We start from the raw sequence: 65,350 nt of genomic DNA, 5'->3' as shown, positions 1-65,350 counted from the left end.
AATGTTATCAATCATGTCAGAGGAAGGAAAGGGAATAAGGAAGTCATTTTCCTGTTGCTAAATGGATATGTATTTTTATTTTTATTGCTGTAAATTCATATCTCAAACTAAATGCATTCATACTTTCCTGGTTATCTTTATGACTGAATATCGAGAGTATGATCTACCAAAACAGGCACGTCTCAGTTTTGATAGCAGAACATATATTGATAATCATCAATGTGAAAATGCTGCAGATGATTTTTGCTCCATGGACAAAACGAAGTTGGGGATTTTTCACGAAATCATTCACAAAGAAGCAGGTACAGACAGCGTTGATTTATTTTAGTTCGCTTTACTAAATGTCTTTCTGATCACGAAAGCACACCATTAATAAAGCTTACATAACAATATGACAAGAGATGGGACAAAAATAAAGTAAAAACACATATTAAGCATTAAAATGGGATAGTCAATTGCACATCTGATTAGAGTTCTGCACTTTATTTGTTCTGAGAATTACTCCAAGACCAAAGACAATCAATAGCAGACAGTCGCCAAGTTCATTACAATCCTGGACATCCTGTTATAGCAGCCATTTAGGTAATGAAAACTATACGAGTTGTTGAAGGGATAGAATAATACACAAGAAGAGAGTTTAGCCACTACTGAATGTCTCCTTAGGTTTACCCTCAATGTCGTCCTGCGGGTCAAAATTGACCGCGTTTTAAGTCTGAAAATGTGGAAAAAAATATATCTTCAGCAGTGAAACTCCTGATGTCTACATTTTCAACATTTTTGGAAAAGTCTTTGAAATTTTTTGGTGGAAAAAAAATGTGAAAAATGTTTCTTAAAATTCAGATAGAAATCAACCAAATCCAGACGAAATTGCTGGATTTTGGTTGATCTTTTGTGAATGTTCTGAAATATTAGAAGTTTTACTGTATATATGTATCATTATAGATTTTTTAGGACTTTTTGAAGAATTTTTTAATCATTTTGTGAAAATATTTACAGAAGAGAATTTTCTGCCATTTGAGTTTTTTTTGTTTTTTGTTTTTTTTTTTTTTTTTTAAAAAATAAGACTTTAAGGGAAACTTTTAAGGAATTTTATCCTGAAGGGTTTTGTTAAATTTTCAGAAAATTGGGGAACTTTTTTGCTGAATTTTGGGATTTTTTTCAAGACAAGGAACAATATTTTTTGGTGCCTGGCATACAATGAAGACAACAGGAGGGTTAATGAAAACCAAAAACCAGATATATGTACACAGTAATTGAATGGAGCAATGAGTGAATTGACTACAGAGTTACCTCAAAGACAGAGAACCAGCAAATTAATTTGTAAAAACAAAATAAAACAATAATAATATTTAATTATATGAGAAATATAAAGAAACGGCATTACGATTCAGCAGCCCTCACTCAAACATATGTATTGTGATTTTGTAAATTAAAAATATTAACAGAAGTGGCGCATCTGATTGAAAAGGAAGGCTGTTCCAAATCGTCATCCCTAAAATAAATAGACAAAAGTATCTTTCATACTCTCCAACTGTCATGTTATAATCAGCCCATGAGAATTTAAGAGTAAAGTCTTACATTCCAGTTTATACATCATGTGATTTTTCATGTGAACACTGAAAAGGTGTTTGACTCATTCAGCCTGAAGACGGTTCATCAAACCAACATGCTCGCTCACAGTAGTTCTCTGTCTATTCTGTACATCAGTGATGTTCTGTGTATGAACGAACAGTATCAGATCCCACGTTTTCCTGAAGTTGCTCCTCGACTTGTGGGGACTCATAAATTCATCCTTCATGTGCTGCAGGTTCAGCATCGAGTTCTTCAGTCTGCATGATCTGATGAGCTCCAAGACACCTCTCTGCTGCTGGAGTGCAGCCTGGGGAAGGTTCGACATGAGGCAGCACACATGTAACTGTCTCGACAGAAACACCACGGAGCTTCAGATAGAGGTTCCTGACCAAAGAGAGTACGACGGACAGTTCGGGAGCTTCACGTCGTCAATCGATACAGCCAAAAAACAGCTTACTCTTCAAGTTCTGAGCTGTCCTGCAGATAACAGCAGCATCACTACTGTGCTGCCAGTCACAGTGAATGCAAACAGAGCAGACAGTCATACAAATAACACGAACGATGGCGGAAGGAGCTGTGGCTGTCTTGGAGTTTAATCAGCAGAGGAATAGCGGTCGAGACAACTAACTGGGACATTACTGGGATTTTTAGCCATATTAACAATATAGCAGTTATTTTACCTGATGTTCCGTCATGATTGGGGATATATAGTGTTGTTGGCATTGTTGAGATGCAATAAATAGTGATTAATATAATAGTTGCAGAATTCAGAGCTACCATGCTCTATGAGCAAGGAGAGTGATAAATAACGAAGATGGAACAGAGAGCCAGACATGCGTCTCTTCTACAGCTCTTCGGAATGTGTAATAATAATCATGTTAACCCCAGTCTTTTCCTGAAAATAACATTTTTTGACTGTCAATGACTGAATTGGGGGTAAATTATCCTCCATGTCGTACTGTATATGTGGTAATTCATTTCTGTGCATATGTGTACTTATCCATGATGGATACTCATCTATTACCATAACTGTACCTGTTCCATAGTGTATTTCGAATCTATGTCAATGTACATATCCATTGATAGGGTATGATTTATTATGCCTGGTTTATCTCTGCATGCATGTCTTATTATCGATGATCTTATCTTTGTAGACTGTTGTACTTTATTGTAATTCTTTGTGTTGTTCCTTTCATTCTTTTCTGTGTATTCCGGGTTGTTATTGTTAAATTGGCTTAATCCAACAGTTACAGCATGATCAATACGTTTATGATGTTCTTATGCTTATGCCGATGCGTGGGCTATGTTCTGTGCTTGGAATATCAAATACAACATTACACACACTAACATCAGGCGTCATTTTCACAATTAACATATAATAAGGTCGCTACTTCGATCCTCTATCTTGAAATAATAGAGAGTGCTAAATGTGTCCAATCAGGGTATCATTCTATACCTCAATAGTTTTGAATTAACTGGTGTAGTCATTTAGGTGTGACAAGATATTCGTCTTCATTTCCAGCACTGACCTATAATTTACAATCGATGAAAAGGAAACCAAAGCAATGTCGAGATTAATTCTTTGGAGCAAGGAGCTATGGATGTGGTGTTTTCAATTTTTTGAGTCAGCTAGAATTTTCCGCAGAAGTGATAAGCACTGCATTTGAGATCTCCAGGACTGCATGATATGTTAGTCGTGTGTATTCACATAGTGCTCTGTTATTGACTTAGAGTACCAAGGGATAAATCACTCTTGCGAGTGCGGGTGTTAGGCCACTGGGCATGTTGGTTAGTCTCATCTCTCGTTAGCGGGAATCAACACCTAGGATCTACTTGAGAGAGAAGACTCGACGATTATGTGATTTGCATAGTTAGTAATACGCATAGTTCGTGAAAAAACGCTATTGCTGGCCAACTCTTCCATCATGATCATCGTAGCATACATACTTCATATATGTGAGCTCAGATAAAACCGATGCTACGTAGCAAGGCCACTGCCACAGCTGAACAATAGAGCATTAGCGACATTAGACAGACAATATTTGGATGATAGAGCTTACAGTATGGACATAGAAAAGATGAACACTCTTGTTGGAGAGCGACTCCAGGGCACGCGGTGTGGTAGGGTACTCAGCAGTTCGAAGCATCCTATTATATGGAGGCCAACACACTATGGGATAGAGGAGACGAGCTATCGTATCAGAATGAGCAGTGTAATAAGGTGGGTTTATGAAGAGAGAGGAGAGGTAGTTACATCTGGCTAGTTCCCCGGAATTCCAGTTCTATAACCGATGCGAATCCCTATGTAGAAGAGGAGAGAATGGTGAGGAGCAATGGGATCCTAACGTGAATAGGGACGGTTACAACCGTTCCTTCAAGCTGAATAGGTGCATCCAGCACGTCAATAATATGGTTTAAATGTATATAGAGCAGGAGTACTCACATGATGAAAAGTATAGCATTGGATATCAAAAGTCTGGCATATCATCGACAATAAGCCTAAACTAAAAAGTTCCTACCTTGTAAAAATATTATAGTCCTACGGGAATACCTAGGTTGATAACTAGAGGAGCAGTGGAGCATGAAGGAGAAGAGTGAACGTAATGCGCGGAGTAACAGAGAGTATTAGAAGCATACATATATATAGCTCTCGATAAACAATATTGTAACTAGATTTATTATAGTGCCTCACAGATGAGATAGTGGCTTGAATTGATCGGGATTCAGAACTCTATTGATCTACTCTATATAGATGAGAGGTAACGCCACCAGCGAGTGCGATGATAGATAACATACAAGAGATAGACAATGGAGGTATTTATGAAATTTAAAACAGTGAATTTAGTTTAAAGAATTACTCTCAGGGACAATTGTGGTGAATGAGTGAAATCGGAGTGCTGCCCTATCGGATGACTTTTCCTTTCATTGTTGATGCTTAATGGAATATTCATGGTTGAATAAGTTTCTCTCACAGTAATTATTAGTAGAGGAATATTGTTCTATTTATTAGTAATTATTTTTGTGTCGTACATGATATATTTGTTTTTGTCGAGGATATTGAGTTGTTGTACTTAAGTTCTGTAGTTATTGAGTTAACTCTGTTAGTCAATTCACTCTTAGTCGAATATAAGTTAGGTGCTCATCGTAATAGTACCATTCTATGTTTTAATTCAGTGACTGTATTATATTATCACTAGGCTGTAATTACTGGTAGTAAAGACGGGTGTGTGTGTCTGTCTATGATGAAAGTATATTAATGGCAGAGTTATCTAATCCTTGGGTTTTGTACTGTCTCGCGCACCACTTGTTATCTGCTTTGATCCACAATCGAAATATTTCGATGATTTGTTTACAAGACTTGATGTGACAGATGAGGTGGAGGGCAACAAGACTGAATAGGTAGTATAAAAAAAAAGTATGATTATGCCTTGTCTGTGAATTGGACAAGTAGGCATTGACTTAACAATAGTCAACGCTAAAATACAGAATATGGTCAGCCTACCAATAAGAGTGGTTCTCACAGAATGTGCCTAGGATAAACCAAACTTGTATAGACTTGACAAATCATGTCCTACTGATGAGTCAAGTAGTTGACACAGAATTCACTTCATACCAAGTAACTTAAGACAGAAGATATTGGTATCGCACTTTTAAAGTTAGGATTGACAGGTAACTTGAGAGACAATTCTTTTGGCAACTTTAAACTCGAAATAAGTTGTCAAAAGTTCTATAGAGTCTAAATGTTGCAGAAATGGCTTCTGGATGCTCATGAATGATGGACTTTTATTCCTAACATAGACAAGTTGAACTGCAATAAAAGTCGTACAACCAGGAGTACTAAGAAATGCATAGTACAGAGAAACATTGCTGGGAACCTTTGTGTTATATATTCATGAAAGTGGGCGCAGCAAGTTATTATCATGGTAAAGGGTAAAGAGAAAGGAGTGGCAAAGAAGTGACGTTATTTAAGAAGTTATTAGTACTGCAGTAAGATATTTGAACATCAGGTGCTGACAAAAAGGCTTATAAAATAGGAGACTGATAGAAGGCTTATTGAATTTGATATAGTTTGAATTCATGAACTTGTCTCTTGGTAGCAGTTTTAATTTCTCTTTCAAGTATAAGTAACTATTTTTATTCTATTGAAGAGAGCTTTCTCCAACTACAAGAGATTACCTTAATAGTTTACGTGCCTTGCCATATTCTTTCTTGTTTTCTGCATTGCGCTTGTGATTTGTGTTTCTTGTAATTCTTAAATCTATGTTGGAACATGCATCTTACGCTCGGATACAGTATTTTTCATTCAGCAAGTTGACGTTGAGATCCATTACTTGTAACTCTGGAGTGTGAACAAGATGACATTGTCACTCACTCATAAACAATGTATTGCTTCACTGGTACAGGCAAAAAACGGAGGGAAATGAATTGAGTCTCATCACGACATTATTCTTTTATCGCTTAGAAGACAATTGGGGCTAATTGAAAGTATCAGATATAGAGATAAATTTTCAAGTTCCACTCTAGTGTGCGAGCCTTCTTTGTCTTCATGTTCCTCTAATGCTTCACGATTCCACAGGCTGAGTGCTGTAGATCTCAGATGGCTCTTTATTATTTGTGCAACTCTGCCAGTAGGAGCATTCAGCTGGTATTCTATGAATAGGCCTCAGCACGCGTGAAGCGACCTGAAGAGGTATTAACCAGGTAGGAAGGATATTTAATGCTACAAAGCGGTGGAATATTGTGCTTGAATTTACTGATGGGGCTCGACCCAATCGGCATCTATATTTGTAGGTGTCGGACTAATCGTGAGCTTCAACCATAACTAGCAGTTGAATCATAGATAAATGAACACTGCACATCATGTATTGTGCGACGATTAGTAAGTGGTATCATGGACGAATTGACACAATTCATTGTTATGCACGAGTATCGGCTTTCAGTCTTAGGCACGCCTATCAGAGCTTTGATGTGGGCAGATTAGGATGGATGCCTGCAGGTGTTGTGTTGTTCAGATTGGGTTCATTTTCGGTCATGCAAACATTCATGCATTCCGCGTAAGCACTCCTGCTTTGGGTTAGATGTCGTCAGTCACTGTGCACATTCTGCATATATATTCTTTACTGTTTATAATATTACTATTTATTAGGGTTTGGCAGCTGCAAGTTATTAAACAGGATCAGCCTTCAATGCCAGGTTAGCAGACGACACTCGACTCTGGTTACATTGGGTTCATGTGAGGATTACAGTTAAGATTAGTTGGAGTTGAAATATAGGTCTATCAAGCATGTATTATTCAGAGTTTGGTTCTTATATCTAGTTACTAAGTTCGGAAATATGTATTGATGTTATTGCTTCATTCGTCTGCATACCATAACGCAGTAGATATTACATTATATGACCATGGTTCTGAGTGCAAGATTTTTGTCATCCTAGACCTTCCCTGACTCTAGTTTCTACCTGATGTTGATTGTTTTTGCTCTGGTACTCATCATTGTCTCCTGGCTACAATGTGGACTCATTTTTCCAACAATATACAGGCTGTCTGTTGCTACCTTCTGATTGAACAGAATCAATGACCATGACTAGTATGGATGAGAGAACGTGGGATTGCTAGTTTGTGCGCAGTAAAGAAGATAAGTTATATTAGGAAAATTTAAATTTCATTGTTCTCAAGACAATAAACTAAAGTACTGACCTTTCATTTGGTTATTGTATATATAATCATACTAAAAACATTCCATATCTCTTGACGACAAACTCTATGAAAGTGTTTTGACTGGAATGCTGAATGTATATACGCATACAGCCGCTCTCTGATGCATCATTTTGTTGCGCAAACGCATTTATCAATTTATATGTAATTTCTCGTTTCTTCACCTCTCTCTTGTCCTCTTCTACCCCTAACAGTACTTTTGTCGTTATAACACACTAAGCAGAACAAGTTAAGGCTGCAATTATAATTTTAAAGATACAAATTAGTATTACTTATAATAAAAAAAGAATAAAGAAAAGAAAATAAAGCTGTGGTAGAGTAATAGCCTTACGATACTAAAATATTTGTTGGTCAAAATATAGGTTGTAGCAAATTAATACTCTATAATACTGTCTAAATTATATATCTGTATAAAATATTTGTCTTTTGTCGCTGATTTTTTTAGGAAAATTATGATAATCGGGCAATTTATTTATAGGTTTCCAACTTCTAGGTTGATATTAAGAAAAAGACTATTAACCGGACACTGTACGTTTTTTTAAAGTGAGGTGACATTTGTATTTATTAGTTTTTGTCATGACATTTTTGTATCAATCTTGTTACGGTGATTTTACTTAGCATTATTGATTATCCGTAAACTGTAACTCAAACATAATAGACAAGATACTGCCGTCATAATTATGCCATTTGAAATTGGACTGCTTATTGTGTCAATTTTCCGGGTATATTATCGGCATTTGTTTCCTTACTAAAATTAGATCTGCCGCGTGTTGGTAAGTTTTTCTGCTACATAAAATAGGCAAGATTTTAGGTTATGCTGAATTTATTCATCATCACGTCAGAGATCATTCTGTTCTCTATTTCACAAATGATCAAATGGAGGCAATTTTAACTAGCAGTTCAATCATCTGGAAAAGAACATATTACTATAAAAGAATTACTTTAAGAATCTAATCACATGGTATTGGTTATTCTGTTTTTTAAGTCATTGGCATGATGTGGCATTTTGACTATGTAGCTATCAGTAGTAATATAGTCATTCATTTCTTTCTGTGTTTACTAGATATTATCTGTAATTTAACAAACGGGGAAATTCAGTAAATAGACCAACATTTGTTCATAAAACTTGCAGGTTATGAGCATTGTTTTTATATGTACATTTCAACTGTAAAAATTAAAAAAAACTGGCAAATAATTCCTAAAAATATCTCCTACATTATCGTCCCAATCTGTGAGTAAGTGAGCATTCTTTGCTGTTTATCGTTATTGATAAAGATCTGTGACGCTAAGCGCACAGATGTCTCCTCCTGCTGAAGCAGCTACAAACTAAAACCAGCTTTCTCTTCCTTCTGGCGTCTTTTCTTAGCGGCTTTACAGAAATAGGCAAGCCGTCGTTTGAAGGCGTCAGAGCTGCACAGCTGTGCCGGCAGAGATGGGAGTCTGAGATATGGAGGCTTGGTGGGGGAAGGAGAGACACGCAGCCAAAAGTGCCCAGGGTTTTTGTATGATGCTTTTTCAACCGTGGGGACAGGGGCCCACGGTGATACAACTCCATAAGAGCCGTCGTACAAAAACCTCCTCCATTCACTTCCATTGAGTCGACGGCTGCATGCAGCTAGAAACACTCTGGAGAGCAGAAAATCCAGATTGAAGGCAGGCGGGAACGCTGGACACTTTGGCACTGAAAAGCATCTTTAGAAGCAGGAAATTATGATGAATAAGTTTTTAAAAGCCTTTCAGTTCACAGTTGGACCTTCAAAGTTTGCTTCACTTTTCTTAAAAAACTAACTAATGTGGACATTAATGAAGCTCAGCCTGGCAGGTTGAAACTGTCTTCATCCTCTGGATTATTTAACTGGTGGCTGAACAGCAGATTATGGAAAGTTTTAGTACTTTTGTGCTGAGGAGGCCCTCAAGTGTGACACTGGAACTGAGCTTACTTTGGAAAAGGAACAAAACTCCAGTTTTGGGTAAGTTGGAAGCTTCACAGCTTCATTTTCATGCATCCGACTGGAATAGAAGGAAATGTTGGTGTGAATGTTGAAGAAAAATCAAGTTTTTTAATCAAAAGCTGAAATATTTAACTGATTCGGAGCACTGTGACCTACACTTGATCCTGCTTACTTTTGAAAAAGGAACCAAATTGACGGTTTTAGGTAAATATTCCATTTTAAATTTCTGTGTTCTGATGGATTCTACTTTAGTTTGAGTCTCAGTGTTGATGAAGAAATATATGAAAACTCAAAATTTAAATTCTGTGAGAAACTGTTTCATGTTCAGTGTTTTTGCACTGTGAGCTTTACAACGAACCTGCTTACTTTGGAAAAGGAAACCAAATTGATGTTTTAGGTAAATATTTCACTTAATTCTGTGTTCTGATGGATTCACTAGTTTAGAGAATCAGTTATTGATGGAAGAATTAGTAAACTGAAAATGAAAATTCTGCCAGAGAATCACCAGTTTCATGTTCCAGAGTTTTTGCACGCGTGACCCAGGGTCAACGCTGCTTACTTTGGAGAGGGAACCAGCTGACAGTTTTTAAGGTAATATTTCATTCTAATTCCTGTCTGATGATGTTTACTCTGTTAGAGTCTCAGTGTTGACAGAAGAATTAGTGAAAACTTAAAATGAAGATTCTGGGAGAAAGATTAATGCTTCATGTTGTTGCACTGTGACGCAAACTCAACCTGCTTACTTTGGAGAAAGGAACCAAACTGACAAGTTTTAGGTAAATATTACATTTTATTCTGTGTTTTGAAATGGAATTCTACCTTTAGTTTAGAGCCCAGTACTGATGGAAGACTTAAAAAATGCAAATTCTGCCAGAGAACGCTAGTTTCATGTCAGTGTTTTGTACTGTGAGCCAGCTCAACCTGCTTACTTTGGAAAAAAGGAACCAAATTGACGGTTTTGGTAAATATTACATTTTAATTCTGTGTTCTGTGATTCTACTTTAGTTTAAAGAGACTCAGTGTTGATAGAAGAATTGAATAAACTTAAAGATGCCTAATTCCTGCCAGAGAAACCAGTTTCATGTTCAGTATTTTTGCACTGTGAGCCGACTGATCCTGCTTACTTTGGAAAATTAACCAAACTAACAGTTTTTTTAGGTACGTAATCTTATTTAATTCTGTGTTCTGATGGATTCTACTTAGTTTAGGTCTAGTCTGATGGAAGAATTGTAAAAACGTAAAAATGAAAACTGTTGACGAACATGTTCAGTTCATGTTCAGTGTTTTTGCACAGTGACCGATGGTCCGGCCTGCTTACTTTGGAAAAGGAACTAAATTGACAGTTTTAGGTAAATATTACACTTGAATTCTGTGTTCTAGTGGATTCTCTTTAGAGCTTAGTGTTGACAAACAAATGAGTAACAAACTGAAAATGAAAATTCCTGCCAGAGCACCAGTTTCATGTTCAGAGTTTTTGCACCGTGACCCAGGGTCACCTGCTTATTTTGGAGAGGGAACCAAGCTGACAGTTTTTAGGTAAATATTTCAATTCTAATTCTGTCCTGATGATGTTCTGCCTTCTGTTAGAAGGCTTAGTGTTGACAAAGAATAGTGAAAACTTAAACATGGAAAGATTCTGGAGAAGAGTTTAATGCTTCATGTTGTTGCGCACTGTGACCAACACTCAACCTGCTTACTTGGAGAGGAACAAAATTGGAACGGTTTTTGGGTAAATATTACATTTTAAATTCTGTGTTTTGATGGATTCTATTTAGTTTGAGCCTCAGTACTGATGGAAGAACTTAAAGAAATGCAAATTCTTGCCAGAGAAACGCAGTTCATGTTAGTGTTTTTCTACTGTGACCACCATGAACCTGCTTTACTTTGGAAAAGGAACCAACTAACAGTTTTAGGTATGCGTATCTTAATTCTGTGTCTGATGGATCTACTTTAGTTTAGGGTCTCAGTACTGATGGAAGAATTGGTAAAAAGTAAAAATGAAAACTGTGCAGAACATGTTCAGTTCATGTTCAGTGTTTTGCCACTGTGTACCGACGCTCGGCCCTGCTTATTTGGAAAAGGAACTAAATTGACGGTTTAGGTAAATATTACACTTGAATTCTGTGTTTTATGGATTCTACTTTTAGGTTTAGAGCTTAGTGTTGGACAACAAATGAAAGTAAAAAACTGAAAAATGAAATTTGCCAGAAAACCAGTTTCATGTTTTCAGTGTTTTTGCACTGTGAACCAGCTGATCCTGCTACTTTGTTTGGAAAAGGAACCAAATGGACGTTTTAGGTAATATATTACATCTTAATTCTGTGCTCTGATGGATTCTACTTTAGTTTAGAGCCTTCAGTGTTGACAAAGAATGAGTAAAAAGTTAAAAATGCTAATTGTGCAGAAAAACCAGTTTCATGTTCAGTGTTTTTGTATCTGTGACAATGCAACGGAAGCATATTTTGGGAAAGGAACCAAACTCACCGTTTTAGGTAAGGAAAAAGGACCATTAAATCTATTAACTGTAAAAATCTGTCACTAGCGTGCAGAAAGGTACTCTAAGTATTTAGGTCTATAATTAAACATTCACTCAGTACTTTTTGATATGAAGCGTCAGCGCTGTGCCAACTATGAAGCTTATTTCGGCAGGGAAAACTGACTGTTCTCGGTGAGTAGAAAAAAAAAAAAAAAAAAAACAACTTCAAAACTTAAAATGACTAATTATTGAAATGATGTTATATTTAGTTTGACATATGATAACTCTGTTGATAATGTAGCTACAGAAATATCTTTAATATCGCAATTTTTTTTCAATAAAGTTTTTTTATTGTTTTGGTTGATTATTCCATCTGTAAATTAACAGAAAAACTAAACGACAGTTTTGACTAATGATTATGGTTGGAGTAATTTTTCTTCTGTCTCAATAATAGAGATTTGTCTTTGCTTTCTATCTCTGTAAGTTCAGCATGCCCTTTACAAAGTTTTTCTTTCTTTTTTGTGTGCCCTGTGACCAGTATTTTCTGATTAACGGAGTGATATAAAGAAATAAAGATCCACTCAATAAAACTTCTGACTGAAATATGTCCACAAAATGATCAAGCTGCCTTTATTCGTATTTAGATTTCTGGTATGGAAACTAGCATTATGGCATTTTTAGTTAGATAATAAGTCATCTGCAATTTTAGAAAACCTTATTGCTAAATAAATGAAATATGGTAAGATAACAGATGGGAAAGGTTCATGATGGAAAATAGAAAAGTACATTTAGAAAAATTACATAATTTATCTATAAGTAATTTATAAAACAATAAAAGCGTAACGTTTGGGCTCCATTTTCTACAATATGAAGATTTGTTGTCATTACAAATTATCATCGAGAAACTACAAAAATGGATCCAACAGCACAAGTTTTATAATTCGCACTTCTTCCGCGTATACGTCCTATGAGCGACTTTCATTGGTCGACAGGAGGCGCTTTAACGTCAATCACATAAATTACCCAATAGCTGCAGCGGTTAGCGTGATTGGCCAACGTTGACAAAACGCCTCGCCCACTGATTTACTACAACAGGTGCTTCGGACTTAATTATTGATGAGTTCGAACAAATCAATAATTCGGTGGATTAAACCTGGAGGGAAATATCTAAAACATATTTTTACAATTTCTGTTGCTCTTTAAAAAACAAAAAAACAAAAACAAAGTTGTTTGCCGTCAACAGCCGAGTTTTCTGGTAGGAAGGCATATTTACATGTCAGTCCGAGACGCTGTCAGTTTTGTTACCTGTCACACCTGTCGGAGTTTCTGAGTTACTATAACGGTTTAAAACTCTTCCAGAAGATTACTGCTCTCTCAGATGTTGACTTCATCAAGGTAAGAATGATATTTTTTCATCCTAGCATGTTTTAGACTTTAGCTCTGTGTCTGCTTAAACTGTAAGCTAACGGCTAAGCTAATGAAGACGCTCTCTGCTGTGTTGGTTTGAGGTCTTGGACTCATTTTTGTCCAAATTGTTAGATGTGAGGGGAGATGAAGGAGATAAATCCACCTTAAATACTGCCTCTCAACCCCATAACACTAGGGTTGTGTGTTTCCTTTTACAATAACAGGCGTTTAAACCAGAAATTGATGCTGAAAACACGCAAAATGGCGTGGAATCCAGGAAGGTAAGTGCTCAAAATTTACCACAGAATGAAACCTAAACCGTGGACAGTATATACAAAAGTGAGTTTTATGCATCAATCTATATATTGAGGATGCAGTGATGTGTACAGTAGGTACAGCCAGCCCAAACCTGACTATAAAACTGTTTGTTTTATTAAACGGATGCAAATGCAAAGAAAACCAGACTTGAGATACTTCCTGAGCTCACTCCCAGTCTTTACATATTACCAGCATTCAAACTTTAGGCAGGGACATGACAGAACAAGTATCTTTCTACACTGTTAAAATAAATAAAAATTACAAAAAACATTAACTGTATATAATTAAAAAAAGTTCATTAAAACCAGTGAAAATCTAGCAGCTAGTGTACTGAACTGCTACAGTAAACTGGAGTTCAAATTGTTAGATGTAAATCTTAATAGAAAATTTTATGGAAGATGAAGCAAATACGGACTCTTAAATATTGTCCAGTCCCCTAAATTTTGTGTTTTCCTTTATATAAATAGACATTTATACCATAAATTAATACAGAAATGGCAGACATTGGTGCCAAATGCAGAAAATTAGGTTCATTTCCTACAGAAACTTCCAGACTTCTGCCTAACGCGTCCCTCAAATACTGAAATTAAACCTAACCGATGGTCAGAAAATGCACATTTTGGTGTTGGTTTTTCAAGACTTTGTCTGTCCGCAAGTGTAGGTTTTGATTATAAGACACATCTATTAAAGGGTGTTTTTTTCCTTCCACTCTGGGACAGAAATTTCCTCTTCAGGAGCATCTAAATACACCAAACGTTCCAGTTTATTCCCCTGTCTATATTCTGAATGCATTTACAGGCAGGCTTGTTTATCTGTCTGATTATAGAACAATATTTAACCTATTGTGCTTTTTTTTAAATGCTTGCACTCTTTCACTGCTTAACTTTGTTTGTAGTAGTATTCTTTAACAAGAATTTATTATTAAACGGGCATTAATGTTGTTTTTTCATTAATTTGCTAATTTTAAGATTTGGGGATGTTTAGCTTTCATACTTTTAGAAGAATAGGAAATGCACTTTGAGGTGTTTATTCCACTACACTTTGTCTGTTTATGTGTAGGCTCAAATTACAAAACACATATTTAAAGGCCATAAATTTCTACTTCAGGAGCACCTATGTGAGACAAACTTTCCTGTATTTTTTTCCTACATTTATGTATGCTAAAGGTTTTTACTTGTGGGTTTTGTTCATTCTAGCCTGATTTATTGGAATGGTTTTTAACTGATCATGTATTTGTGTTTTTTGAAACTTACCGTGAACAGCAGCTATCTGCCCTGCATATATTGATTTCACTTAACGTCTTTTTAGTTTTCTTAAATAAGATTTTTATGCTTTTTTTCCCCGCATTTGGTAATTTTCAGATTTGGGAATATTGGGCTTCCATAACATGCTTTTTTCAGACTAGTTTGTTTTACTGCTCTCTGTCTGTCTGCATGTGTAGATTTAAACTGTAAAACATACCTTTGAAAGCCTAAATTTTGCACTTCAGAAGCAGCTATGTAAGCTCAGCTTCACTGTTTTATTGTACTGCAGGGTTTGTTCATTTGTCATTGTTTCATAGAATATTTAAGATTAAGAAGCTTTCTTGTCATTGCAATAAGTACAATGAAATTCCATTCTGTATTTTTACCTTTTCATGCTATGCTTATTTTTGTACTCTTGCACTACTCCCTGACATGTATTTGTCAATTTTGAAATATTTTCTGTGGATATTTTTTATTTACCTTCCATAACATGCTTTCTTTCAGACTAGTGGAAAGAAAATACACATTCAGTTACTTATTACTTTTACTTTTCCACTGCTCTAAATATGTGTAGTGCATCCTAACAATCTGTCCTGTAAGTAACTTACTTAACTGGATGTCTGTGTTGTATTCTCACATGAAATCTGCCCCTGTGTGTGAACAGTGGAAGTTACTGACGCCTACTGTTCTGTGGTGGGATCCTGCAAACGACGTCATGAGAGAAGCAGGTTTTTGTTGCTGCGATCTCATTAAACCACATCACTGTGTACTGCCAGCGCAGAAATACACAGCCGAGTCTGACGCTTCCACGCTCTTAATAACCAGGCCTCCATTTTGGACGTTTTCTCTGGTGATTTCAAACCGGTTTACAAAATCCTTCTCGTAGTTGGGATCGCCCGGATAGTAGCCAAATCCAATTAGATTCATCGTCCCGCTCTGTGTTTGCTGGTACCAGAGCATCACATTGAGAGCACCATCATCGTGGCTGCATGTGAACTCCACTCTTTCCTTGTTGTTGGCTATTTTTGGTTTAGTTTCCTTAAAAATCACGCTCTCGGTTTGATCTGTGGGGGCAAACGAAGATTTTTAAAAGCAGTCGATGCATGAGAAGACGGTTAAAGTGCTGTTAATTGCTTTGAAAATTACATGGAAGCAGGATGAGGATGAACCCGATCGCAGTGAGGGACATCCTCCAGGTTTGAGCTGCTGCCTCAGTGAGAATCTGCAACGAGAAGCGGTTTCAGTTACAGGAAAGGTTTGAGGGTTTTTAGTCAGCGAGAAGCATTGAACCACATCACTGTGTGCTGGCGGCGCAGAAGTAAACAGCCGAGTGCGACTGATCGGCTTTCTTTATAGTCAGAGCTCCTTCTGTCACACTTTGTCTTGTCAGTTCGAACTGTTGCTGAAAGTCGCCCTCGTAGGTTGGGGAATTTTCGTATCCGAACCCGATGAGGGTCAGAGACGTGCTGTCCTGTTTTTGTTGATACCAGTACATTATTAGAAGGGAGCTGTCATCATGGCTGCACTTAATTTGAGCCTCAGTTTTCTGCTCCACTATCTGAGGTGGAAAATGCTGAAATGTGACGGCGCTCACCTGACCTGTGGAGAAAACAGCAGCAGACGTTACAGAATTTACATCAACAACCAACGCTCAGCCAGTCCAGGGTGGAATGTGAGATCTTACATGACGACCAGATGAAGAGAAAAACAAAGGTTTGCGTGCGTGGACACATTGCAGAGCAGTGATGGAAGGAAAAGCGTTTCTCACAGAGTAATACGGCTCAGGGGAAGAGGGAAGGAGTTGAGTTTGTGGTTTTAAGTCACCACCACTCCCTCCTGATGGAAGGCGTCTTGCTGTGAGCTGTGCCTCCACCTGTTGGTCACATCTGTCCAAGACGGCTGGGAAAAGCAGGAAGAAAGGGCAAATGATGGCAGCTTTTTTTTTTATCTCGGAGAACAATTTCTTACTTAATCCCCTTTTCTTTGTAGCAGTTGCTGGGTATTTTTGTTCCTGTCACATTTAGACCCACTATGGGCTCATTTTTTACTCTAATATAAAATCCTGAACCTCTTTGGAAACAGAACAACCTGAAAAGTTACAAATATTTTTTAAAAAGGTTAAACTCTTTTATTTATTTTCCAAAAATGGAACAAATAATGGAATCAAGCCTTTTTCCAAAGGCTCACATGTGTTACCAATGCTGAAAAAAGTGATGGCTCGACTACTTATATTTTTATAACCTCTACAAGTTCTAGTACTTTGCACATCAGAAAGATATTTCACCATGCTGTATGTATCTGTTTAATTTATTCTCAATGCTTTGCTTTCATCCCGCCTTATTTTTTTCACTCCTTTCATGTGCAATCTTAATTTTTGATGCTTTTAGTATTTCATTTGTATCAATTGGCGGTTGTTTTTTGCATTTATTTATATTGAAATCCTTTTTTTAACTTCATTTTTTCACCTTTTTTCTTTCTGTTTGGCCTGACTGGCTTTTTGATATAATATTGTCTTCCTAAGTATTCTCTTTTTTTGGCTTCTCTGTCAAAGTGCTCCATAAACTCAGTTTTTAAAGTTGCTACATAAATAAAACTAATATTATTATCTTCCAGCAACTTACTGACAACTTGCTCCTTTTATAGTATTTTTGGAGCCATGCTGCATTAGTTTTGTTGCTCAGGTATGTTTACTTCACTCTTAGTCTCTTTGTTTTGTCAAACACTGCCTGTACTTCAGCTGAAAGGCCACAGAGTTTTCGTCACGTGTCTCTCAGTCGCAGCTGAATCTCTAATGACTTCAGGGTTGCATAGAGGAAGAGACCATTTTTAGTTTTTTGCAGAACCTGCATCGTGTAAATGATTCATTTTTTGCCGTTTTTTTTTTTAGATGAGATGCTTAAAATAAAGCAGTTTTGATGAAATGTCAGTTTCAGACAGAGATGAGTAGTTCAAGGACGATTGGAACATTGAAAATCTGTGAATTCTTTAAGTTTTTACAGTTTTAGGCTCTGGTAAATGGTGTGATGTTGATCCTGCTGGTGGGTTTTGGGGTTCAGAAATGTGTTTAAGAGTTGCTGATATTATCTCCTCCTCGTGAGTCAGGTGTCAGAACAACGAACCTTTTCTCTGCTGTATGTTTTTGTCACAGTCCTGAGGTTTGCCACAGCACCGTGTAAACTGGTAGCGCAAAAATAAACAGCCTCGTCTTTCTCCTCCACGCTGGATATCTCCAGGTTCAAAAGCTTCCCTGTGGCTGCTGCCTTAAAACCAGATTTGAATCCGTCTTCAAATTGTGAAAGGCCAGTTACTACAACCACCATCAGCTCTAAAGCTTTTCCTCTCTGCTTTCTGTACCAGTACGTATACGAATGATCCGAGTCGTTCTGGTAGCACTGAATTTCTGCAGGGCTGCCGGGAAGGCTGGAGATGTAGCGAGGCCACTGGGTGATCAGAACGGACTCAGAAACACCTGAAACACAAAGGATTTTAAATGTGAGGCTCAAACGCTAAGTATCATACAGAAACGCAAATATTTATCTTAGCAATTCTGTGAGTGTTTTCATCTTTATGGTTATTATTTTACCTGCAGCCCAGAATATAAAGAAGGTCAAGGTGGTGATGCCAGGAGTCATTCTGACTGTAAAAGAGGAAATGAAATGAACACCAGCTGAGATGTGCAGGGAGGAAACGCCGTCAGTTTGTCTGTGACGTAAAGTCATCACAGCCTGTAGTTCAGTCAGAAAGTCGCTGATTTTTTATCACGTGACTTTTAGCTGCAGCCAAACCACTGATGGCTTCAGGGTGGCGTCAAGGAGTGCAAAATTTTTAGCTTTTTACAGAATCTAGTTTGTGCAAACAGTTTATTTTTTGTCTTATTTTTAGATGTGATGTGTAGAGGCATATCTCCTTTAATGAGAGGTTTGCAGAATTCTCCCTCTGCAGTGCCACAGGCTGATTGCCTCCACGTTTGTAGTAAAGGAGGAGGAGGAGTTTCCCTCCATGTGCATGTCGGTGCTTCATCACTGCTCTCTGCTGGTCAGTGTGTTCACTGTGGTTCAAGCAGAGCAAACATGAAGCATTTATAATAACTCATATCCTAGAACAGAGAATGCTGAATCACGTAAAGTAATAATAATCTGTTATTGTGAGGAGTTATATATGAATATTAGTCTGTTTTTTTTTTTTTTTTAGCTGTATAATCTGTCTGTTCTTGTAGAGATTCAGGAAACAGAATAGAGCAGAGGCATTTTGTGTGAACTCCATGCAGTTTTCCGAAGAAAGCTGATTTTTACATGAATAATTTGTTTTGAGTCAGGCTGAACAGATGTTTTACCAACTGTATTAACTTTTATTTACTCTACTGAAAGCTGAATGTTCAGTCCAGCCATTTGTTCAGTTGATTTTAGTGAGGTTGAACTGGACTGGGTGATGTAAAAAAAATCGCTAGAAGATGTTTTAGTTCAGTTATATTGATAATTGTTGATCATTTTTAAGTAAAGACATGGGGAATAAATGTTTATTTTGAATTTAACCACTTAAGCCTATTTTTTTAAGGTGCACAGATAATATTTTTGATCAATTAATCAGTCAAGCAGACTTTATCGCTTTTCATACAAATAAAATGTCACAACGTGCTTGATAGAGCTAAAGGAATTAGTGTAGAGTAGAAATGCTTTATTGATACTCAAAGAGAAACTGTTGTTACAGTAGCCGACATAGTAAAGTGACCACCACTACAATAGAAAAATAAAAACTAGAAATACTAAGATACAAAATGCACAATAATACTATGAATAAAGATGCACTAAACTGACCAAAAAATAAAATGTCAACTGCTAAAAATAATAAAAAACAGTGAATTAAAAAACAAAACAAAAAAGCAACACACCCCAACCCTAGCAGCAAGTAAAACCAGGAGGTGGCTCATTTCTGTGTTTAATTTTAGTGGATTTTTTAAAATGATTCTTGTAAAAATCTGCTTTCTTTTATAGAAAGTTTCTGGTAATTGCTCTGCTAATCTCTGTTTCTCTAAATCTTTATAACAGAGCTGAAGAGCACAAAACCTGGAGCACAATAAACACATAAATATGCTGGAATTCTTCTTTTAAGATCTCTAAAGTGTGAAAATACAGAATAGTGCTTTATTTTAACAGAAACCCCCACTTTAATTGCATTTATTTACCCCTAAAGCTCCTCTTTGTAAGTATATTATGCAATCGTCTTCAGAATTTTCCTTCACTTTGTAAATGTGCACATTCAAATAAACTTTAAAATATATTCTAATGTACCACAGTGCTGTTAAGTGTGTACATTTTTGCTGCTGTCGCATGCTCTCAGAGGTTTCCTGTGTGGTTGTCGTTATCTGCTGGATCATCGTGGAGGTTTTTGTACGAGAAACTCTCTGTTTTTATTACCGTGCATACTCGCTGCTCCAAAATATTCTCCGGTGTCTTCAGGGTGTTTCAGCTGCAGGAGCTCAAGAAAAACTGCTTTCTCTCCGTCTCCGCTCACATCGAAGCGGCCTTGAAATTGCGGCTCAACTGTTGGATTTTTATAAGACACATAGGCGATGAGCTTCAGCGCGGTGTCTCCTGGTGAGCGCTGATACCACAGGATCGTGTCGTAGCTCTGGATGCGATGCGTTAAATTCAGTTTAACTTTATTGTCTGGAGTCCAAAACAGATCAGCTGGAGACTGAAACACTTGTTTTTGTTTATCGAGGTAAACTCCTGTGAAGAGATGAAGAAACGCAGTGGGATTTGGTGCGAGAGTTAGCAGAAAAATGAAGTAAATACTGAGATCTTTTAGAGTGAAGTGATACCTTTAACCCAGAACAAGCTGATGATGCAAACGATGAGGTGAGACGGCTTCATGTTGAATGTCAGGAATCAACTAGAGTCTTTGCTTTTGAATCAGGAGGAGGAGCAGGAAGTTTGGTTTATCAACTAGTTTGTGAGTGAAAAAAAATGACATATGGACCTCTGAAAACTATTTTTGTGATGTTTATTGCATGGAAGTCTTGCAATGAAGTATCAGATTTGTGCCCAGTACTTTTTCAGCCAAAATTCTTCGCCACAGATGAAACATTTTAACCCTTTATCAGTTCCCGTCTCGTGTCCTTTTTGCCCGTTATATGTCATGTTTTTAGCCCTGTGTGTCTTATTTATATCAGGTTGTAATTTGTGTTTTGTTTTTCTTTTTTCTAACTTTTGTCATGCTGTATCTTGTTTGTAGTGTTTTCTACCCTCATTTTTGTAACTTTGTGTCTCATTTTTGTTCAGTTGTGTCTTGTTCATGCTCTTTTTGTGGCATTATGTCATGTTTTTGGTCCTTTGTGTCTTATTTATATCAGGTTGTGTCGTTTGTGTTGTTTTTTGTCACGCCATGTCACTTGTGTCTCATTTGTGTTGTTCTGTACCTTTTTTTTTTTGTCATTTTGTGGCTGATTTTTGTCGTTTTATATTGGTTTTGCCATAAGATGTCTCATGTATATTTGTCTTGTTTGTGTCATTTTTGGCTATCAGATGCCACGAGTTTAGCCCTATGTGTGTTATTTATATCATGCTGTCATTTGTGTTTTGTCTCATTTTTGTCATGTTATATCTTGTTTGTGGTGTTCTCTACCCTCATATTTTTAACTTTGTGTGTCATTTTATTACGGTGTGTCTTATTTGTGTATTTTTGTGTCTTTTTCATGCCCTTTTTGTGGCATTATATGTCACGTTTTTACCCTTTCTTTCTTATTTATGTAATGTGTGGTTTATGTTGTTTTTTGTCTCATTTTTGTCGTGTTTTATCTTGTTTGTGGTATTTTCTACCCTCATTTTTGTAACATTGTGCCTCATTTTTGCCTAAGTTGTGTCTTATTTGTGTAGTTTTATCTCTTTGTGTCGATTTGTGCCCCTTTTGTGTAGTTTAATGTCTTGTTGGCTTCCATTTGTCTGACTTTTAGTTTGTTTTTGAAAACAAGCATGATTAATCCACATATAGTTACACTTACTTGACAATATTTATGCATTTTTCTGCTATTAAAAAATACAAATTATCAACAAAAATCTCGATTATGCTTGAGTAAATAAAACCCAAACTACCAAAATTGGTTAGCAATGTGAATATATTTAATTTAATCTCCATTGTTGTCATTTTGTCACGTGTGATTGCCCTTTAATGTTGACAAAAAGCCTCTTTGTCTGTGCAGGAGAAAATGTGGATAAACATGACAAATAAGCCCGAATAATCAGTCAAACCACTGAGCTGTCTGAGAAGTAATTTACCCTTTAACACTCATCGAGAGCAGAGAGAGGAAGAGGTTTTTGTGACGAGCAGATGGCTGATTGAGGCACTGTGGCTGACTGGCTGCACAGAAATACGTTGCCGTGTGTTCTCGTGCTTTCAGGTTGACGATGGAAAGCGAGCCGTTTTTCTTGTCGCTCGTCAGGTCTCCGGCAAGTTTAAAATCTTTTCTGAACGGCTCTTCCACGCCGTCGTCTTTGAAATCGACGTATCCGTATCCGATGAGTTTCAGAGCCGTTTCTCCGGGTGACTTCTGGTACCAAAGCATCATTCTGTAGTCGCTTTTTTCATGAGTGCAGAAAAGCTTAACTTCGTCATCCTCCTTTTTAAAAACAGCAGGAGGAGACTGATCGACTTGAAGCCCCAGAGAAAAACCTGCTGTGAGCAAAATTGGGAGGATTAATTGATTTAAAATAGAAAAGCGGTACATCTGACTTGACTGAGAAGCGAGTGTTACCTGTGAGGAAACAGCAAAAAAGAAATCTAATCATCGTGAATAGATGTGACTCGAGCACAGAGATAAAGTCATGGATGAAATGCGGTGTTTAGGTTTTTACAGGGTGTTTCCTTTTCGTGCTTTCATGTGTTGTTTCAGGAGGAAGCTTTTGAGAGGAGGAGGAGTGGCTTCTTATAGCTGTACACTGAGCTGTTTATTGTTTACTGCACTCTACAGTACAATATGAGGCTGTGCAGTTTAATGTGTGATTTTGTCCCTTTGTGTCTTATTTTTGTGTAGTTGTTTGTGTTTTGTTGTCTGGTTTAATCCTCTGAACCCCAAAGCCCACCAGCAGATTTGAAATTTCCTTTTTTTTCAGTGACCAAATTAAACTATTTATCTGAGCCAGAAATTGAAAAAATAGCAAAAATAATGATATCTTCAACTTTGTAATAGTCCTCAAACTCATCATTTGTGGCTTTCTGTTTTGTTGGGAAAAACAAGCAGATCTAAGCTTAAAATTTTAATAATTAGTCAAAATCTACATGTCTTTTAAATAGTTTTCTGAAAGTACAGATTTGCATTAACCAGATTCTGCAAAAATCTAAAAAATCTGCACTTGTTTGCGCTGAGAAACTTGATGGGACTCAGCTACAACCATCAGTCTTTACTAAAATCCTGAGCCTTTTTGGCTGAACTGCAGGCTGTTTGTACAGAGCAGAAATTGTAAAACATCTATAGTATGTAGTTTTTTTTTTTTTAATGATTTATGACATTATGCCTTTTTCGTTTTAATACTGCACGGAAGAAATTTCTGATTTCTCTCTACTAATTAGGGCTGGACCCGAATATCCAAATATTCGTTCGCTACGGCGGTATCCGGATATTAATCTTGGTATCCGAATATTCGCCCCGCGGAACGAGTATGCGGCGTTACTGTCTTCCCTCCGCCTTCAGCCCACATCGGCTCATATCGGCTCATCCTGTCCTGTGATCACATAAACATACACATATGTCTATAACATGTACACATATGTCTATGTGATCACCCCCTCCTCCCTCCTGACGAAAATATTCGGAGCTCGTCTCTTCCCTTCGCCTTCGGCTCATCCCGCCATGTTCGGCTCATCTCGGCTCCTCCATTCGTTTTTCTTAGCACCGCCTGAATGGCCGGGTGGCTGCCGACTCTGACGTCATGCTTCACTTTGTTGCATAAACACAAGACAAGATGCTGAAGACCGGTGTTTGGGAATTCTTCAGTTTAACTGAAGACAAAATGAAGGCAAAATTTGCACCCGGGAGACCAGACGAACGGATCCAAATATTCGGGCCGTCGCCGCCCCCACCCCCCCCCCACCCCCACCCTTAAGGGGCGGAACGAATATCCGGATATTCGTCTTTAATAGGGCCCAAATACCGGAGGCCAGAAACCACTATTCGGGCCAGCCCTACTTCTAATCATGGTTTTGCTGCTTCAGAGGTGCAGGACTTCATATTGCAGTAAAAATGTGAAACGCCCAGAAACTCTTGGGGTTCAGAAGGTTGCTTAGAATACACACAGACAATTTCAGTACAATACCACTGCCTTGTGATGGCTTGAAACCAACATGAAACCACAAAGGCAGGTGTCTGACATCACTTTATTCCGATTTGTATTCAAAACCACCGATGCAGTTTTTGTACAGTTCAGGGAGGATTTCTGTCACCGTGCTTCTCTGGCAGCACAGTAGTAAACCGCACTGTGATCTTGTTCTGCTAGTTTGATTATAAGAGATCCATTTTTTGCCGTGTTCTGACTCAAATCTCCAGTGATGGTAAAATCCTTTTGATCCGGGTTTTCCATTGTGACGTCTTTTCGGTACAAATATCCGATAAGTTTCATGGCTGTTTCTCCGGGTGGTCGTTGGTACCAAAGCATCACTCTGTAGTCAGTTCTATCATGGGAGCAGAAAATCTCCACTTTTCCAGGTTTGGTGACGATTTCAGAGGGAGACTGACCGACGTCAAGACCCAGACAAACACCTCGTAAAAGTAAAAAAAGAGAACATGCTTTTATTATGTAGGTGATAAATAAAAATGTTCACATCCAGTGGGATAATTCAAATGATTACCTGTCAGGCTGAAAATTACAACGAAGATCATTTTGTCTTTTGTCAACATCGAACAATCTGTCAGAAACCTTTAGATGGCAACTGAAATTGTGAATTAGAGGTTTTTGGGTGTTTGTTGCTGGAATAAGATCATAATAAATGAGAATCATTACATGACTGTGAGCTGACAAGACTGAGGGTTAAAGAGGAAAAGGGAGGAGACGAAGAAACATCACATTACAGCTGAATATGCAGCTTTCTGGGAGGAGTTTGCTTAGTTGTGGTGCATTCTAAACTAGACATTGTAATAAATAACATGGGTAAATATTGTTAGGCTACACTACAGACAGTGTTGAGTATAACAGTGAACTTTGGCTAAATAATATCCTTTATTATGTTGGAATCTATTTGCTAATGTTTGATCTGACAGTGATTATTTTTCACAAACATTACAATAATTTCTGTTCGTACAGGAAAAAGGTTTGAAGAATCTACCACTAATTTCCTTTTCCAGTCATTATTCCCACTTTATTTCCCACTGACATCTCCTTCTGCAGTGGTTTAAATGCACCAACTGTTTACCTCAAGTTGCTTCACTTCTAATTTCATCATTAAAATTTGTGGATTTAGTTCATTGTTAAACACCGCAGCGCTGCTTTAGACTCATTTAGGTTTTCAGATAATTGAAAACTGAGAGTCAAATAACTCAAAGGAGGCAATTTGTTGAATTTCTAGCAAAATGATGGTGGTTCAAATTGATAATACCACTCATCTGAAGCAGACAGAGGCATAAAATAATTACATACATAATTTAATTTCAATTATTTGTATGGCAATCTCTTATAAAGTAAAACGTCATGATTGTGACAAATTGTGGCTTCTAGTCAGACTGGACAGCCTCTATAAAAAATGTAAATTACAGTATTTAATAGACATATCAGGGTTGACTGCTGTTGTTTTTTTTTCGGTGTCAATGACAGACATAGTTTTCTTCCTGAAGGGGAGACAGCAGCTGAGCTACATTTAAAGCTGCAGACAGTGAAACAAGCTTTTTAGAGCTGGAGTTATGCAGTCATGGTGAAGACTTCAATTGGGTTTTTTTTTTTTAAAAGGGCACAATATGGGACCTTTAAATAGCATACCAAGTTAAAATGGACTGAACCAAAGTTATTTCTGATACTGAAGCTTTAAACCAACATGTAACCACAGAGGCAGGTGCTCTGCAGCTTCTCGGATCAAAACCGCAGATGATAAAAAAATAGTTTTTGTCATGTTCAGAGAGGATTTTTGTCACTGTGCTTTGCTGGCTGCACAGTAATAAACTGCTCCCTGTTCAGGTCCAACAACTTGGATCTTCAGAGAGGTATTCTTTTTTGAACTGCCACTCAAATCTCCAATAAGTTTAAAATTATCTTTATACTGCTCTTCCATAGTAGGACTGCCGTAGAACAAATTTCCGATAAGTTTCATGGCTGTTTCTCCAGGTGACCTCTGGTACCAAAGCATCAGAAAATAGTCAGTTTTCTCGTGGCTGCAGAAAATCTGCACTTCGGCTCCAGGATTTATGACAAAATCAGACGGAGACTGACTGACTTCAACACCCAGACTGACACCTGGATGAACAAAAAAGGAAAACAAATATTTAGATTTTGATAGATGATCAAAAAAAATAAACAAATCCATATTGAAAGGAATTAAGTGATTACCTGTCAGGCAGAGAATTAGAAGGAGGATCATTTTGTCTTTTTCCAACATCGATCAGTCTGTTTAAAGCCTTTAGATAGCAGATAAAACTGTGATAGAGTTGTGAAGATGTCAGCTACTGGAATCAGATCAAACTAAATGAGAATCATCATGATTGACCTGTTCAGACTGAGGGTTAAAGAGGAAAAGGAGGAGATGAAGAAACATCACATCACAGAATATGCAGCTTTCTGGGAGGAGTTTGGTTTTTAGTAGCGCCTTCAAAACTCGGTCGACACATACTAAAATACTTTACTATGATTTTTATGGCAATTATCAATTAAAATTTCATGATTGTGACAAAATTGTTACTCCTCCTACACAGCCTCTATAGAAAATGGTAATTACAGTACATAATCGGCGCATCAGTGTCGCCTGATGAATGTGTTTCCATGTTGTCCGTTACAGACACAGAGTGTTTCCTTCCTGAAGGAGGCGTGGACAGCAGCAGCTCTGCTACATTTAAAGTTACAGACACTAATACAAGCTTTTTGGAGCTGGAATTATGCAGTCATGGCAAAATGTACCATCTTTCCAGTATTACGAGCTGAAAAAGTGAAAGACTTAAATACATTTTTTGAAAAGAAGTGCAATACAGGACCTTTACATAGCATACCTGGTAAAAATGGATCCAAACAATCAGATGTGAATTCAACAAACCAACATGTAACCACAGAGGCAGGTGCTCTGGAGCTTCTCTGATCAAAACCACTGATGATAAAACAATGAGTGTAGAGTTTTTGTCATGTTCAGAGAGGATTTTTGTCACTGTGCTTTGCTGGCTGCACAGTAATAAACTGCTCCCTGTTCAGGTCCAATGACGTTTATCTTCAGAGAGGTATTCTTTTTTGAACTGCCACTCAAATCTCCAATCAGTTTAAAATTATCTTTATACTGCTCTTCCATAGTGGGACTGCTGTAGTACAAATTTCCGATAAGTTTCATGGCTGTTTCTCCAGGTGACCTCTGGTACCAAAGCATCTGATAAAAGTCAGTTTTCTCGTGGCTGCAGAAAATCTGCACTTCAACTCCAGGATTTATGACAAAATCAGAGGGAGACTGACTGACTTCAACACCCAGACTGACACCTGGATGAACAAAAAAGGAAAACAAATATTTAGATTTTGATAGATGATCAAAAAATTAAAAAAAAAATCCATATTGAAAGGAATTAAGTGTTTACCTGTCAGGCAGAGAATTAGGAGGATCATTTTGTCTTTTTCCAACATCGACCAATCTGTTTACAGCCTTTAGATAGCAGATAAAACTGTGATAGAGTTGTGAAGATGTCAGTTGCTGGAATCAGATCAAACTAAATGAGAATCATCATGATTGACCTGTTCAGACTGAGGGTTAAAGAGGAAAAGGAGGAGATGAAGAAACATCACATCACAGAAAATGCAGCTTTCTGGGAGGAGTTTTCTCTCACTTTACTGTCATGTTTGATGTTTCTGTGACTTCTAGCTCTGAATTCATATTTATGCCAAAGCTGACATTGTAATGAGTAATAGATTTACTGGTAGGCTACACTACAAACAGTGTTGAGAATAAGACTGAGCTTTGGCTAAATAATATCTATGAATGTGTATATACAGTGCCTTGTGAAAGTATTCGGCCCCCTTGAACTTTTCAACCTTTCGCCACATTTCAGGCTTCAAACATAAAGATATAAAATTTTAATTTTTTGTCAAGAATCAACAAGTGGGACACAATTGTGAAGTGGAATGAAATTTATTGGATATTTTAAACTTTTTTAACAAATAAAAAACTGAAAAGTGGGGTGTGCAATATTTTTCGGCCCCTTTACTTTCAGTGCAGCAAACTCACTCCAGAAGTTCAGTGAGGATCTCTGAATGATCCAATGTTGTCCTAAATGACTGATGATGATAAATAGAATCCACCTGTGTGTAATCAAGTCTCCGTATAAATGCACCTGCTCTGTGATAGTCTCAGGGTTCTGTTTAAAGTGCAGAGAGCATCATGAAGACCAAGGAACACACCAGGCAGGTCCCAGATACTGTTGTGGAGAAGTTTAAAGCCGGATTTGGATACAAAAAGATTTCCCAAGCTTTAAACATCTCAAGGAGCACTGTGCAAGCAATCATATTGAAATAGAAGGAGTATCAGACCACTGCAAATCTACCAAGACCCGGCCGTCCCTCTAAACTTTCACCTCGAACAAGGAGAAGACTGATCAGAGATGCAGCCAAGAGGCCCATGATCACTCTGGATGAACTGCAGAGATCTACAGCTGAGGTGGGAGAGTCTGTCCATAGGACAACAATCAGTCATACACTGCACAAATCTGGCCTTTATGGAAGAGTGGCAAGAAGAAAGCCATTTCTCAAAGATATCCATAAAAAGTCTCGTTTAAAGTTTGCCACAAGCCACCTGGGAGACACACCAAACATGTGGAAGAAGGTGCTCTGGTCAGATGAAACCAAAATGGAACTTTTTGGCCACAATGCAAAACGATATGTTTGGCGTAAAAGCAACACAGCTCATCACCCTGAACACATCATCCCCACTGTCAAACATGGTGGTGGCAGCCTCATGGTTTGGGCCCGCTTTTCTTCAGCAGGGACAGGGAAGATGGTTAAAATTGATGGGAAGATGAATGGAGCCAAATACAGGAGCATTGTGGAAGAAAACCTGTTGGAGTCTGCATAAGACCTGAGACTGAGACGGAGATTTATCTTCCAACAGGACAATGATCCAAAACATAAAGCCAAATCTACAATGGAATGGTTCACAAATAAGCGTATCCAGGTGTTAGAATGGCCAAGTCAAAGTCCAGACCTGAATCCAATCGAGAATCTGTGGGCAGAGCTGAAGACTGCTGTTCACAAACGCTCTCCATCCAACCTCACTGAGCTCGAGCTGTTTTGCAAGGAAGAATGGGCAAGAATTTCAGTCTCTCGATGTGCAAAACTGATAGAGACATACCCCAAGCGAGTTGCAAACATGCAATGGACATGCCATTAATGACTGCTGCTGGTTTTTTTTTTTCTGCGTTGTCAATCACAGATACAGGGGGAGTTTTATTCCTGAAGGGGGCGGAGACAGAAGCAACTCAGCTACATTTAAAGGTAAGACACTGAAACAAGCTTTGTGACACTGGAGTTATACAGTCATGGTAAAATGAACCGTCTTTGCATTATTTTGAGCTGAAAAACACTGAAAAACTTTTTGTTTTTTGAAAGAGACACAATACAGGACCTTTATCTAGCATACCTGGTAAAAATGGATCCAAACAATCAGGTATGAATTCAACAAACCAACATGTAACCACAGAGGCAGGTGCTCTGGAGCTTCTCTGATCAAAACCACTGATGATAAAAACATGAGTGTAGAGTTTTTGTCATGTTCAGAGAGGATTTTTGTCACTGTGCTTCGCGAGCTGCACAGTAATAAACTGCTCCCTGTTCAGGTCCAACAACTTGGATTTTTAGAGATTCGTTCTTTTTCTTATCTCCACCCAAATCCCCAGTGATGTTGAAATTGTCTTTATACTGCTCTTCCATAGTGGGAGTGTTGAAGTACAGATATCCAATAAGTTTCATGGCTGTTTCTCCAGGTGACCTCTGATACCAAAGCATCACTCTGTAGTCAGTTTTATTGTGGCTGCAGAAAATCTGCACTTTGTCTCCAGATTTAGTGAAGATATCAGACGGAGACTGACTGACTTCAACACCCAGACTGACACCTGGACAAAGTAAACAAAAGAAAAAAAAATAGATTATGATAGATGATCAAAAAAGAAAAAATTCCATATTTAAAGGAATTAAGTGATTACCTGTCAGGCAGAGAATTAGGAGGATCATTTTGTCTTTTTCCAACATTGACCAATCTGTTTAAAGCCTTTAGATAGCAGATAAAACTGTGATAGAGTTGTGAAGATGTCAGTTGCTGGAATCAGATCAAACTAAATGAGAATCATCATGATTGACCTGTTCAGACTGAGGGTTAAAGAGGAAAAGGAGGAGATGAAGAAACATCACATCACAGAATATGCAGCTTTCTGGGAGGAGTTTGGTTTTTAGTAGCGCCTTCAAAACTCGGTCGACACATACTAAAATACTTTACTATGATTTTTATGGCAATTATCAATTAAAATTTCATGATTGTGACAAAGTTGTTACCCCCCCTGCACAACCTCTATAGAAAATGCTAATTACAGTACATAATCGACGTATCAGTGTCGCCTGTCTGTTTCTATGTTGTCCGTTACAGACACAGTGTGTTTCCTTCCTGAAGGAGGCGGGGACAGCAGCAGCTCTGCTACATTTAAAGTTACAGACACTAATACAAGCTTTTTGGAGCTGGAGTTATACAGTCATGGCAAAATGTACCATCTTTCCAGTATTACGAGCTGAAAAAGTGAAAGACTTAAATACATTTTTTAAAAAGAAGTGCAATACAGGACCTTTACCTAGCATACCTGGTAAAAATGGATCCAAACAATCAGATGTGAATTCAACAAACCAACATGTAACCACAGAGGCAGGTGCTCTGGAGCTTCTCTGATCAAAACCACTGATGATAAAACAATGAGTGTAGAGTTTTTGTCATGTTCAGAGAGGATTTTTGTCACTGTGCTTTGCTGGCTGCACAGTAATAAACTGCTCCTTGTTCAGGTCCAATGACGTTTATCTTCAGAGAGGTATTCTTTTTTGAACTGCCACTCAAATCTCCAATGAGTTTAAAATTATCTTTATATTGTTCTTCCATAGTAGCACTGCTGTAGTACAAATTTCCGATAAGTTTCATGGCTGTTTCTCCAGGTGACCTCTGGTACCAAAGCATCAGAAAATAGTCGGTTTTCTCATGGCTGCAGAAAATCTGCACTTCAGCTCCAGGATTTATGACAAAATCAGAGGGAGACTGACTGACTTCAACACCCAGACTGACACCTGGATGAACAAAAAAGGAAAACAAATATTTAGATTTTGATAGATGATCAAAAAATTAAAAAAAAAAAAAATCCATATTCAAAGGAATTAAGTGTTTACCTGTCAGGCAGAGAATTAGAAGGAGGATCATTTTGTCTTTTTCCAACATTGATCAATCTGTTTAAAGCCTTTAGATAGCAGATAAAACTGTGATAGAGTTGTGAAGATGTGAGTTGCTGGAATCAGATCAAACTAAATGAGAATCATCATGATTGACCTGTTCAGACTGAGGGTTAAAGAGGAAAAGGAGGAGATGAAGAAACATCACATCACAGAATATGCAGCTTTCTGGGAGGAGTTTCTCTCTAACTTTACTGTCATGTTTGATGTTTGTGACTTTTAGCTGTGAATTCATATTTATTCCAAAACTGAGATTGTAATAAGTAATAGATTTACTGGTAGACTACACTACAGACAGTATTGAGAATAAGACTGAGCTTTGGCTAAATAATATCTATGAATGTATATATTTATTACTTACTCCACCTATTAGCTATTATTTGATGTCACAGTGATTGTTTTTCATAACTGCTGTAATAATTTCCATTCATCTGTATAAAAACAGCTTCATGAAACTCACACAAATGTCATATTTCAGTCATTAATATCAAGTTATTTTCCACTGTTTGTGACATCTCCTTTAATAAATGCACCAACTGTTTATCTGAAATCACTTAATTCTAATTCTAACATTAATTCCATGCATTTAGTTCAGTGTCAAACACTGCAGCACTGCTTCAAGCACATTTAAGTTTAGAAATAATTGTAAACAAGGAGCCAAATAACTTGGAGGAGGCAATTTGTTGGATTTTTAGCAAAGAGATGTTTGTCAAATGCACTCATACTACTCATCTGAACCTAACAAAGATATGAAATGAACAGAAGCACACAGTTAAATTGTAAATTACATTAATTCATGACAATTATCAAGTATAGTTTCATGATTGTGGCAAATGTTGGTTACTCAGACCACACAACCTCTATAGAAAATCAAATTACAGTCTTTGATGGACATGCCATGAATGACTGCTGTTGTTTCTTCTTTTTCCTGCGTTGTCAATCACAGATACGGGGAGAGTTTTATTCCTGAAGGGGGTGGAGACAGCAGCAACTCAGCTACATTTAAAGGTAAGACCCTGAAACAAGCTTTGTGACACTGGAGTTATACAGTCATGGTAAAATGAACCGTCTTTGCATTATTTTGAGCTGAAAAACACTGAAAAACTTTTTGTTTTTTGAAAGAGACACAATACAGGACCTTTACCTAGCATACCTGGTAAGAATGGATCCAAACAATCAGATGTGAATTCATCAAACCAACATGTAACCACAGAGGCAGGTGCTCTGGAGCTTCTCTGATCAAAACCACTGATGATAAAAACATGAGTGTAGAGTTTTTGTCATGTTCAGAGAGGATTTTTGTCACTGTGCTTTGCTGGCTGCACAGTAATAAACTGCTCCCTGTTCAGTTCCAACAACTTGGATTTTTAGAGATTCGTTCTTTTTCTTATCTCCACCCAAATCCCCGGTGATGTTGAAATTGTCTTTATACTGCTCTTCCATAGTGGGAGTTTTGAAGTTCAGATATCCAATAAGTTTCATGGCTGTTTCTCCAGGTGACCTCTGATACCAAAGCATCAGCCTGTAGTCAGTTTTATCGTGGCTGCAGAAAATCTGCACTTTGTCTCCAGATTTAGTGAAGATATCAGACGGAGACTGACTGACTTCAACACCCAGACTGACACCTGGACAAAGCAAACAAAAGAAAAAAAAATTAGATTATGATAGATTATCAAAAAAAGAAAAAATTCCATATTTAAAGGAATTAAGTGATTACCTGTCAGGCAGAGAATTAGAAGGAGGATCATTTTGTCTTTTTCCAACATTGATCAATCTGTTTAAAGCCTTTAGATAGCAGATCAAACTGTGATAGAGTTGTGAAGATGTCAGTTGCTGGAATCAGATCAAACTAAATGAGAATCATCATGATTGACCTGTTCAGACTGAGGGTTAAAGAGGAAAAGGAGGAGATGAAGAAACATCACATCACAGAATATGCAGCTTTCTGGGAGGAGTTTGGTTTTTAGTAGCGCCTTCAAAACTCGGTCAACACATACTAAAATACTTTACAATTTGTATGGCAATTATCAATTAAAATTTCATGATTGTGACAAAATTGTTACTCCTCCTGCACAACCTATATAAAAATGCAAATTACAGTACATAATCGGCGCATCAGTGTCGCCTGATGTCTGTGTTTCCATGTTGTCCGTTACAGACACAGAGTGTTTCCTTCCTGAAGGAGGCGGGGACAGCAGCAGCTCTGCTACATTTAAAGTTACAGACACTAATACAAGCTTTTTGGAGCTGGAATTATGCAGTCATGGTAAAATGTACCATCTTTCCAGTATTATGAGCTGAAAAAGTGAAAGACTTGAAAAGAAGTGCAATACAGGACCTTTACATAGAATACCTGGTAAAAATGATCCAAACAATCAGGTATGAATTCATCAAACCAACATGTAACCACAGAGGCAGGTGCTCTGGAGCTTCTCTGAGCAAAACTGCTGATGATAAAACAATGAGTGTAGAGTTTTTGTCATGTTCAGAGAGGATTTTTGTCACTGTGCTTGGCTGGCTGCACAGTAATAAACTGCTCCCTGTTCAGGTCCAACAACTTGGATCTTCAGAGAGGTATTCTTTTTTGAACTGCCACTCAAATCTCCAATGAGTTTAAAATTATCTTTATATTGCTCTTCCATAGTAGGACTGCCGTAGTGCAAATATCCAATAAGTTTCATGGCTGTTTCTCCAGGTGACCTCTGGTACCAAAGCATCAGAAAATAGTCAGTTTTATCGTGACTGCAGAAAATCTGCACTTCAGCTCCAGGATTTATGACAAAATCAGACGGAGACTGACTGACTTCAACACCCAGACTGACACCTGGACAAAAGAAAAATAAAGTTAAAAAAATATATTTTGATAGATGATCAAAAAATAAACATTTCCATATTGAACGGAATTAAGTGTTTACCTGTCAGGCAGAGAATTAGAAGGAGGATCATTTTGTCTTTTTCCAACATTGATCAGTCTGTTTAAAGCCTTTAGATAGCAGATAAAACTGTGATAGAGTTGTGAAGATGTCAGTTGCTGGAATCAGATCAAACTAAATGAGAATCATTATGATTGACCTGTTCAGACTGAGGGTTAAAGAGGAAAAGGAGGAGATGAAGAAACATCACATCACAGAATATGCAGCTTTCTGGGAGGAGTTTTCTCTCACTTTACTGTCATGTTTGATGTTTATGTGACTTTTAGCTCTGAATTCATATTTATTCCAAAACTGAGATTGTAATAAGTAATAGATTTACTGGTAGACTACACTACAGACAGTGCTGAGAATAAGACTGAGCTCTGGCTAAACAATATCTATGAATGTATATATTTATTACTTACTCCACCTATTGGCTATTATTTGATGTCACAGTGATTGTTTTTCATAACTGCTATAATAATTTCCATTCATCTGTATGAAAACAGCTTCATGAAACTCACACAAATGTCATATTTCAGTCATTAATATCAAGTTATTTTCCACTGTTTGTGACATCTCCTTTAATAAATGCACCAAATGTTTATCTGAAGTCACTTAATTCTAATTCTAGCATTAATTCCATGCATTTAGTTCAGTGTCAAACAGTGCAGCACTGCTTCAAGCACATTTAAGTTTAGAAATAATTGTAAACAAGGAGCCAAATAACTTGGAGGAGGCAATTTGTTGGATTTTTAGCAAAGAGATGTTTGTCAAATGCACTCATACTACTCATCTGAACCTAACAAAGATATGAAATGAACAGAAGCACACAGTTAAATTGTAAATTACATTAATTCATGACAATTATCAAGTATAGTTTCATGATTGTGGCAAATGTTGGTTACTCAGACCACACAACCTCTATAGAAAATCAAATTACAGTCTTTGATGGACATGCCATGAATGACTGCTGTTGTTTCTTCTTTTTCCTGCGTTGTCAATCACAGATATGAGAGTTTTATTCCTGAAGGGGGCGGAGACATCAGCAACTCCGCTACATTTAAAGGTAAGACCCTGAAACAAGCTTTGTGACACTGGAGTTATACAGTCATGGTAAAATGAACCGTCTTTGCATTATTTTGAGCTGAAAAACACTGAAAAACTTTATTTGTTTTTTGAAAGAGACACAATACAGGACCTTTACCTAGCATACCTGGTAAAAATGGATCCAAACAATCAGATGTGAATTCATCAAACCAACACGTAACCACAGAGGCAGGTGCTCTGGAGCTTCTCTGATCAAAACCACTGATGATAAAACAATGAGTGTAGAGTTTTTGTCATGTTCAGAGAGGATTTTTGTCACTGTGCTTTGCTGGCTGCACAGTAATAAACTGCTCCTTGTTCAGGTCCAATGACGTTTATCTTCAGAGAGGTATTCTTTTTTGAACTGCCACTCAAATCTCCAATCAGTTTAAAATTATCTTTATACTGCTCTTCCATAGTAGCACTGCTGTAGTACAAATTTCCGATAAGTTTCATGGCTGTTTCTCCAGGTGACCTCTGGTACCAAAGCATCAGAAAATAGTCGGTTTTCTCATGGCTGCAGAAAATCTGCACTTCAGCTCCAGGATTTATGACAAAATCAGAGGGAGACTGACTGACTTCAACACCCAGACTGACACCTGGATGAACAAAAAAGGAAAACAAATATTTAGATTTTGATAGATGATCAAAAAATTAAAAAAAAAAAAAAATCCATATTCAAAGGAATTAAGTGTTTACCTGTCAGGCAGAGAATTAGAAGGAGGATCATTTTGTCTTTTTCCAACATTGATCAATCTGTTTAAAGCCTTTAGATAGCAGATAAAACTGTGATAGAGTTGTGAAGATGTCAGTTGCTGGAATCAGATCAAACTAAATGAGAATCATTATGATTGACCTGTTCAGACTGAGGGTTAAAGAGGAAAAGGAGGAGATGAAGAAACATCACATCACAGAATATGCAGCTTTCTGGGAGGAGTTTTCTCTCTAACTTTACTGTCATGTTTGATGTTTATGTGACTTTTAGCTGTGAATTCATATTTATTCCAAAACTGAGATTGTAATAAGTAATAGATTTAGTGGTAGGCTACACTACAGACAGTGTTGAGAATAAGACTGAGCTCTGGCTAAACAATATCTATGAATGTATGTATTTATTACTTACTCCACCTATTAGCTATTATTTGATGTCACAGTGATAGTTTTTCATAGCTATTGTTATAATTTCCATTCATCTGTATAAAAACAGCTTCATGAAACTCACACAAATGTCATATTTCAGTCATTAATATCAAGTTATTTTCCACTGTTTGTGACATCTCCTTTAATAAATGCACCAAATGTTTATCAGAAGTCACTTAATTGTAATTCTAACATTAATTCCATGCATTTAGTTCAGTGTCAAACAGTGCAGCACTGCTTCAAGCACATTTAAGTTTAGAAATAATTGTAAACAAGGAGCCAAATAACTTGGAGGAGGCAATTTGTTGGATTTTTAGCAAAGAGATGTTTGTCAAATGCACTCATACTACTCATCTGAACCTAACAAAGATATGAAATGAACAGAAGCACACAGTTAAATTTTAAATTACATTAATTCATGACAATTATCAAATATAGTTTCATGATTGTGGCAAATGTTGGTTACTCAGACCGCACAACCTCTATAGAAAATCAAATTACAGTCTTTGATGGACATGCCATTAATGACTGCTGTTGTTTTTGTTTGTTTTTTTTCTGCGTTGTCAATCACAGATACGGGGAGAGTTTTATTCCTGAAGAGGGCGGAGACATCAGCAACTCCGCTACATTTAAAGGTAAGACCCTGAAACAAGCTTTGTGACACTGGAGTTATACAGTCATGGTAAAATGAACCGTCTTTGCATTATTTTGAGCTGAAAAAACTGAAAAACTTTATTTGTTTTTTGAAAGAGACACAATACAGGACCTTTACATAGAATACCTGGTAAGAATGGATCCAAACAATCAGATGTGAATTCATCAAACCAACACGTAACCACAGAGGCAGGTGCTCTGGAGCTTCTCTGATCAAAACCACTGATGATAAAACAATGAGTGTAGAGTTTTTGTCATGTTCAGAGAGGATTTTTGTCACTGTGCTTCGCGAGCTGCACAGTAATAAACTGCTCCCTGTTCAGGTCCAATGACGTTTATCTTCAGAGAGCTATTCTTTTTTGAACTGCCACTCAAATCTCCAATGAGTTTAAAATTATCTTTATACTGCTCTTCCATAGTAGGACTGCCGTAGTTCAAATTTCCGATAAGTTTCATGGCTGTTTCTCCAGGTGACCTCTGGTACCAAAGCATCAGAAAATAGTCGGTTTTCTCGTGGCTGCAGAAAATCTGCACTTCGGCTCCAGGATTTATGACAAAATCAGACGGAGACTGACTGACTTCAACACCCAGACTGACACCTGGATGAACAAAAAAGGAAAGCAAATGTTTAGATTTTGATAGATGATCAAAAAATTTTAAAAAATCCTTATTGAAAGGAATTAAGTGATTACCTGTCAGGCAGAGAATTAGGAGGAAGATCATTTTGTCTTTTTCCAACATCGATCAGTCTGTTTAAAGCCTTTAGATAGCAGATAAAATTGTGATAGAGTTGTGAAGATGTCAGTTGCTGGAATCAGATCAAACTAAATGAGAATCATCATGATTGACCTGTTCAGACTGAGGGTTAAAGAGGAAAAGGAGGAGATGAAGAAACATCACATCACAGAATATGCAGCTTTCTGGGAGGAGTTTAGTTTTTAGTAGCGCCTTCAAAACTTGGTCGACACATACTAAAATACTTTACTATGATTTGTATGGCAATTATCAATTAAAATTTCATGATTGTGACAAAATTGTTACTCCTCCTACACAGCCTCTATAGAAAATGCAAATTACAGTACATAATCGGCTTATCAGTGTCGCCTGATGAATGTGTTTCCATGTTGTCCGTTACAGACACAGAGTGTTTCCTTCCTGAAGGAGGCGTGGACAGCAGCAGCTCTGCTACATTTAAAGTTACAGACACTAATACAAGCTTTTTGGAGCTGGAATTATGCAGTCATGGCAAAATGTACCATCTTTCCAGTATTACGAGCTGAAAAAGTGAAAGACTTAAATACATTTTTTGAAAAGAAGTGCAATACAGGACCTTTACCTAGCATACCTGGTAAAAATGGATCCAAACAATCAGATGTGAATTCAACAAACCAACATGTAACCACAGAGGCAGGTGCTCTGGAGCTTCTCTGATCAAAACCACTGATGATAAAACAATGAGTGTAGAGTTTTTGTCATGTTCAGAGAGGATTTTTGTCACTGTGCTTTGCTGGCTGCACAGTAATAAACTGCTCCCTGTTCAGGTCCAATGACGTTTATCTTCAGAGAGGTATTCTTTTTTGAACTGCCACTCAAATCTCCAATGAGTTTAAAATTATCTTTATACTGCTCTTCCATAGTGGGACTGCCGGAGTACAAATTTCCGATAAGTTTCATGGCTGTTTCTCCAGGTGACCTCTGGTACCAAAGCATCTGATAAAAGTCAGTTTTATCATGACTGCAGAAAATCTGCACTTCAGCTCCAGGATTTATGACAAAATCAGAGGGCGACTGACTGACTTCAACACCCAGACTGACACCTGGTCAAAGAAAAAGAAAAAACATTTTTACATTTTGATAGACGATCGAAAAATAAACAAATCCATATTAAAGGAATTATTAAGTGATTACCTGACAGGCAGAGAATTAGGAGGATCATTTTGTCTTTTTCCAACATTGATCAATCTGTTTAAAGCCTTTAGATAGCAGATAAAACTGTGATAGAGTTGTGAAGATGTCAGTTGCTGGAATCAGATCAAACTAAATGAGAATCATCATGATTGACCTGTTCAGACTGAGGGTTAAAGAGGAAAAGGAGGAGATGAAGAAACATCACATCACAGAAAATGCAGCTTTCTGGGAGGAGTTTTCTCTCTAACTTTACTGTCATGTTTGATATTTCTGTGACTTTTAGCTCTGAATTCATATTTATTCCAAAACCGACATTGTAATAAGTAATAGATTTAGTGGTAGACTACACTACAGACAGTGTTGAGAATAAGACTGAGCTCTGGCTAAACAATATCTATGAATGTATGTATTTATTACTTACTCCACCTATTAGCTATTATTTGATGTGACTGATTGTTTTTCATAACTGCTGTAATAATTTCCATTCATCTGTATGAAAACAGCTTCATGAAACTCACACAAATGTCATATTTCAGTCATTAATATCAAGTTATTTTCCACTGTTTGTGACATCTCCTTTAATAAATGCACCAAATGTTTATCTGAAGTCACTTAATTGTAATTCTAGCATTAATTCCATGCATTTAGTTCAGTGTCAAACACTGCAGCACTGCTTCAAGCACATTTAAGTTTACAAATAATTGTAAACAAGGAGCCAAATAACTTGGAGGAGGCAATTTGTTGGATTTTTAGCAAAGAGATGTTTGTCAAATGCACTCATACTACTCATCTGAACCTAACAAAGATATGAAATGAACAGAAGCACACAGTTAAATTGTAAATTACATTAATTCATGACAATTATCAAGTATAGTTTCATGATTGTGGCAAATGTTGGTTACTCAGACCGCACAACCTCTATAGAAAATCTAATTACAGTCTTTTTATGGAAATTCCATTCACGACTGCTGTTGTTTTTCCGCGTTGTCAATCACAGATATGAGAGTTTTATTCCTGAAGGGGGCGGAGACAGCAGCAACTCCGCTACATTTAAAGGTAAGACCCTGAAACAAGCTTTGTGACACTGGAGTTATACAGTCATGGTAAAATGAACCGTCTTTGCATTATTTTGAGCTGAAAAAACTGAAAAACTTTATTTGTTTTTTGAAAGAGACACAATACAGGACCTTTACCTAGCATACCTGGTAAAAATGGATCCAAACAATCAGATGTGAATTCATCAAACCAACACGTAACCACAGAGGCAGGTGCTCTGGAGCTTCTCTGATCAAAACCACTGATGATAAAAACATGAGTGTAGAGTTTTTGTCATGTTCAGAGAGGATTTTTGTCACTGTGCTTCGCGAGCTGCACAGTAATAAACTGCTCCCTGTTCAGGTCCAATGACGTTTATCTTCAGAGAGGTATTCTTTTTTGAACTGCCACTCAAATCTCCAATGAGTTTAAAATTATCTTTATACTGCTCTTCCATAGTAGGACTGCCGTAGTTCAAATTTCCGATAAGTTTCATGGCTGTTTCTCCAGGTGACCTCTGGTACCAAAGCATCAGAAAATAGTCGGTTTTCTCGTGGCTGCAGAAAATCTGCACTTCGGCTCCAGGATTTATGACAAAATCAGACGGAGACTGACTGACTTCAACACCCAGACTGACACCTGGATGAACAAAAAAGGAAAGCAAATGTTTAGATTTTGATAGATGATCAAAAAATTTTAAAAAATCCTTATTGAAAGGAATTAAGTGATTACCTGTCAGGCAGAGAATTAGGAGGAAGATCATTTTGTCTTTTTCCAACATTGATCAATCTGTTTAAAGCCTTTAGATAGCAGATAAAACTGTGATAGAGTTGTGAAGATGTCAGTTGCTGGAATCAGATCAAACTAAATGAGAATCATCATGATTGACCTGTTCAGACTGAGGGTTAAAGAGGAAAAGGAGGAGATGAAGAAACATCACATCACAGAATATGCAGCTTTCTGGGAGGAGTTTGGTTTTTAGTAGCGCCTTCAAAACTCGGTCGACACATACTAAAATACTTTACTATGATTTTTATGGCAATTATCAATTAAAATTTCATGATTGTGACAAAATTGTTACTCCTCCTACACAGCCTCTATAGAAAATGGTAATTACAATACATAATCGGCGCATCAGTGTCGCCTGATGAATGTGTTTCCATGTTGTCCGTTACAGACACAGAGTGTTTCCTTCCTGAAGGAGGCGTGGACAGCAGCAGCTCTGCTACATTTAAAGTTACAGACACTAATACAAGCTTTTTGGAGCTGGAATTATGCAGTCATGGCAAAATGTACCATCTTTCCAAGATTACGAGCTGAAAAAGTGAAAGACTTAAATACATTTTTTGAAAAGAAGTGCAATACAGGACCTTTACCGAGCATACCTGGTAAAAATGGATCCAAACAATCAGATGTGAATTCAACAAACCAACATGTAACCACAGAGGCAGGTGCTCTGGAGCTTCTCTGATCAAAACCACTGATGATAAAACAATGAGTGTAGAGTTTTTGTCATGTTCAGAGAGGATTTTTGTCACTGTGCTTTGCTGGCTGCACAGTAATAAACTGCTCCCTGTTCAGGTCCAATGACGTTTATCTTCAGAGAGGTATTCTTTTTTGAACTGCCACTCAAATCTCCAATGAGTTTAAAATTATCTTTATACTGCTCTTCCATAGTGGGACTGCCGGAGTACAAATTTCCGATAAGTTTCATGGCTGTTTCTCCAGGTGACCTCTGGTACCAAAGCATCAGAAAATAGTCAGTTTTATCATGACTGCAGAAAATCTGCACTTCAGCTCCAGGATTTATGACAAAATCAGACGGAGACTGACTGACTTCAACACCCAGACTGACACCTGGTCAAAGAAAAAAGAAAAAACATTTTTACATTTTGATAGACGATCGAAAAATAAACAAATCCATATTAAAGGAATTATTAAGTGATTACCTGACAGGCAGAGAATTAGGAGGATCATTTTGTCTTTTTCCAACATTGATCAATCTGTTTAAAGCCTTTAGATAGCAGATAAAACTGTGATAGTTGTGAAGATGTCAGTTGCTGGAATCAGATCAAACTAAATGAGAATCATCATGATTGACCTGTTCAGACTGAGGGTTAAAGAGGAAAAGGAGGAGATGAAGAAACATCACATCACAGAATATGCAGCTTTCTGGGAGGAGTTTGGTTTTTAGTAGCGCCTTCAAAACTAGACAGAATAATAAGTAGAATTAGTAAATATTGTGTAGACTACACTGCAAACAGTGTTGAAGAGAACATTGAGCTTTGACTAAATTATATTTATGAATATCTTTATCACACAGTCATCTGTTTGCTATTATTCGCTCTGACCCTAATTGTGTTTCATTACTGGAAAAATTCAAATTCTCTTGTATTAGAACAACTGGATGAAGCTAATGCAAATGTCCCATTTCATAATGGCACCAAATTTTAATCTGAAGTCGCTCGGCTTATTTTAACAATGACGTTGTTAATTTAGTTCAGTGTCAAACACCACAGCACTGCTTTGGACACATTTTAGTTTTCAGCTAACTGAAAAAAAGAATTGAAATAACTTGGAGAGCATGAAATGCACAGACACGCATAGTTACATAATTTATTGCAATTATTTATGGGAATTATCAAGTAAAATTTCATGATTGTGACAAATTGTGGCTTCTGCTCGTGCTGCACAGCCTAGAAACTGTGAATTACAGGACTTAACAGATACTGTTTTAGTGACAGGAAATTGATACTTATTTGTATCAATGCTGATACTAAGCTTATTATCCCAAATGTATGAATGAAACTAGCTTTTTTCTTTGTTTGTGTTGTGATACATTGCTTAGCTTCCATTAAGCATATTTATATGAAAAATTATTTTGAATATGGATATTTTTGCACCATAACTTATGGATTTGTCTCGTGCCTGTTGCCATCTCAACAAAGTACACGTCCAGAAAGCCATATTGCGTGTAGTGACTGATTTCAGACACAGCCATAGAGAGTTTTCTTCCTGAAGGGGACGGGGACAGCAGCAGCTCACAGACACTGAAACAAGCTTTTGGTATCCTGAACCAAACTATCAGCAGTTATACAGTCATGATAAAATGAACTGAGCTGAAAACCTGATAGACTTTAATTTTGTGAAAAGGGGCACAATTTGTTACCTTTAAATAACATGGCCTAATAAATATGGACTGAAACAAATAGATTCTGATATGAAAACATCAAACCAACATGTAACCAAAGAGGCAGGTGCTCTGGAGCTTCTCTGATCAAAACCACTGATGATAAAACAATGAGTGTAGAGTTTTTGTCATGTTCAGAGAGGGTTTTTGTCACTGTGCTTTGCTGGCTGCACAGTAATAAACTGCTCCCTGTTCAGGTCGAACGACGTGGATGTTCAGAGAGCCGTTCTTTTTTGAACTGCCACTCAAATCTCCAATGAGGTTAAAATTATCTTCATACTGCTCTTCCATAGTGGGACTTTTGTGATACAAATATCCAATAAGTTTCATGGCTGTTTCTCCAGGTGACCTCTGGTACCAAAGCATCTGATAAAAGTCAGTTTTATCATGGCTGCAGAAAATCTGCACTTTGTCTCCGGATTTAGTGAAGATATCAGAAGGAGACTGACTGACTTCAACACCCAGACTGACACCTGGACAAAGTAAACAAAAGGAAAAAATGTTTAGATTATGATAGATGATCAAAAAACAAACAAATTCATATTGAAAGGAATTAAGTGTTTACCTGTCAGGCAGAGAATTAGAAGGAGGATCATTTTGTCTTTTTCCAACATCGATCAGTCTGTTTAAAGCCTTTAGATAGCAGATAAAACTGTGATAGAGTTGTGAAGATGTCAGTTGCTGGAATCAGATCAAACTAAATGAGAATCATTATGATTGACCTGTTCAGACTGAGGGTTAAAGAGGAAAAGGAGGAGATGAAGAAACATCACATCACAGAATATGCAGCTTTCTGGGAGGAGTTTTCTCTCTAACTTTACTGTCATGTTTGATGTTTATGTGACTTTTAGCTGTGAATTCATATTTATGCCAAAACTGAGATTGTAATAAGTAATAGATTTACTGGTAGACTACACTACAGACAGTGCTGAGAATAAGACTGAGCTCTGGCTAAACAATATCTATGAATGTGTATATATATATTTATTGTATTTATTACTTACTCCACCTATTAGCTATTATTTGATGTCACAGTGATTGTTTTTCATAACTGCTGTAATAATTTCCATTCATCTGTATGAAAACAGCTTCATGAAACTCACACAAATGTCATATTTCAGTCATTAATATCAAGTTATTTTCCACTGTTTGTGACATCTCCTTTAATAAATGCACCAAATGTTTATCTGAAGTCACTTAATTGTAATTCTAACATTAATTCCATGCATTTAGTTCAGTGTCAAACACTGCAGCACTGCTTCAAGCACATTTAAGTTTAGAAATAATTGTAAACAAGGAGCCAAATAACTTGGAGGAGGCAATTTGTTGGATTTTTAGCAAAGAGATGTTTGTCAAATGCACCAATGCTACTCATCTGAACCTAACAAAGATATGAAATGAACAGAAGCACACAGTTAAATTTTAAATTACATTAATTCATGACAATTATCAAATATAGTTTCATGATTGTGGCAAATGTTGGTTACTCAGACCGCACAACCTCTATAGAAAATCAAATTACAGTCTTTGATGGACATGCCATTAATGACTGCTGCTGTTTATTCTTTTTCCTGCGTTGTCAATCACAGATATGAGAGTTTTATTCCTGAAGGGGGCGGAGACAGCAGCAACTCAGCTACATTTAAAGGTAAGACCCTGAAACAAGCTTTGTGACACTGGAGTTATACAGTCATGGTAAAATGAACCGTCTTTGCATTATTTTGAGCTGAAAAACAGCACACCTAGTTAAAATGGACTGAAACAATTAGATATGAAAACATCAAACCAAGAGATAACCACAGACACAGGTGCTCTGGAGTTCTCCTGATCAAAACCACTGGTGATAAAAGAAAAAAAAGGGAGTTTTTGTCATGTTCAGAGAGGATTTTTGTCACTGTGCTTTGCTGGCTGCACAGTAATAAACTGCTCCCTGTTCAGGTCCAACGACTTGGATGTTTAAAGATTCGTTCTTTTTCTTATCTCCACCCAAATCCCCAGTGATATTGAAGAGACTTTTATATGTCGCTTCCATAGTGGCATCACTGTAGTGCAAATATCCGATGAGCTTCATGGCTGTTTCTCCAGGTGACCTCTGGTACCAAAGCATCACCCTGTAGTCCGTTTTATCATGGCTGCAGAAAATCTGCACTTTGTCTCCAGTTTTAGTGAAGATGTCGGAGGGAAACTGATGGACCTCCACGCTCAGACAAACACCTGGACAGAGAAAGAAAATAAAATCAGATCACAGACATCAGAATCTGTTTTGTTGTAAACTAAGTTTTCAGATTTGAGGATGTGGTACAATACAGAAAAGAGAATTTTTGAAGAGGAATTTAAAAATAAAGCAAGTGTTGCACGTCAAATATACAGCAAGTGTAGGAAAACCAGGGAATTTTAAGTGATGATTAGATTTACTATGTGTAGAAATGTGCAAATTATTTACCCAAGTGTGCGATTTTACCCAGCATATGGTGTATTTACCTGTAAAGCAGTAGAAAAAGAGAAAATGAATCATGCTAATATCCACAAAAACACAAAACTATGTGCTGCAGAGTTTGAGGGATTAGATTTGCTGCGTTGTGACAGAAAATAATCCGTCTCCTGAGCTGGCTGAGGTTTAAATAGGAAAAGGAAGTGGAGACAGATAATGACATCAGATCCAGAGCAGCTGGCTGGAAGAGGCGTGTTCAGTTCTAATTTAAAACCATTGATTCTGATAAAAGTTGGCTCTGAGTTTTTGTATGAAGGGGAGGAGGTTTGCAGTCAGTGTGCATAGCTGGCTGCACAGTAATACACTGCACTGTGATCCGCCTTTAGGTCGGCTATAAACAGAGAGCCGTTCTTTGCCGTTTCTCCGCTCAAATCTCCAGTGATGTTAAAGTTGCTTTGAAAAGGCTTCTCGTGTTCTGCGTTGCCGTAATTCAGGTGTCCAATGCGCTTCAGAGCTCGTTCTCCAGCGTGTTTCTGGTACCACTGCATCAAAGTGTAGTCGGTTTTGTCGTGGCTGCAGACCAGCTGGACTTTGTCGCCAAGTTTTTTAAGAACTTCTGCAGGAGTTTGTTTAACTTCAACACCCAGAGAAACACCTAGAAAGACAGAAAATGAGCAACCTGTGCAGAAACTAGAGAAGAAGTGTGATCCCTGGATGATTAAAGTGATTACCAATGAGCCCAAATAAGAGGAGCAACATGTTGACCTCCCGTCTGAATTAACGTTGAACACTGAGTGGTTCTAAAGCTTCACTGCTGCATTTACGCCCTCCTGTTTAAAGCAACTTCTTAGGGTTGAACTGAGGAGTATTTCTGGAGCTGCTGCACCACCTACTGGAAAGACATGAAAGTCATTTCTCACATCCATTCAGCAAATTAACCTTCTGAACTCTAAGCAGTTTCTGGGCTTTTTTTCCCCACTGTGGGCTCATTTTGTATGACAATATAAAATGCTGTACCTCAGTGGAAAAGGCAAAGTCATGGCTTGAAGTAGAGAGAACTCAGAAAGGTCTTGTTTTTTTTTTTTGTCTGCCAATCCTCTCAAAAATGACACCAACCACCCATGGCGTCATTACTTAAGCTTCATGCAATTTTTTTCTTCTTTGTGACTGTGACCATCACCTGCCCTCATGGCAAATTAACCTATCATGTTTATTTCAAGCTGTTTCCTACATTATGCCACTGAGGGCTGTGCACACCCAAGTGAAACATAAAACAAACACAGGACAGACAGAAAGGTGAGGCATAGACGGTGTTCTAAGAGAAAAGGTGCATTTTATTTATTTGTGCTCTTTAATTCACACCTTAAAACCATTTACAAATCTAAAACCCTTCACAGACACCAGATACGACAAAGTCCCAACTGGATCAATCATGAAGATGTCAGGAGGCCACAAGAAGGATAGATAGAGCAGAGTGAGATCCACAGACACTAACCCAGCAACCTCCACTGACTCAGCAACCGGAGGAACACACTCTATTGAGTTTTGGTAGGTGCCGGTGTGGTGGGTCTGGCATGCATGAAAACCTCCACCAAAAGGAGGGAGCTGTCCCCTCCAGCCCAAGGAGGTCCACGCCGCCCCCCCCACAGGAGCCACCAAGCGGAGACCCAGCCCAGGAGCCCGGAGCGACCCCCACCGACACAGCCAGAGCCCCAAAGCCCGCGCAGCAGAACGGGCCATAGCAGACCCCCACCGGCCCACAGCCCCACCTCCCCCACGACCCCCCCAACCCGATTCCCTCCGCCCCCCAGCCCGCAAACCCCCGCTCCCCCCCCCACACACACACACACCCCTCCCCCACCATGCCGCCCCCCCACAACCCACCCCCAACACCCCCCTGCCACCCTCCCCCCGCCAGGCCACCCGCCCTCCCCACCCCATCCAGCCACACCAGCCACACCACCCACACCACCCACACCCCCAAATCCGGGAGGCCACCCGCTCGCCGGAAAACAGTGCCAAGGGACCAGGCAACAGCATTGCAAGGGCAAATGAGCCCAGCCCACCCCCAGCCGCCCAGAAAGATGTGATACCAAGGGAGGGAGGCAGAGGAAGGAGCATCAGGGGAGGCACAACAACCCGGGCCCTCGGGCCCGGCAGGGAGAATCCCCGGAGGACACGCCAGTAAACCTATTGTGATTTACCCTGTTACTGAGTTCACCAGTTCCCCGACTGGTGAACACTAGCCCTGCACCGTGAATGTGACCCACCCAAGTGTATATACAAGTATGTGTGGTGCCTTAAAATTGGGGGTAGGTGAGGCAGACCAGAGGGTAACGAACCCCCCCCCCCTTCAGTCTCCCCGCAAGCCCAAAATGTGAATGTGTATGTAGTGCGTTAAAAATTGGGGAAAGTAGTGGTGGGGTGGGGGCATAGACGAGGGACCACAGTACAGCATTGCACTGGGGCCTGTCCCGTCTAATGACACCCCGCCCCATAACCACCCATTCCCAGGTAGTGTGGTGCATTAAAATTGGAGGGGAATTGTGGAGCAAGAATAGTACATTCAGAAAGGTCTTGTGTGCCTTGATTTACAATGCCATAAACTGTAAAAAATTAAAACTCGAAGTTGAATTTCGGAATCGACAAATAGTCGATGTTTCCAGTTGCCCAGAGGTGATCTCCACACTGGAGTGAAAAACATGACTACATACGACAGATATTTTATGACTTATAAATTTAATTTGCGCTGTTTAAACACAACCTGCAAAAAAGTCCCACAGTTGTTGTCTGTTGGTCGCAGCAGACTCGCAAATGGCTTCCTTATTTTGCCAATAATTGCAGAATTTTTTGGTTCTGACTCTTGATGATTAATTTGATTTAAAAAAAAAAAGCAAAATGTGAAATCAATATTGACAGCATTTTCCCCACAGCTGTTGTTAAAATTGGAGAAGACAAATTCTCTACGTATTTATTTGATTCTCTCCTATCTGCTCGGTGTAAACGCTGTCTGCAGTTCAGCCAAAAAGTCCCTGAGCAGAGTCACTGATGGCTTTAAGGATGCATAAGAGAGCAGAATTTTTAGCTTTTAACATAACCTAGTTCAAGCAAACACTACATTTTTATGCTAATTTTTAAATGATTTTGAGGAAATAACACAAATTTAAGCTCAGATTTGGTTCATTACCAGACACATGATTACTTGAAGGACTGAAGTTTGAATAACAGATGATTTTCTCTGTTTTTACATTTTCTGGCTGATAAATGGTGTAATTGTGTTTTGTTTTTTGCTTCCTAGATAACATGCCTCTCAAACCCACTGGTGGTTTTGAGGTTCAGTGCATTTTTTGGCAAATAGTTTTTGTTCAGCTGCTCGTACTTTTCACATCACTGTGTTGCTGACGGCACAAAAATACACTCCGCTGTCTTCAGGCTGCAAGTCTTTCACCGTTAGAGCCCCGGTCTGTACCGTTTCTCTTCTGGCTGTGTATTTGGTTTGAGACTGTCCAACGTAGTCCGACTGCCCACCATAAACTGTGTAGACGATGAGGCTCATGGTCTCCCCTGGACGCTGCCTGTACCAGTACATCTGGGTGTGACCAGCATCTTTTCTGTGGCTGCAGTTCATCTCTGCTTGCTGGGAAACAAAGCTCCAGCTGATGTCAGGGTGCTGGATCACATCCTGGCAATCACCTATGAGAAGAAAATTCAACATCATTTGTAGTTCTTTAAGAAAATATGACTAATTTGACATCAGTTTCCATCAGAATAATAGCCTGAGTAGGCTGCACATCTCTAACACTTTTCTAAATTCTTTCACCTTGAAGCCACAAAGACAAGACAATACATGTGATGAGTGTTTGAGCCACCATGGTGATATTTTCCAGTGAGATGCAGCCACAGCTTGACACACTGCTGCTATTTATAAAGGGAGGAGGGAGGTTAGAGTCATTCAGGACCTCCCATTCCAGCCCTCCCTGATTCTAAAGATGAGAAAAACCAACGTAGGTTAGAAGCAGGTGCAACCAGCTGTAAGTTGGAATTACAGACCTCAGTGACTGTGAGGTTTTTGTATTGAGGATCAGTGATATGTAGCACTGTGGTAACTAGCAGCACAGAAGTAAACTGCACTGCTGCTCTCACTGAGACTCTTGATTGTTAATGTGGAGTTCTTGTCCTTATTTCCATCTCCTTCTATGGTCACATTCAGTCCATCTTCAGGATATCCAGTGTTTACATTCAGGTATCCCAGGTACTGTAGTTGTCCATTTAATTGCTTGTACCAGAGGATTTTATCATAGCTGTCTATTTTATGTGAACAGTAGATTATGGCTGTTTGTCCTTGTTCTTTATATATGTCAGCTGGAGTTTGGTCGACTTTGTCACTGAGTGAGGAACCTGTGGACAAAGAATAAACAAACAACAATTTACGACCAAGAACAATAAGATTGAATCCCCAAAAGAAGGTTTTGTTCCTTTACCTGAGACCAGTATGATGTTAAAGATTAAGCAGAGGCCAGTGATGATCATGTCGTGTTTCATGACTGAATTTGAAAACATCTCTTGTTCCTGCAGCTATGTTTTTATAACTTTATATGTACTTCTACTGATTATTCACGCCACATTTCTGGGTAAACCCTCCCATCGAGAAAACAGCTTTTTATTTTTCAGGTGGGAGTTTCTCTTCCTGAACTGCTGCTATAAAATACAGACACACTGCCACCCACTGAAAGAAATTAAAATAACAGTTTTAAAAAAAGATAACAGTACAATACTGTAATTTTTTTGTGTGAGTGTGCAGCTCACTGTCTGAAAATTTCAGCACCCTTCATGAAGTTTTAATTGGGGATTTTATTTTGCAGTATAAAAAATATCTGATATTTTCCCCAAACAACTTAAATAATGCTGTTTAAGAATTAGTGTTTATTGCATGATTAGGGTGTTTTAGTAGATAAGTACACCTCCACAGAAAACAAAAAAATGGTTTAAAAAGGCTTGAAAATCTGTTTAATGTAAAGACTTTTTTTTAAAATGTAAACCATTTGAAACCTTTCTAATGTAATGTAGAGTACCAGTAAAAAGTCTGGACACACCTTCTCTTTTTATGTTTTTCTTTTAATCTTCATGACTACTTACACTGTAGATTCTCACTGAAGACATCAAAACTATGAATGAACACAAGTGGAATTATGTAGTAAAAAAAAAGAATGCAGTTAGTTGCATTGCTTTATGGGGTGGCAACAATTTGTAGACACTGCAATAAATAGTACCTGTTTTTAGTGAACATTAATCTTTTTGCCACTCAAATATTTCCATAAAAATGATAATCAGATGTATTGATTAATTCTGACGTCATAATTATTCATTGTTTTTCGTGGCAACATTTAGAGCATTTTTTGCTCCTGTCACATTTTTTTATTCACTGTGTTCGCTCCTTTTTTTTTTTTTTTTTTACTGCAATATCAACATGACTAGAATTAATAAGAACTAAAATCTGTGCTTTAATTTATAATACTAAGAATCCTACAAACAATGAGAAATGTAAAGTTTAGTTGAATTTCTCTAATTATTTCACAAAAATTGTGAAAATCTATATTCAACATTGTTTTTTCAGCAAATGCCCAGAGGTAAAATGGACATTCCACACTTACAGATATTTTTATTTTGCTTCCACACTTGTCTCTTCTGTTCTGTGTAAACACTGCCCACAATTCAGCCAAAAAGTCCCTGAATTTTTGTCCTGTGGCTGTTGGTCGCAGATGAACCCCTGCTGGCTCCTCTGCTCCATCGAGGAGAGTAGAATTTATTTTATTTTATTTTTTTTTTTACAGAATCTGGCGAAAGCAAATACTTTGTTTTTGGCCAACTTTCAAATGAGAGATGTAGAATAAAGTGATTTGGGTAAAATGTGATGATTTCAAGATCAACATGAATTCCAAGGACTATCTGAAGGTTGAAATTTTTTTAGATTTTCTCTGTTATTACAGTTTCTGGCTGAGAAATGGTGTAATTTTGACATTTTATTCTTTCTGAGATAACATCATTTGTAATTCTTTTAGAAAATATGACTAATTTGACATCAGTTTCCATCAGCATAATAGCCAACTTAGTAGCCTGCACATCTCTAACACTTTTCTAAATTCTTTCACTTTGGAGCCACAGAGACAAGACGATACAAGTGATGAGTGTTTGAGCCACCATGGTGATATTTTCCAGTGAGATGCAGCCACAGCTTGACACACTGCTGCTATTTATAAAGGGAGGAGGGAGGTTAGAGTCATTCAGGACCTCCCATTCCAGCCCTCCCTGATTATTATCATGAGAAAAACCAACATAGGTTAGAAGCAGGTGCAACCAGCTGTGAGTTGTAACACAGACCTCAGTGACTGTGAGGTTTTTGTATTGAGGATCAGTGATATGTAGCACTGTGGAGACTAGCAGCACAGAAGTAAACTGCACTGCTGCTCTCACTGAGACTGTTGATTGTTAATGTGCAGGTCTTGTCCTTATCTGCATCTCCTTCTACCTTCACATCCTCGACCACTTGACTGTCTTTATATTCAGTAGTTAGGTACATGTATCGAACGAGCAGAAGCTGTTTGTTCTTTGGTTGTTTGTACCAAAGGATAACGTCGTAGCTGTCTATACTGTGAACAGCGGATTTTTGCTGATTCTCCAGGATTTTTAAACATATCCGTTGGATCTTGGCGCACTTTGTCACTGACGGAAGAAACTGTTGAAAAGAGAACAAAGCATCAGATAGAATACAACACAAACACTGAATACTGCAAATCTAAAAAAATAGTAAAAACTGTTAAATAATGTAGTATTGCAGCTGAAATAGCAAATCTATAACCCAGTTTTGTTGAACACGTAAATAAAATGCTGATGGTATCACCCGAAACCAGAACAGAGTTTAAAGTAATGCAGAGGAAGAAGACGATCATTTTGTTTGTTTGGTTGTGTTGAAGAAAATCAGATGAATTTAAGGTTTAGTTTCATCAGTGAATAAAAGTATTCCAGTGAGTGTTTCCAGTCTTCTTATTGAGTAAACCCTCCCAGTTATTATGTGGGTGGTGTCTCTGTGTGTCCTCCCATTATGAAAAACTATAAGTACAGCATGATTTCAACTAGTTGATGTAGACCAGAGACTTGAAGATCCAGATAATGATTGAGTGAGGAAGGAGTGCAGGTGCTGGAGGCTGAGAGCTGTTCCATGAGATGAAAGAAGTTTGAGGAGGAGGTTTTTGTATTGAGGATCAGTGATATGTAGCACTGTGGTAACTAGCAGCACAGAAGTAAACTGCACTGCTGCTCTCACTGAGACTGTTGATTGTTAATGTGGAGTTCTTGTCCTTATTTGCATTCCCTTCTATGGTCACATTCAGTCCATCTTCAGGAGTTCCAAAGAGAATGTTCAGGTATCCCAGGAACTGTAGTTGTCCGTTTTCTAGTTGTTTATACCAGAGGATTCTATCATAGTTGTCTATTTTATGTGAACAGTAGATTATGGCTGTTTGTCCTTGTTCTTTATATATGTCAACTGGAGTTTGGTCGACTTTGTCACTGAGTGAGGAACCTGTGGACAAAGAATCAATAAACAACAATTTACAGTCAAGAACAATAAGATTGAATCCCCAAAAGAAGGTTTTGTTCCTTTACCTGAGACCAGTATGATGTTAAAGATTAAGCAGAGGCCAGTGATGATCATGTCGTGTTTCATGACTGAATTTGAAAACATCTCTTGTTACTGCAGCTATGTTTTCATAACTTTATATGTACTTCTACTGATTATTCACGCCACATTTCTGGGTAAACCCTCCCATCTAGAAAACAACTTTTTTTATTTTTCAGGTGGGAGTTTCTCTTCCTGAACTGCTGCTGTAGAATACAGACACACTGCCACCTACTACCAGGATTCAAAATAACAACAGACTTAAAAAAACAAAACAAAAACAGTACAATACTGTAATTTTTGTGGAAGTGTGCAGCTCATTGTCTGAAAATTGCATCACTTTTTATGAAGTTTTAATTGGTGATTATTTTTTGCAATATGAAAAATATTTGATATTTTCTCCAAACGACTTAAATAACGCTGTTTGTTAAGAATTAGTGTTTGTTGGATGATTTAGGGTGTTTTAGTAGATAATTACACCTCCATAGAAAATACAAAAAGTGTTTAAAAAAAGGCCTGAAAAATCTGTTTAATGTGAAGACTTTTTGAGTGCGAACAGTTTGGAACCTTTCTAATGTAATGTAGAGTACCAGTAAAAAGTCTGGACACACCTTCTATTTTCATGTTTTTCTTTATGTTTATGACTATTTACACTGTAGATTCTCACTGAAGACATCAAAACTATAAATGAACACACAGGAAAATATATTGTAAACAAAAAAATGCAGTTAGTTGCGTTGCTTTATGGGGTGGCAACAATTTGTCGACACTGCAATAAATAGTACCCGTTTTTGGTGAACATTGTCCTTTTTGCCACTCAAATATTTCCATAAAATGATAATCAGATGTATTGATTCATTCTGGCGTCATAATTATTCATTGTTTTTCGTGGCAACATTTAGGGCATTTTTTGCTCCTGTCACATTTTTATTCACTGTGTTCTCTCCTTTTTTTTTTTTTACTGCAATATCAACATGACTAGAATTAACAAGAACTAAAAATTGCCTTCTGTGCTGTAATTTATAACACTAAGCATCCTACAAACAATGAAAAATGTAAAGTTTAGTTTAATTTGTGACAAAAATTGGCAAAATCTATGTTCAACATGTAAAATATTTTTGCAGCAAGTGCCCAGAGATGACATGGACATTCCACACTTACAGATATTTTTATTTTGCTTCCACACTTGTCTCTTCTGTTCTGTGTAAACACTGCCCACAATTCAGCCAAAAAGTCCCTGAATTTTTGTCCTGTGACTATTAGTTGCAATTGAACCCCTGCTGGCTCCTCTGCTCCATCAATGAGAGTAGATTTTTTTTTTTTTTACAGAATCTGGTGAAAGCAAATACTTTACTTTTTTGGCCAACTTTCAAATGAGAGATGTAGAATAAAGTGATTTGGGTAAAATGTGATGATTTCAAGATCAACATGAATTTCAAAGACTATCAGAAGATTGAAAAATTCATAGATTTTCTCTGTTTTAACAGTTTCTGGCTGAGAAATGGTGTAATTTTGACGTTTTATTCTTTCTGAGATAACATCATTTGTAATTCTTTTAGAAAATATGACTAATTTGACATCGGTTTCCATCAGCATAATAGCCAACTTAGTAGCCTGCACATCTCTAAATCGTTTATAAATTCTTTCAGCTTGGAGCCACAGAGACAAGACGATACAAGTGATGAGTATATTTTCCAGTGAGATGCAGCCACAGCTTGACACACTGCTGCTATTTATGAGAGGAGGAGGGAGGTTTGAGTCATTCAGGACCTCCCATTCCAGCCCTCCCTGATTATTATCATGAGAAAAACCAACGTAGGTTAGAAGCAGGTGCAACCAGCTGTGAGTTGTAACACAGACCTCAGTGACTGTGAGGTTTTTGTATTGAGGATGAGCGATATGTAGCACTGTGGAGACTAGCAGCACAGAAGTAAACTGCACTGCTGCTCTCACTGAGACTGTTGATTGTTAATGTGCAGGTCTTGTCCTTATCTGCACTCCCTTCCATCTCCATGTCCACATCCAGTCCTGTCTCTGGATATCCACTGCCTGCTAGCATGTATCCCAGGAACTGTAGCTGTCTGTTCTCTAGTTGTTTGTACCAGAGGATTCGATTGTAGCTGTCTATACTGTGTGAACAGCTGATTTCAGCTGATTGTCCAGGATTTTTGACTATGTTGGGTGGTTTCTGGTGGACTTCGTCACTGAGAGAGGAACCTGTTCAAAAAAGAGAAAATGAACATTCATTAAATATTTGCAAAAAAATCCAGCTGAATTTGGAGTCGAGCTATATTTAAGCACATTTACTTTACAAAAACAGCTTTACCTGAAACCAGAATGGCCTTTAAAATAATAGCTAGTAACAAGATGAGCATTTTCTGATCTCTGAATGTTTGGTTCTAATGACGATTAAATGATGATGTCGTTAAAATTCATCTTTTCCTTCAGTGCATCAGTAGTTCTACTGAAGTGTTCCAGTGAGTGTTTCCAGTCTTCTTATTGAGTAAACCCTCCCAGTTATTATGTGGGTGGTGTCTCTGTGTGTCCTCCCATTATGAAAAACTATAAGTACAGCATGATTTCAACAAGTTGATGTAGACCAGAGACTTGAAGATCCAGATAATGATTGAGTGAGGAAGGAGTGCAGGTGCAGGAGGCTGAGAGCTGTTCCATGGAGATGAAAGAAGAAGTTTGATGAGGAGGTTTTTGTATTGAGGATCAGTGATATGTAGCACTGTGGTAACTAGCAGCACAGAAGTAAACTGCACTGCTGCTCTCACTGAGACTGTTGATTGTTAATGTGCAGGTCTTTCCTTTATTTGCATTCCCTCCCATCTCCATGTCCACATCCAGTCCTGTCTCTGGAGTTTTGCTGCCTGTCAGCATGTATCCCAGGAGCTGTAGCTGTCTGTTCTCTAGTTGTTTGTACCAGAGAATTACATTATAGTTGTCTATACTGTGTGAACAGCTGATTTGGGCTGATTCTCCAGGATTTCTGTACATGTTGGATGGTCTCTGGTTGACTTTGTCACTGAGAGAGGAACCTGTTAAAAAAAGATAAAATGCAGTATGAGCATAAACATTTATAAAACAATGCAGGACTAAAATTTTCTTTAAAAATCCATCTGAAATTGGAGATGACCTGCAGTCAAGTACATTTACTGTACAATAAACAGCATTACCTGAAACCACAATGATGTTAAAAGTAACTATTAGGAACAAGATGAGCATTTTCTGATCTCTGAATGTTTGATTATAATGAAGATTAAATGATAATGTCGTTAAATTTCAGTTTCCTTCAGTGCATCAGCAGTTCTACTGATGATTTCCAGCCTCCTTTCTGAGTGGATCCTCCTTTCAGCAAGCATTTATGAAGTCAGTAGATGCTTTAGTCATAGTTGATGTTCCTCCTCTACACATTCTGATCATTTCTACTTCCTGTTCACACCACTGGTGAAGATCTACTGCCACCTAGTGGGAAGAAGGAATCAGGACTGTATGATATTTTGTTTGTCATTTGCAAAAAACACAGGAATTTTCACCAGATTGCTTTCAAACTGTGCCTTGAAAGAATTCATTATATTATGATTTGGTGATTTAATACGGGGGTGCATATCTGCATAGAAAATACAGAATTATTTAGAAGAAATCTGGAAATTACCTTTTATTGTGACAACACTTTTGGAATGTGAACTGGTTGCAACCTTTCTGATAAGGTGTAACACAGACAAAGACACTCCAGAATGTTTTTTTACTCCTCGATGCAGAGAATAATCAAAACTGTACCCAAAACTCATCACACAGAGTCTGTGGCAGGTGTTAGTTCAGCAGCTGTGCATAGAGAAGCCTCGAGTCTCCACTGAGTTACTGCAGGACAGCAGCTCAGAACAGAGGATTTTAAAAGTGAACATGTCTGTTGATTATGCTCTTTTTAATTATGGGAAGCCAAAATCACAATTGCCATTATTTTTTCAATAATTGTGCAGTCTCACAGCAGATACGGTGTTTTTTTTTCCAAATCTTCTTTTTCAGTGATTCTTTCCTGTTCCTCGCTCATTTCCCATATGGAGTCTGTATGTCAACAAACTGTGTCTTGTAAATAACGTGAAACATAAAAAAAAATTCTGACATCAGACTCCTCTTCTAGGTTAGTCCTGATGAATTACAACCATACACGTTTTTCCTTTTGTAGCAAGCAGTAAAAGTCCCTGTGGCACGATGTGTTTAAGTTTAATTGCTTTTCTTCACATTGCGAAGTCACTACTGAGATTATTTATTGTTCAGATCTCGAAGGAATACAGGTGCAGGAGACTGATGGAGATGAAAGAAAAACCCTGCTGAGCAGGTTTTTGTATTGAGGATCAGTGATATGTAGCACTGTGGTAACTAGCAGCACAGAAGTAAACTGCACTGCTGCTCTCACTGAGACTGTTGATTGTTAATGTGCAGGTCTCTCCTTTATCTGCACTTCCTCCCATCTCCATGCCCACATCCAGTCCTTTCTCTGGAAATTTACTGCCTGCTTGCATGTATCCAAGGAACTGCAGCTGTCTGTTCTCTAGTTGTTTGTACCAGAGAATTACATTATACAGCTGATTTCGGCTGATTGTCCAGGATTTTCGTACATGTTGGGTGGTTTCTGGTTGACTTTGTCACTGAGAGAGGACCCTGTTGAAAAAGAGAAAATACAACAAGAGCATGAACATTCATAAAACAATGCAGGACTAAATATTTCTTTAAAAATCCATCTGAAATTGGGATGAGCTGTATTCAAGTAAATCTGCTGTACAATAAACAGCATTACCTGAAACCACAATGATGTTAAAAGTAATAGTTAGGAACAAGAGGAGCATTTTCTGATCTCTGAATGTTTGATTATAATGCCTATCTCACTCACTCCTATGCTCCCTATGCCTATCTCACTCACTCCTGGAATCGAACCCCGGCGTCCCGGGTGCCAGCCAGCAGCCACACTACCCACTGAGCGATACTCCCTATGCCTATCTCACTTGATAGTTTCCGTCAGTGCATCAGCAGTTCTACTGATGATTTCAAGCCTCCTTTCTGAGCCTCCAGCCAGCCACTCTACCCACTGAGCTATACTCCCTATGCTTATCTCATACACCCACTGAGCTATACTCCCTATGCCTATCTCACTCACTCCTGGAATTGATCCCCGTCCTCCCGGTTGCCAGCCAGCCACTCTCCCCACTGAGCTATACTCCCTATGCCTATCTCACTCACTCACTCCTGGAATCTTTCCCTGGCCTCCCGGGATCCAGCCAGCCACTCTACCCACTGAGCTATACTCCCTATGCCTTTCTCACTCTACCCACTGAGCTGTACTCCCTATGCCTATCTCATTCACTCACTCCAATACTCCCTATGCCTTTCTCATTCACCCACTGGGCTACACTCCCTATTTCTATCTCATTCACTCACTTTGATACTCCCTATGCCTTTCTCCCTCTCTCACTCCTGGAATCGAACCCCGGCCTCCCGGGTTCCAGCCAGCCGCTCGACCCACTGACAAATGATACCCCTCATAATTTTGGACAATATTAAGATGACTTTTTTTGCAGCAACATATTTTTTGTTGCATTTTTATATTTATATAAAACACTATTTTCAGTTCTATCTTGTGCTCCATTTACTCTTCTTTTGCCTCAGAATATAAGTACAGTTGAAGTTCTTGTTCACATGAATGTAGGTCATTACCTGGATGCAAAATCTAAGCAAAATATCCCTAGAACTCTTGATTGTCCAGTTGCATTAGATGCTCGCTCAGCAGCTGTGCACAGAGAAGCCTCCAGTCTCCACTCAGTTATTGCAACACAATTTTGAAAGTGAATATCACAGTTGATCATGTTTATTTGACTATGGGACATCAACGTAGTTTTTGGGATAGTTATTCTATTAATTACTCAACCTTAGCAGAGATATTGAAAATTTATCTTTGCAAGGAAGTCTTTGTTTTTATTGTCTCTCATGTTCTTTGCTCCTTTTGCTGTGCATGTAGGCGACTATATATCAACAAAGTATGTCTTAAAGTCAGCGTATTCAAGAATTCTTAATCTAAACAGGCTTCACTTGTATATTAGTCAATTAATGAGACCCCAGAAAGTTTGTCTTTTCGTTCAAACCTACAAAAATAGTTGTGGCATGATGTGGTTAGGTTAAATCACTTGACTTGACTTTGCAATGTCTCCACTGAAATGTTGTGTTGTGCCGATCTAGAATGAATGCAGGTGCAGGAGGCTGAGAGCTGCAGTTCAGAGATGAAACAAACTGTTTGATGAGGAGGTTTTTGTATTGAGGATCAGTGATATGTAGCACTGTGGTAACTAGCAGCACAGAAGTAAACTGCACTGCTGCTCTCACTGAGACTGTTGATTGTTAAAGTGCAATTCTTTCCTTCATTTGCATCCCCTCCTATGGTCACATCTTCATCCACTTCTTTCTCTTTGTTTTCAGTAGTTCTGTACATGTTTCCCAGGTACTGTAGCTGTCTGTTCTGTAGTTGTTTGTACCAAAGGATTACATAATAGTTGTTAATTCTGTGTAAACAGCTTATTTTGGCTGTTTCTCCAGGATTTCTGTACATGTTGGATGGATTCTGGTCAACTTTGTCACTGAAAGAGGAACCTGTTAAAAAATAGAAAATACAACATGAGCATGACGGCTGCTGATCTGAAAACCTGAAATGTAAATATAATAGGTGTTAAATAATGCAATATAAAGGCCAACGTAACAAATCTACAGATTTAGTTCAAACATTGAATACAAATGCTGATGACATTACCTGAAACCAGAACAGAGTTCAAAGTAATGCAGAGGAAGAAGACGATCATTCTGTTTATTGTTTGGTTGTGTTTAAGAAAATCAGATGAATTTAAGGTCGTTCAGTTTCATCAGTGAATAAAAGTGTTCCAGTGAGTGTTTCCAGTCTTCTTATTGAGTAAACCCTCCCAGTTATTATGTGGGTGGTGTCTCTGTGTGTCCTCCCATTATGAAAAACTATAAGTACAGCATGATTTCAACTAGTTGATGTAGACCAGAGACTTGAAGATCCAGATAATGATTGAGTGAGGAAGGAGTGCAGGTGCAGGAGGCTGAGAGCTGTTCCATGGAGATGAAAGGAGTTTGATGAGGAGGTTTTTGTATTGAGGATGAGTGATATGTAGCACTGTGGAGACTAGCAGCACAGAAGTAAACTGCACTACTGCTCTCACTGAGACTGTTGATTGTTAATGTGCAGGTCTCTCCTTTATTTGCATTCCCTCCCATCTCCATGTTCACATCCAGTCCTGTCTCTGGATTTTTACTGCCTGCTAGCATGTATCCCAGGAGCTGTAGCTGTCTGTTCTCTAGTTGTTTGTACCAGAGAATTCCATTATAGCTGTCTATACTGTGTGAACAGCTGATTTGGGCTGATTGTCCAGGATTTTTGTACATGTTGGATGGTCTCTGGTCAACTTTGTCACTGAGAGAGGAACCTGTTCAAATAGAGAAAATACAGCATTAGCATAAACATTCATAAAACAATGCAGGACTAAATTTTTCTTTAAAAATCCATCTGAAATTAGAGATGAACTGTAATCAAGTACATTTACTGTACAATAAACAGCATTACCTGAAACCACAATGATGTTAAAAGTAATAGTGAGGAACAAGATGAGCATTTTCTGATCCCTGAATGTTTGATTATAATGAAGATTAAATGATAATGTAGTGAAACTTCATAGTTTCCTTCAGTGCATCAGCAGTTCTACTGATGATTTCCAGCCTCCTTTCTGAGTGGATCCTCCTTTCAGCAAACATTTATGAAGTCAGTAGATGCTTTAGTCATAGTTGATGTTCCTCCTCTAAACCTTCTGATCATTTCTACTTCCTGTTCACACCACTGGTGAAGATGTACTGCCACCTAGTGGGAGAAAGTATTATTTATTTGGAAAGAACTCATCAGTCTAAAATGATTGGGTTGTTTTAGTTGGTGATTACATCTGATGACTTGTGATGACATTATTCAAGTTGAAACCGTTTAGAACTTTTCTTTGTGTAACACTGGAAAAGACATCCAATGTATATTTGCTGCTTTGGATTCTTTCAGATCTGACTTTAGACTCATTATACAGAGCTTTGTGGTGCTGTTTTAAATGGTCAAACAAAGTTGTTGTTTTTTTTTTTCATGTAGTGTCAAGAATTGCAAGAAACTGGTGGCAAAGCACCTGTTTTTGCTCAACATCGTTCTTTATATTGCTGTAATACTTCTATAGAACTGACTGAGACTGCTGAAATATGACCATAAGAATAGTCACGGTTACTTTATTCAGTTTACTGACAACATATTTTTGTTGCATGTTGACATTTGTATGAATCACTGCTTTCAGGTCCATGTTATGCTGCATTCCTGCTGAAATCTTTGTATGAACATAACACCTGTGTTGAAGTTCTCCGAGATAGAAAATACACATAAAATGACGCCCATAACTTCTCATTTGTTGACAGACTGCTTATTAATAGATGTTAAAATTTATTGTTGTTCTCTTAACTGCTCACATGCAGTCTGTGGTAGATGTTGGTTCAGCAGCTGTGCACAGAGAAGCCTCTAGTCTGCACTCAGTTCCTGCAGCACAGCAGCTTAGAGCATTTTAAATGTGAACATCACAGTTAGTTATGTTTAATTATAGGAAGCCTAAATCATAATGGTGATTGCAAATTACGCTGTGAAATTATATAAAGCCTAAACTAATGGCACATCAGCAAACTTGTTGCCATGTTTATAAAGGTAATCAAGCTTTGTGTATCCAAGAACTCTTCAACCAGACAGACCCCTGTTGTGGTTCATCTAAGAAAAAAAGGGAACAGGACAAGTTTCCTTTTTGTATCGCTCAACAAAGACACTTGTGGCATGATTTGTTTGAGTTAAATTTTATGTACACCAATGGCTTTAAGATCCAGATAATGAATGAGTGAGGAAGGAGTGCAGGTGCAGGAGGCTGAGAGCTGTTCCATGGAGATGAAAGAAGAAGTTTGATGAGGTTTTTGTATTGAGGATCAGTGATATGTAGCACTGTGGTAACTAGCAGCACAGAAGTAAACTGCACTGCTGCTCTCACTGAGACTGTTGATTGTTAATGTGCAGTCCTTGTCCTTATTTGCATCCCCCTCTATGGTCACATCCACTCCTTCTTCAGGATATCCCTTGCTCAAATACATGTATCCCAAGAGTTGTAGTTGTCCATTTCCTAATTGTTTATACCAGAGGATTTGATTGTAGCTGTCTATTTTATGTGAACAGTAGATTATGGCTGTTTGTCCTTGTTCTTTATATATATCAGCTGGAATCTGTTTGACTTTGTCACTGAGTGAGGAACCTGTGGACAAAAAATCAATAAAAACAACAATTTAAAATCAAATATTATGAGGATGAGTCCTTAGCAATCAGCCAAAAATGGTTTTAATGCTTTACCTGAGACCAGTATGATGTTAAAGATTAAGCAGAGGCTGGTGATGATCATGTCGTGTTTCATGACTGAATTTAAGAACGTCTGTTGTTGCTGCAGCTATGTTTCTATAACTTTCTACATACTTGCATCACATTTCTAGATGAACCCTCCCATCAATCAAACTGCTTTTTTTTTTCCAAGTGGGAGGTTCCCTTCCTGACCTGCTGCTATACACTACAGACACACTGCCACCTAACGACAGGATTCAGATTAGCAATTAGATGAAACAGAAACAACAGAACAAAGCTGGTCTAACAACAGAATATTGTATTTTATTTTGCAGCTCTGTGTCCAAAAATTGCAGTTCAGCTTTAAAGAGGAACTTTGTTTTTTTTCAACCTGGGGTCTGTTTTCATATGTCATTTCATACATGTGAGTGATGGAGAAATGAATTTTCGACATAGCTCCAATATTTAGTCAGGCAGGCAGCTCAGCTAGCAGCTCAGCTAGCGAAAAGTATGGGGCAAGAGCCCCCCCCGCGTCAAAGTCCGCCCTAATGTGCTTTTTTTCCCCCACACTGACCAGCTCGGATAGTCTCAACGAGTGTCCCACAACATACGAAAGATGAGAAGTGAACGAAAACCTCCACATTACCTGGAGATCGCTCTTTGTTGTGGTCTGTATCCAAATCTCAGGACGCTAGAAAGCAAATCTCATTCCGAAATCGCGCGATAGCCAAAACACCGGTTTTGGCGGGAGCCATTTCTCCATCACTCACATGTATGAAATGACATATGAAAACAGATCCCAGGTTGAAAAAACCGAAGCTCCCCTTTAATGGAAGACGCAGTGCAGCCTTTTCAAAGTCATGGTTTTTTTTTGTGTTAATTTTGTTCAGATGTTTAAACTGTAAAGTTAAAATGTTATCATCAGCAAACCTAACTGTGGTATCACAGTCAAGCAAATAACATGTAGCTTTTTTTCCTCAATATTCTCTGATGATTTACATCTCATAAAATAGCCATGTTGTTCATTCCATAATGTGTTACACTCCTGCTAAAATATTTGCGTTTAAATTAAGCATAATTTCACAGCATATCAACAAACTCTGTTATCATGTTTATAGAGTTAACATAACTCACTACATCCCAGAACCACTGGATTAGACAGACTTCTCTTGTAATTTAGTCATGAAAATTATGATCTGTGAAAGTTTAGTTTTTGTGTTAAGCAGAAAAAAATATTTGTCATGATGTGTTCAAATTAAACCACTTTAATTCTTATCACAATGTTGTGCCGATCTAGAATGAATGCAGGTGCAGGAGGCTGAGAGCTGCAGTTGAGAGATGAAACAAACTGTTTGCTGAGGAGGTTTTTGTATTGAGGATCAGTGATATGTAGCACTGTGGTAACTAGCAGCACAGAAGTAAACTGCACTGCTGCTCTCACTGAGACTGTTGATTGTTAATGTGCAGGTCTGGCCTTTATCTGCACTCCCTCCCATCTCCATTTCCACATCCAGTCCTTTCTCTTTGTTTTCATTAGTTTCATACATGTATCCCAGGTACTGTAGCTGTCTGTTCTCCAGTTGTTTGTACCAGAGGATTCGATCATAGCTGTCTATACTGTGTGAACAGCTGATTTTGGCTGATTGTCCAGGATTTTTGTACATGTCTGGTGGTTCCTGGTGGACTTTGTCACTGAGAGAGGAACCTGTTAAAAAAGATAAAATGCAGCATGAGCATGAACATTCATAAAACACATTAACACAAAATACTTCTTTAAAAGTCCAGATGAAATTAGAGATGAGCTGATATCAAGCACATTTACTGTAAAAAAAACAAAAAACAGCATTACCTGAAACCAGAATGATGTTAAAAGTAATACTGAAGAATAAGACGAGCATTTTGTGATCTCTCTGTGTTTGATTATAATGAAGATTAAATGATAATATAGTTAAAATTCATTGTTTCCTTCAGTGCATCAGCAGTTCTACTGATGATTTCCAGCCTCCTTTCTGAGTGGATCCTCCTTTCAGCAAACATTTATGAAGTCAGTAGATGCTTTAGTCATAGTTGATGTTCCTCCTCTAAACCTTCTGATCATTTCTACTTCCTGTTCACACCACTGGTGAAGATATACTGCCACCTAGTGTGTAGAAGGTGTTATGGCCTTGTGATTTATTTATTTTTTTGGATTTTATCTTTCTAAAATGGTGTAAAAGTGACTTTTTTGCTTCTGATTTATTCAGATCTGACTTTGGACTCATCATACAGAGCTTTATGTTGCTGATTTAAATGGTCAAAGTAATTAGTTGTGTTGCTAAACGTGGTGGCAGCAGTTGCAAGACAGAGAACCTGTTGTTAGTGAACCACATTTGGGAAATGATCCTTTGTGTAGCTAAAACATTTCTTTCTTCCCAAATGATACCCCTCATAATTTTGGACAATATTAAGATGACCTTTTTTTTGCAGCAACATATTTTTTATTACACTTTCACATTTATATAAAACACTGTTTTCAGTTTTATCTTGTGCTCCATTTACTCATT

The 65,350-nt window shown here is 37.9% G+C and overlaps 1 protein-coding gene across 1 annotated transcript; it reads right to left on the bottom strand.

The window, feature by feature from the left end:
- Nucleotides 1–21,847: 21,847 nt before the first annotated feature.
- Nucleotides 21,848–33,064, bottom strand: LOC127533251 (uncharacterized). Its single transcript, XM_051945854.1, has 3 exons — nucleotides 33,034–33,064; nucleotides 32,714–32,941; nucleotides 21,848–22,353 (listed from the first exon to the last, which is right to left on the bottom strand). The coding sequence occupies exons 1-3, from the start codon at nucleotides 33,062–33,064 to the stop codon at nucleotides 21,953–21,955; spliced, it is 660 nt and encodes a 219-aa protein (XP_051801814.1). The 3' UTR covers nucleotides 21,848–21,952.
- Nucleotides 33,065–65,350: the final 32,286 nt, after the last annotated feature.

The sequence above is a fragment of the Acanthochromis polyacanthus genome, chromosome 1 (genome assembly GCF_021347895.1).
Source record: "Acanthochromis polyacanthus isolate Apoly-LR-REF ecotype Palm Island chromosome 1, KAUST_Apoly_ChrSc, whole genome shotgun sequence".
NCBI classification, from domain to species: Eukaryota; Metazoa; Chordata; class Actinopteri; family Pomacentridae; genus Acanthochromis; species Acanthochromis polyacanthus.
The sequence above is the reverse complement of the archived record's forward strand: the minus strand, read 5'-3'. Positions and strand labels throughout refer to the sequence as shown.

Coding starts and splice junctions, on each gene's coding strand:
- LOC127533251 (XM_051945854.1), bottom strand. CDS start 33,064: ATGATCCTCCTTCTAATTCTCTGCCTGACAG. Junction 32,942..33,033: donor TCTAATTCTCTGCCTGACAG/GTAATCACTTAA, acceptor TGCTTTGTCCAG/GTGTCAGTCTGGGTGTTGAA. Junction 22,354..32,713: donor CAACATCACCGGGGATTTGG/GTGGAGATAAGA, acceptor TTTTGCTCACAG/CAGGTTTTTCTCTGGGGCTT.